General features: G+C 46.7%; 1 protein-coding gene across 1 annotated transcript; it reads left to right on the top strand.

Moving 5' to 3' along the window:
* Window positions 1-27,884: 27,884 nt before the first annotated feature.
* On the top strand, window positions 27,885-55,673 carry IHO1 (interactor of HORMAD1 1). Its single transcript, XM_065408277.1, has 7 exons — window positions 27,885-27,940; window positions 37,320-37,494; window positions 45,544-45,701; window positions 48,317-48,365; window positions 50,711-50,798; window positions 53,403-53,506; window positions 54,345-55,673. Exons 1-7 carry the CDS (start codon window positions 27,885-27,887, stop codon window positions 55,671-55,673), a joined length of 1,959 nt encoding a protein of 652 aa, XP_065264349.1.
* Window positions 55,674-71,937: the final 16,264 nt, after the last annotated feature.

The raw sequence follows: 71,937 nt of genomic DNA on the forward strand, positions 1-71,937 counted from the left end.
TGCTCTAAGTGCATGAAGTCGGCGGACCGCGTCCACAGTACCGAGGCTAGCGTCGACTACCGGCGCATAGCACTATGGGTGCCTATGGGTACCTATCCCACAGTTCCCGGAGTCTCCGGCGCCCATTGGAATTATGGGTTGAGATCGCAATGCCCGAATGATGCAAAGCAGTGCCGCGGGGGGTTCTGGGTACATTGCGTCACGCACCTCCCCCGCCGTCACAGCAACGGCAGACAATAGATTCGCGCCTTTTTACCTGGGTTACCTGTGCAGACAACATACCACGCCAAGCATGGAGCCCGCTCAGCTCAGCTCACCGTCACCATATGTCTTCCGGGTGCCGGCAAACGTGGGACTGCATTGCTAAACAGCAGCAGCAGATTACTGCCTTTTGGCGGTAGACGGTGCAGCATGAGTAGTAGCCTTCATCGGCGCTCGGGATGCTGGTAGCTGTGGGGCTGGCAGCCGTAGGGCTGCATTGCACCAGCCCCTTGCCTTTTGGCAGTAGATGGTTTATTACGACTGGTAACCGTCCTGTCAGTATTGTCTGCTGAGCATCCAGAAGAGGCCGAGGGCAATCTGGGTGCTCAGCAGATCTGAAAGAAGAGCTTTCCTCAGGTCTGAAAGCAAGTAAATTTAGAGGTTGCCTGAAATGCTCATAGATTATTGTAGCCTGAGCGCCTTTACCGATCCTTCTGGCTACTGTACAGCCGCAACCCCTTGCCTTTAACCGTCCTCGTTGGACAATGATGGTTACCAGTCGTAGTATACTATTTGCTGCCAAGTATTGTCTGCTAAGCACCCAGAAAAGGCCGAGGGCGATCTGGGTGCTGGCAGACATGTGGCTGGCACACGTGGGGCTACATTGCTACACAGCAGCAACCCCTTGCCTTTAACCGTCCTTGTTGGACAATGATGGTTACCAGTCGTAGTATACTATTTGCTGCCAAGTATTGGCTGCCAAGCACCCAGAAAATGCCAAGGGGTATCAGTCATGCTGCACTGTCGTCTTAAGATGTAAAAAATAGATTTGTGTTTTATTCATTTCCTTCCCACCTCCCTCTGTCAAATCAACGGCCCGCTAAACCCAGGCTTAGGAGTTCAATCTCTGGGGGGGGGGCATTCTGTGTGACAGTTGTTTGTATTTCTCCCTGATGCACAGCCACCTTTCTTGATTTTAATTCCCTGTACCTGTACGCCATGTCGTCAGTCGCCCGCCCCTCCCTCCCTCCCTCCCTCCCTTCTTCCCCTGGTCTTTAGATACTAGTTTCGCGCCTTTTTTCAGACCAGACGCCATAGCTAGCACTGGGATCATGGAGCCCGCTCAGATCACCGCGGCAATTATGAGCACTATGAACACCTGTGTCCTCCATTGTCCTGGAGTATATGCAGAGCCTGGACATGCCAAAGCAAAACCAGGAGGACCAGCTGAGGAGGAGGAGGCGATTGCAGCGCGGCGACGATAGTGATGAGGAAATTGACATGGACCTCTCACAAGGCACAGGCCCCAGCAATGTGGAAATCATGGTGTTACTGGGGCAGGTTCATGCCATGGAACGCCGATTCTGGGCCCGGGAAACAAGCACAGACTGGTGGGACAGCATCGTGTTGCAGGTCTGGGATGATTCCCAGTGGCTGCGAAACTTTCGCATGCGTAAGGGCACTTTCATGGAACTTTGTGACTTGCTTTCCCCTGCCCTGAAGCGCCAGAATACCAAGATGAGAGCAGCCCTCACAGTTGAGAAGCGAGTGGCAATAGCCCTGTGGAAGCTTGCAACGCCAGACAGCTACCGGTCAGTCGGGAATCAATTTGGAGTGGGCAAATCTACTGTGGGGGCTGCTGTGATCCAAGTTGCCAGGGCAATGAGAGGCCTGGTGATATCAAGGGTAGTGACTCTGGGAAACGTGCAGGACATAGTGGATGGCTTTGCTGCAATGGGATTCCCAAACTGTGGTGGGGCGATAGACGGAACCCATATCCCTATCTTGGCACCGGCGCACCAAGCCACCGAGTACATAAACCGCAAGGGGTACTTTTCAATGCTGCTGCAAGCCCTGGTGGATCACAAGGGACGTTTCACCGACATCAACGTGGGCTGGCCGGGAAGGGTACATGATGCTCGCGTCTTCAGGCACTCTCTTCTGTTTCGAAAGCTGGAGGAAGGGACTTTCTTCCCGGACCAGAAAATAACCATTGGGGATGTTGAAATGCCTATCGTGATCCTTGGGGACCCAGCCTACCCCTTAATGCCATGGCTCATGAAGCCATACACAGGCAGCCTGGACAGGAGTCAGGACCTGTTCAACTACAGGCTGAGCAAGTGCCGAATGGTGGTGGAATGTGCATTTGGGCGTTTAAAAGCGCGCTGGCGCAGCTTACTGACTCGCTGTGACCTCAGCGAAAAGAATATCCCCATTGTTATTGCTACTTGCTGTGCACTCCACAATATCTGTGAGAGTAAGGGGGAGACATTTATGGCGGGGTGGGAGGTAGAGGCAAATCGCCTGGCCGCTGATTACGCGCAGCCAGACACCAGGTCGGTTAGAGCAGCACAGCAGGGCGCGGTGCGCATCAGAGAGGCTTTGAAAACTAGTTTTGTGACTGGGCAGGATTTGGTGTGAAACTTCTGTTTGTTTCTCCTTGATGAAATCGCAGCCCCCCCCACGCACCCGGTTAACTCTACTACCCTGTAAACCAAGCACCCCAACCTCCCCTACCCTCCCCTCTTCAAGCACCACTTGCAGAGGCAATAAAGTCATTGTTACTTCACATTCATGCATTCTTTATTAATTGAGCACACAACTAGGGGGATAATTGCAAAGGTAGCCCGGGATGGGTGGGGGAGGAGGGAAGGAAAAGGACACACTGCACTTTAAAACTTTAAAACTTATTGCTGTGGAAATCATCTAGGGTGGAGTGATTGGGTGGCCGGAGGCCCCCCCACCGTGTTCTTGGGCGTCTGGGTGAGGAGGCAATGGGACTTGGGGAGGAGGGCTGGTGGTTACAGAGGGGCTGTAGCGGCGGTCTCTGCTCCTGCTGTTGGTTACAGAGGGGCTGTAGCGGCGGTCTCTGCTCCTGCTGTTGGTTACAGAGGGGCTGTAGCGGCGGTCTCTGCTCCTGCTGCCTTTCCTGCAGCTCAACCATACGCAGGAGCATATCACTTTGATGCTCCAGCAGCCGGAGCATCGACTCTTGCTTTCTGAGTACAAGCTGACGCCACTTCTCCTCTTCAGCCCGCGTTTCAGCACGCAAACTCTGCTCTTCAGCCCGCCACCTCTCCTCTCGCTCATATTGGGCTTTTTTAAAATCAGTCATTGACTGCCTCCACGCATTCTGCTGTGCTCTGTCAGCGTGGGAGGCAGTCTGTAGTTCAGTGAACATTTCGTCACGTGTCCTTCGCTTCCTTCTTCGAATATTCACTAGCCTCTGTGAAGGTGAAACATTTGCAGCTGGTGGAGGAGAAGGGAGAGTTGTTTAAAAAAGATACATTTTTGAGAACAATGGGTACACTCTTTCACGTTAGATTTTGCTGTTCACATCACACAGCACATGTGCTTTCGTTACAAGGTCGCATTTTTCCTCTTATATTGAGGGACTGCCGGTTTGGTGTGAGAGATCACTCACGCAGTGCCAGGCCACAGATTTCAGCTTGCAGGCAGCCATGGTAAGACACAGTCTTTTGGCTTTTTTAACCTTGTTAACAAGTGGGGATGGTTTAAAACAGTACTGCTCTCGTTAACCATACCAAGCACCCATTGGGTTGGCCATTTAAAATGGGTTTGCAATGTAAAAGGAGGGGCTGAGGTTTAAGGTTGAACATGCAGCACAAACCCAACTAACTCCCCTCCCCCACACACCCAATTCTCTGGGTTGGTCACTTCACCCCTCCCCCCCACCGCGTGGTTAACAGCGGGGAATATTTCTGTTCAGCAGAGCAGGAAGGGGCACCTCTGAATGTCCCCTTAATAAAATCGCCCCATTTCAACCAGGTGACCGTGAATGATATCACTCTCCTGAGGATAACAAAGAGCGATAAGGAATGGATGTTGTCTGCATGCCAGCAAACACCGGGACCATACGCTGCCATGCTTTGTTATGCAATGATTCCAGACTACGTGCTACTGGCCTGGCGTGGTAAAGTGTCCTACCATGGCGGACGGGATAAGGCAGCCCTCCCCAGAAACCTTTTGCAAAGGCTTTGGGAGTACATGAAGGAGAGCTTTCTGGAGATGTCCCTGGAGGATTTCCGCTCCATCCCCATACACGTTAACAGACTTTTCCAGTAGCTGTACTGGCCGCGATTGCCAGGGAAAATTAATCATTAATCATTAAACACGCTTGTTTTTAAACCATGTGTAATATTTACAAAGGTACACTCACCAGAGGTCCCCTGTGTGCCCACAGGGTCTTGGGTGAGTTCGGGGGTTACTGGTTCCAGGTCCAGGGTGACAAACATATCCTGGCTGTTGGGGAAACTGGTTTCTCCGCTTCCTTGCTGCTGTGAGCTATCTATGATGTTCTCTCCATCCTCATCTTCCTCGTCCGCCGAACCCGCTTCCCTGTCTCCAGAGAGGGACTGATAGCACACGCTTGGGCTACTGGTGGCTGCACCCCCTAGAATGGCATGCAGCTCCTCGTAGTAGCGGCATGTTTGCGGCTCAGCCCCGGACCTTCCGTTTGCGTCTCTGGCTTTGTGGTAGGCTTGCCTTAGCTCCTTAATTTTCACGCGGCACTGCTGTGCGTCCCTGTTATGGCCTCTGTCCTTCATGGCCTTGGAGATCTTTTCTAATGTTTTGCCATTTCTTTTACTGTTTCGGAGTTCGGCCAGCACTGCTTCATCTCCCCAGATGGCGATCAGATCCCGTACCTCCCGTTCGGTCCAGGCTGGAGCTCTTTTGCGATCCTGAGACTGGGACTGGGACTCCATCACGGTTACCTGTGCTGATGAGCTCTGCATGGTCACCTGTGCTCTCCACGCTGAGCAAACAGGAAATGAAATTCAAACGTTCGCGGGGCTTTTCCTGTCTACCTGGCCAGTGCATCTGAGATGAGAGTGCTGTCCAGAGCGGTCACAATGAAGCACTGTGGGATAGCTCCCGGAGGCCACTAATGTCGAATTCCGTCCTCACTACCCAATTCCGACCCCCATAAGGCCGATTTTATCGCTAATCCCCTCGTCGAGGTGGTGTAAAGAAACCGGTTTAAAGGGCCCTTTAAGTCGAAAGAAAGGGCTTCGTCGTGTAAACGTGTCCAGGCTTAAGTCGACTTAACGCAGCTAAAGTCGACCTAAACTCGTAGTGTAGACCAGGCCTCAGTCCCAAGAGCGAACAACCCCTTAAACAAAGAACACACACAAAAGCCTTTCCCCCCCCAAGATTTGAAAGTATCTTGTCCCCTTATTGGTCCTTTGGGTCAGGTGTCAGCCAGGTTACGTGAGCTTCTTAACCCTTTACAGGTAAAAGGATTTGGAGTCTCTGGCCAGGAGGGATTTTATAGTACTGTACACAGGAGAGCTGTTACCCTTCCCTTTATAGTTATGACAACGGGCTTGCTGCATCTGGCCTCACTCCCTTACATTACAAGCACAGTCTGCTGCTACAGATATGAGTAGTGCTACAAGCCAGAACTTGGAAACCTCATTAACCTCAGAGGAGCTGTGCTATGGATAAGAGAAGGAGACAGACCAGAACTGAGTTAGCTGTCAAAACTATAATTAAGGAAATGCCCATCTTATCGACACTTTCCTCTCCTGTATAAGCCCCAGGAAAATATACAATCTCATTTATGGGGCCCTAGAGATTCAGCCGACAACTTGCACAAACCCGCAGACAAACCAGAATTGCCACAGCCACATCCAAGGTGGGAAGTGCTCTGCATAACTTAAAATAATAGACTGACTAGGCACAAAGCGTGAGCAAATCATTTCAGAATAGCAATGGAAATGCCTTAAACTGAAGCAGAGACCTCGGAGTGCTTCTGAAGAGCTCACCATGCTACATTTGTAATTATGACTCATTGGCTGATGCTAGTGTCATATGCTCCCCTTGATGCATAGCAGGTCTCCCATGGATGCCAATGGGAGGTATGTACAAAGATCAAAGGCAAAATAAGGCTTTTATGTGCTAACTAAAAGTTGCATTAGAAACCTTTTTGTTCCATTCAGCATCACTCAGTAGAAGAAAAATGATGCAGGGCATCTTTAGGATCACAGGTGTCTGTTTTCTTGGCCATTAACACACAACTGAAAGTCCATGTGCAATTGCCTAAGACTTCAGAAGATCTAGCCTTTAATGTCACCATTAGGCTCAAGAGTTGGCACCCTATTGAGATGAATGGGGGCCATTTAGATCAGTCTTAGTCAGGGCCGCCCAGAGGGGGGGCAAGTGGGGCAATTTGCCCCAGGCCCCCACGAGAGTTTTTCGGGGCCCCTGGAGCGGGGTCCTTCACTTGCTCTGGGGGCCCCGGAAAACTCTCATGGGGCCCGGGCCCCTGGAGCTTCTTCCGCTCCGGGTCTTTGGCAGCAATTCGGTGGCGGGGGTCCTTCCGCTCTGGGACCTGCCGCCGAAGTGCCCCGAAGACCCGTGGCAGGGGGTCCTTCCGCCCCAGGATCCACCGCCGAAGTGCCGGGTCTTGAGCGGCAATTCGGCAGCGGGAGCCCCCCGCCGCCAAAGACCCCAGGCCCCCTGAATCCTCTGGACGACCCTGGTCTTAGTCCTGGTCTACACTACATGGTTAAGTCGAAGTAAGCTGCCTCGTGTCAACCTAGCTGTGGAAGTGTCTTCACTTAAATTTGGTTCTCACCGATGTAAGTGCCTCTCTACGCTGATTTAGTAACACCACCTCTCCAAGCGGCGTAGAGTCACAGTCAATGTAATCAGGTCAACACAGTGTCAGTGTATAAATGCATCTAGCAGCTTGTTAGTGTGACACCACCTATCTAGATCCTTTTCATTCTAGAGAAAGCTCACTACGGTAAGAACAGAAAGGAAATGTGCACAGTTTCTTTAATCTGTCTATGCGCTTATACCAGGCTCATTAGCATAATATCTTAGTGCTTACCGTGTGCCGCCAAAACTGACAAGCCAACAATTTTAGCACTAAATTCACTTTGAAAATTAAAAGAGTAACCCTCCCGCCCCAAAAAAAGTCTGACAGTCAGAAAGGAAAAATATATCAGGAAACAATAATATCCCCTCCTTCCAATTTATAGTACATTGTTCAAACAAAGAAAAGAAAAAACTTACTAAAATTACAAAACCATACGAGAAAAAGCTTCCTTGTGAGAATATGGATTATTCAGCTCATAGCTGTAATGGGAAACTGGGGCTCTCTCTAAACACAAGTTAAATACTGAGAATGGTGTTTACATTGCAAATCTTTCTTCCTTTTGCCCATTAAAATGTCCTACATGTGATGGACGCAGAAAGCCTCTGCACCCAGAGCTAAAGTGAATCCCAGCAAAGATCCAATGGAAAACGCAGAACATTGTTCCCACGTTATCTATCCAATCAGTTACACAGAGAGAATTCGTTGCCTGTCAGATCTCAAGCTAGGGATATATCTCCCCCTTGATCCATGTGTGCCCCATTGCAGACCATGGGCGCTACATATGACAAAAGAAGGAAAATATGTTCCTAGAAGACCTGAGTTAGGGAGGGAATGAAGCCTGCTTCAGCTGCTGCTTTGCATGTTGTGATGCTGTACAAGACATGGCTAGAGGTTTCTTTCTGACACTGTGTGTGTGCTGGCTGGGAGGTATTCAACATGAAGGGTCCTGCAGAGTGAGAGAAATTCTGCTGTCTCTGACATAAGACTTAGGTTGAGGAAAGAACAAATATAACACAAAATTCATCAGGACTGATAGGGCGTTGATCTGCTTGTTGTCTAAATGCCAGTAAGTCTCTGTCCAGGACATGGAGGCCCCTCTGCCCCTGGGAGGAGGCAGGTGGCCAGTGGCTCAGCTAGTCCCCGGTTAAGTGCCTGGCATGTGTTAATTTCCTTTTCAAGTGCCCACAGCTTGTTTGCTGAAATTGCAGCCCTGAGATAGTGCAGAGGGATACGTCGGGGGGGGGGGGGGGGGTTCTCTGTGGGAGTCTCGGTGGTCTACAGTGGGGCTGGGGTCAGTGGGGGAATACTGGGGCTGGGGGAGTGAGTGGGTGGGGGGATGAGTGGGGTGGGGGTGCTGGGCGGGGGGGATACTGGGGCCGGGGGGTGAGTGGGTGGGGGGATGAGTGGGGTGGAGGTCCTGGGCGGGGGGAATACTGGGGCTGGGGAGGGTGAGTGGGGGGTGCTGGGGTGAATGGGGGGGTTGGTGCTATATGTTGGGGTCGGGTGGGGATGCTGGGGTCAGCGGGGGAAAACTGGGGCTGGGGGGGTGAGTGAGGGTGCTGGGGTGAATGGGGGGGTGAGGTGGGGGTGTTGGGGTCTGGGGGGGAATACTGGGGCTGGGGGGGTGAGTGAGGGTGCTGGGGTGAATGGGGGGTCGGTGCTATATGTTGGGGTTGGTGGGGGTGCTGGGCAGGGGGCATACTGGGGCCAGGGGGGGTGAGTGAGGGTGCTGGGGTGAATGGGGGGGTCAGGTGGGGGTGTTGGGGTCTGGGGGGGAATACTGGGGCCGGGGGGGTGAGTGAGGGTGCTGGGGTGAATGGGGGGGTCAGGTGGGGGTGTTGGGGTCTGGGGGGGAATACTGGGGCCAGGGGGGGTGAGTGGGGATGCAGGGGTGAATGGGGGGGTTGGGGGCTGGGGGGGAATACTGGGGCTGGGGGGGTGAGTGGGGGTGTTGGGGTGAGTGGGGTCTGGGGGGGTCAGGGGGGAAAGGCGGGGGCCGCGGTCTCTGTGGGGGCGGGGCGGGGGGGTGTCTCGCGCGCAGGGCTGGGCGCGGTGCCGGCGGCCGTTGGCGCCTCGCGCTGAGGGAGCCGCGCGCCGGCCGCTGCCGCCCCTGAGGTGAGGGGGGGACCCCGGCGGCCTCCCGCCACGGACCTGCCTGCCCCGAATCCCGGCCCAGGGGGACCCCCCCAGCCCAAGGGGAGCCCCGCCCCCTCCATCTCCGCCCCCGCGCTGGGCGCTCCTGGCACCGCCCCGGGGCGGCGTGGCCGGGCTGGGGGCGCTACTCACCGGGTCCCTGCCCCGGGGCGGAGTCTGGCTGCGGGGGCACCGCGGTCCCTGTCCCTGCGCACGGCGCTGTCCCTGGGGGCTGGCCGGGCCTTGCTTCCTGCTCACAGGTGTTCCCCCCCCCCATCGCTGGGGATTGGGGCCCCCGGGCCGAGCTCCCCACACCCCGGGGGTATCTGCTGTGGTAGCGCCTGGGAGCCCGGGCCGGGCGCGGTACAAACAGAGCCACCCCCGCGTGCTCCGCCCTCTGGCAGGCCCCTGGCAGGCCAAGGAGTTCCATCGTTTACAACCAGCCACAGTGACCAACCCCCTGAGAGAGCGGCGAGTGTTTCCAGGGCTTGGATGGTTGTGTCACCAAGTTCCAGGGTCACCTCGTAAATCAATCAACGGTCTCGTTAGCCTCTGCCCAGCTGTGACATGACTTGCATTTATAACCGCTTTTGACTTCCATTATTCCTTTGATTATAAAATAGTAAAACGTACACGGATGCTTGCCTGGCAGAATCTCTTTACCAAGCCATGTGTTTTTGGAACGTTTTCAAATACCTCATTATTTTTAAGTAAATAACCATTTTATTCTACTAACAGTGCTACTTTAATGTTCTTAACTGAAGCATGACAGAAGACCAGGTATCACACAGGTTTAGTACAGAGCAGAATCTAACAGTTGTTAGGCATTGTAAAATTTAACAATATAAATTTAATTAGAAATGGAAATGTTTTAGTAACTTGACAATACTTTCTCTTTCTGCTAATGTTTAATGTACCCCTTGATCTACTTTACTATACACATCTGCAGCTGGTTTTCTGATTCCCAGTCTGGCACTTAGTGGTCACACTATAATGTATGGTTCTAAGAGTGATATTTGAGGCCCTTTCTATATAAAGGGGTTAAATTAATTCCTGCTATAAGTATACTACAGTTACTGCAGTTGGATATAGCAGGGATGAATTTGGCACCGTAAACTGTTTTAGGAGAAGTACACAATGTAGTGTCTTATATGCACTCACATTACTTGTGCACACTGTGAAAGCTGTATGTTTGAAGCCTGTTGTGGGGTGAGGATTGATTTTTAGCTTAAGATGGATCCAAGTATTGCAGGGCTGGAGTAGATCCTGTGAAGGGCTTTGGGGGGGAAAATCCAACAGCAGGAAGGATTGTTGTGATATAAAGTGTGTGTGTCAGTAAGAGACAATGTAGGGTTCAGCTGATCCTGAAATATACATGCAGCACCAATATGGCCTATGTTATGCAGAAGTTCAAGTCAGACTAGATTATCATAATGATCATTTATTGCCTTAAAATCTATGAATATGTTTCCAGAATGCAATATTGGTAACCCCAAGCATTCAAAAATCATGAGCCTTAGTACTTTTTAAAAAAATCAATCATGAAGATTTTAAATAATATATCTTGAGCTCTTTTAATTTGCCTTCTGTTTTTGAACCTTACATAGGGTGACCAGGTAGCAAGTGTGAAAAATCAGGACGGGGGTAATAGGCACCCATATTAAAATAAAATAAAAAGCCCCAAATATTGGGACTGTCCCTATAAAATTGGGACAGCTGGTCACCCTAACCTTACAGGGTGCACATAGGTCAAGTTTCAAGGTTTCCTTTGCAACCATGAGGGCTAGAAACTTGGGTTGTTGTTTTTTTGTTAGGTTTCAGAGTAGCAGCCGTGTTAGTCTGTATCCGCAAAAAGAACAGGAGTACTTGTGGCACCTTAGAGACTAACAAATTTATTAGAGCATAAGCTTTCGTGGACTACAACCCACTTCTTCGGATGCATATAGAGTGAAACGTATATTGAGGAGATATATATACACACATACAGAGAGCATGAACAGGTGGGAGTTGTCTGAGAGGCCAATTAACTTCAAAAGTTTTTTTTCTCTTACTTAATTGGCCTCTCAGAGTTGGTAAGACAACTCCCACCTGTTCATGCTCTCTGTATGTGTGTATATATATCTCCTCAATATATGTTTCACTCTATATGCATCCGAAGAAGTGGGTTGTAGCCCACAAAAGCTTATGCTCTAATAAATTTGTTAGTCTCTAAGGTGCCACAAGTACTCCTGTTCTTTTTTTTTGTTAAAGTCTCATATATTTAAGTAAAAAGAACAGGAGTACTTGTGGCACCTTAGAGACTAACAAATTTATATTTAAGTGTCTCCAAGAGTTGAGGCTTTAAGAAAAACACCAAATATTATGACACTCACAATAAAATCATGAGATTTGACAACACTGAGAGGGCTATAAACAAGCAAATAAACAGAGGCTTGGTATTGTGTTATATTTTAATAAACACTTGTTTTTTCTTGAACATGTGACACTTTTGATCTAAGAACACATCTGTGCAGCCATTCTGTTCAAATAAATAATCTAACTCGGAGGTAATCCAGCTATATGTACCTGTGTTTAACTGATGTGACTGTGCAGCCATTCATTGATGTGCATATGTATACAATTCCGATAGAATCTCCAATGGTTCTAATTTGTTGATGAGTTTATGCCTGGGATCTTTCTTGTAGTTTCTCTGCCTTATTAGCTCATTCAGTTTATTCCAATAGGACTTCAAATTCAGTACTTTCATAATGCATATTGTGATGGTGTACGTACTCCACACAGGCCATGAATGGTTTAATATAGGCCTGAGAGGCCAGTTAGTATAATTATTATACTATGTGGCTGCACCTGGAGGGTGGGCCAGACTTAACTGGAGAAGGAGGTGGGTGGGTACTATAAACAGAGGAAGTTCAGGTGAAATGGTGGGAGTTTGAGTGGGACTAACTGAACTATAACCAGGGGCCTGGAAGATATAATGGAGAATACTAAAACCAGTCTAGAAAATGATAAAGGAGATAGCAGAGGATCACAGGTTAGGAAAAAGGAAAGTGTAGATATGCCAGCGCTAGAAGAAGAAACAGTAAGCAGAAAGACAGGAATGAGGAAAGAATAAAATCAAACTATTATAATAATTCAGTACTCATTACTCAAGGGTGTGAAGATAGGGAATATAAACCCGCTGAAAGTGGCAGAGTGGATTTTTAAAAGTGCTGGAGCCATTGAAAGAGCTAGAATGCTGCAAGGAGGAGATCTGTTAATTATAATAATAATAATTAATGGAGATATCCTATCTCCTAGAACTGGAATGGACCGGTCATCGATTCCAGCCTCCACTAGCAGGACCAAGTACTGATTTTGCCCTAGATCCCTAAGTGGCCCCCTCAAGGATTGAGCTCACAACCCTGGATTTAGTAGGCCAATGCTCAAACCATTGATCTATCCCTCCCCAAAGTATGTAAAAGCAAGGAACAAGTGGAGAAACAAAGATTAAAATGCCAGGAGATGTGAAAGTAAGCTGTCAACTGCCTAAGCATCTGATGGAGACAAAATAAATTGTATAAGGGGTGCCAATCAAAATGACTGAAAGATGAAGTGAAGCAAAGCATAAGGGATAAGATACTATATGTTAACCACTAATTAGCAAGAATACGGGAAAGAAAGATAGCAGCAGTTGTGCTACTTGCATTTAAAAGAGAAACCCTTCCAGATAGGGTAACAATAGGATATTCGATTTTTTTTGACAAAACCATATATCTCCACCTCTGGTGTGGTGCTAGAGATGCCATGTAGCAAATATATGTAAAGGGAAAATTAAGACAATGTGCAAAGTGGGTTCAGGAGGGGAAGGAATACATCTGATCATATAGTAAGAGTAGAGACAGAAGCACAAAAAAGTATGAGAAATAAAGACTATCTGATAGTAGCTTTCCTAGATATTGTAAAAGCTTATGATATGTTATGGAGAGAGAGCTTATTGCATAAATTAGCAATAAGCATAAAAGGAAGAACATATAGCTGGATAAAGGATTTCTTAAGTAAAAGAACTATGCAGGTTGGAGTAAGGAAAGCCTACTTTAGCATATATACATTCACAAATGGCAGTCCACAGGGGAATGTCATCAGCTCTACCTTATTCAGCATAATGATAAACTATCTGCTGCAAAGGATGAGTACAGGAATAGCCATTTTATTGTTTACAGATAATTGCTCTGTGGGCTAAAAACAGAAACCAGAAAATAGCTGAGAAGTGAATTAACAAAGCATATAGGAAAAGTGTGGAATGGGGAAATGTGAATCATTAAATTTTCAATACTTAAGGAATGATATTCATTAAAGGAAAATATAAAAATGATTGTAAATGGTCTATGTGGACAGCAAATAGGCATAGTTAAAAGCTACAAATTCCTGACATTTGATAGCAAGGTAACATGGAAGGATCACATTGCTTTCATCTACATTTATCTTCAGTATTTACAGTCTTTAAAAATATTGCTGGAACCTCTTCTGGTGCAGATAAGAAAGCATTGGTAATAATTTATAGAGCATTAATAAGACCAGTCTTTGAGTATAGATGCCAAGCATTTAGTTCAGCATAAAAAAACATGTCTGGTAGTAATGGGGGACTTTTAACTACCTAGACAGCGGTTGGGCAAAGCACAAAATTTCCAGTAAGTCCTTGGGTTGTATTGAAGACAACTCTTTGGTCCAGAAAATGGAGGACCTAACCAGGATGCAGCCATTTTTTACTTAATTCTGACCAACAGGGAGGAATTGGTAACAAATCTCAAGGTGGAAGGCAATTTGGGTGAAAGTGATTATGAAGTTATAGATCTCACTATTCTAAGGAAAGAAAGGAGTGAGAGCAGAAGAAGAACGAAAATGGACTTAAAAAAAGCAGACTTTCACAAACTCAGAGAACTGGTAGATAAGGTCCAATGGGAAGAAAAATTTAAGAGAAAAAGGAGTTCAGGAGAGCTGGCAGTTTCTCTAGGAGACAATATTAAAGGCACAACTGCAAACTGTCCCAATGCAAAGGAAAGATTATTCTTCCTATAAGAGACCAATATGGCTCCATCAGGAGATCTTTAATGAGCTAAAAATCAAAAAGGAGTCCTATAAAAAGTGGACATGTACAAATTACTGAGAGGAGTACAAAAGTATAGCATAAGCATGTAGGGATAAAATCAGAAAGTCTAAAGCACAAAGTGAGTTATCCCTAACAAGAGACATAAAAGGTAATAAGAAGAGGTTCTTTATATACATTAGAAGCAAGAGAAAGACAAAAGAAAGGCCGTGGCTACACTGGCTCTGTACAACGCTGCAACTTGCTGCGCTCAGGGGTGTGAAAACGCCCCCCCCCGAGCGCAGCGAGTGCAGCGCTGTAAAGCCCCAGTGTAATCAGCGCCTGCAGCGCTGCACGCTCGCTCGCAGCGCTGCAAGCTACTCCCCTCGGAGAGGTGGAGTACTTACAGTGTTGCGAGAGAGCTCTCGCAGCGCTGGCGGCGCGACTACACTCACGCTTCACAGCGCTGCCGTGGCAGCGCTGTGAATTGCCAAGTGTAGCCAAGGCCAAAGTGTAGATCCTCTCTCTACCTAGTAGGGAAAGAGAGTTCGTAACTGATGACATCAAGCTGAAGTGTTTTAATTCCTTTGCTGCAGTTTTCACTAAAAATGTTAATGGTGAACAGATACTTAACACAATTAACAACAATGGGGAAGGAATGCAAGCCAAAATAGGGTAAGAATAGGTTAAAGAACGTATAGATAAATTAGATATATTCAAGTTGGCAGGAGGATGAAATTCACTGTAGGGTATTTAAGGAACTATCTGAAGCAATCAGAACCATTAGCAGTTATCTTTGAGAATTCCTGAGGATGGGTCATGCCTAGGGCTATGATTTTGTCATGGAGGTCAGGGAATCGTGACTTCCAGAGACCTCTGTGACTTGAGCCCAGGCACCTGGGAGCTGTAGGGTCCCCCACTACCTCTGGTGGCTGGGAACTGCAGGGGCCCAAGCTCCCCGCTGCAGAGGGTAGCAGGGGTGCCTGGTGCTCCAAGGCGGCAGGGAGACCCCAAGCTCCAAGCCGCCGTGGGCAGCGGGGCTCCCGGGAACTCCCAGTCTCTGAGAGTGGCAGGGATGCTCCACCGCTCCCGGCCGCTGCAAGTAGCGGGGCCTTCGGGAGGTCCCAGTCACTGCGGGTGGTGGGGGTGCCTCTCAGCTCCCGGCTACTATGGGTGGTGGGGATGCTCTGCAGCTCCCAGCCGCCATGAGTAGCGGGGCCCCCAGGAGCTCCCAGTCACTCCGGACGGTGGGGGTGCTCTGCAGCTCCTGGCCACTGCGGTTGGCGGGGGTGCCCCGGAGCAGGGAGCCGCCGTGGTCGGCGGGGGTGCCCCAGAGCACGGAGCCGCCGGTGGTGGGGAGATCTTGCAGCTCCGAGCCAGGCCCCCCTGCATGGTGCGGGGAGCCTGCAGCTCCCCATTTTGTCATGCGTATTTTTAGTAAAAGCTACATATAGTTCACAGGCTTCCGTGAATTTTTCTTTATTGCCCATGACCTGTCCGCGACTTTTACTAAAAATATGCGTGACAAAATCTTAGCCTTAGTCATGACCCAGAACATGGGAGAAGGGCAAACATAGCACCTATCTTTAAAAAGGGGAACAAAGTGGACCCAGGGAATTACAGGCCAATCAGCTGAACTTCGATGCCTGGAAAGATACTGGAACAAGTGATTAAATGATCAATTTGTAAGCACCTAGAGGATAATAGGGTTATAAGGAATAGCCAGCATGGATTTATCAAGGACAGATCATGCCAAACCAACCTAATTTCCTTCTTGGACAGGGTTACTGGTCTAGTGGATGGGAGGAAGCAATAAACATGATATACCTTGATTTTAGTGAGGTTTTTGACACAGTCCCCCATAACATTCTCATAAGCAAACTAGGGAAATGTGGTCTAGATGAAATTACTATAGGGTTGGTGCACAACTGGTGGAAAAACTGTACTCAAAGATTCGTTTTCAAGGTTTACTATCAAGCTTGGAAGCTGTATCTAGTTGGATCCCAAAGGGGTCAGTCTTGGGTCCACTACTAGTCTATATTTTCATTAATGACTTGGATAATGTAGTGGAGAGTATGCTTATAATATTTGCAGATGACACCAAGATGGGAGAGGTTGCAAGCACTTTGGAGGACAGATTAGAATTCAAAAATGACCATGGCAAATTAGAGAATTGGTCTGAAATCAACAAGATTAAATTCAATAAAGACAAGTGCAAAGTACTACACTTAGGAAGGAATTTTCAAATGCTACAAAATGGGGATTAACTGGCTAGGTGGTAGTACTGTTGAAAAGGATCTGGGGGATATAGTGGATCACAAATTTTGATATGTGTCAACAATGTGATACAGTTGCAAAAAAAGGTTAATATGCTGGGGTATATTAACCAGAGTGTCATATGTAAGACATGGAAAGTGATTGTCCCACTCTACTTGGTACTGATGAGGCCTCACACGGAGTTCTGTGCCCAACTATGGGTGCCACACTTTAGGAAAGATGTGGACAAAGTGGAGAGAGTCCGAAAGAGAGAAACAAAAATGATCAAAGCTTTAGAAAACTTGACCTTTGAGGAAAGATTAAAAAACCTGGGCATGTTTAGTCTCAAGAGACGAGGACTGAGGGCAGACCTGACAACAGGGTACGCAGAGGTCTTCCAGGGTGTACATCAATTCATCTAGATAGTTGCCTAGTTTTAAAACAGGCTGTGTAAAAAGCACTAGTGAAATCAGGACAAACTAAAATTTCATATAATGACTTGTTTATACTGCTCTATGTACTATACACTGAAATATAAGTACAATATTTATATTCCAGTTGATATATTTTATAATTATATAGTAAAAATTAGAAAGTTAGCAATTTTTCAGTAATAGTGTGCTGTGACACTTGTATTTTTATCTCTGATTTTGTAAGCAAGTAGTTTTTAAGTGAAGTGAAACTTGGGGTATGCAAGACGGATCAGACTCCTGAAAGGGATACAGTAGTCTGGAAAGGTTGAGAACCATTGTGTTAATTGTTCTCAGTGTCCACTGAAGGTAGGACAAGAAGTGATGGGCTTAATCTGCAGCAAGGGAGATTTAGGTTAGATATTGAGGAAAACTTTCTATCTATATGGATACTTAAGTACTGGAACAGACTTCCCTGGGAGGTTGTGGAATCCCCATCACTGGAGGTTTTAAAGAACAGGTTGGACAAGCACCTGCAAGGGATGGTCTAGATTTATTTTGTCCTGCAACAGTGCAGGGGATTGGACTTGATGACTGCTTGAGGTCTCTTCCAGCCCTACTTTTCTATGATTCTATGAAAGACCTACAGAAATTAGCATATAAAACCATGGTAAAATGCATTATAGGAGAAAAATCACCTCTAATGGAACCACATAATGCAATTAAAAGGAGAGCTAAATTTATTAAATATAGAAAATTAATATATGTGTGGAAAATGGAGCAAACATTGCCCAATATTTACAGACTGGTCTAAAGATGAGAACTTGGAGAGTGGGGAACAGCATTCTGTGTCCCATCACTTGGAACAAAGAGATCCATTAGAGGATCAAATTTTGTAGTTGTTATGACAGTTGAACTAGCAGAGATAATGTTGGCGTTATACTGAATACAGGATGTGCTACCTACCTCCATTGTCATCTTAGATTCACTAACAGGACTACTGGCAATCAAAAATGAGAATACAGATAGTAGAAATGATATAATTAATGAAATATTGTTACTAACAGCAGAATTGGCACAGATGGGAGCCTAGATCTCACTGCATATCAGGATAGCAGGAAACAAGATGGCAGACACAGTAGCAAGAAATGCTGTGACAAAAATGATATTTTTGACAAATGATCCTTCTAAGTACATAGGAGTTGGAAAACCTAATTAAAAATGAACTAAGAGCTGAGAGGCAGGAAGTATGTACAAAAGAAACCAGGGGGAAGAGATTTCATAAAGTAGGCCTTGAAATTGAAAATGCTCACTTATTGCAAAAACGCGATGGAAAGAGTGAGGTACTTCTACTCGGAATACTTACTGGATACTGTGTCGTACACAATAACTTGGCTTTAATAAACACAAAGATGGGCTGTGTGAGACATGCAAGGTCAAAGAAATGGTTGGTCACCTTCTCTGGGAATGTAAAGAGTATAACATTGATAGGGGAAATTTGTATGACAATCTCAGGCACCTAAAAGTGACAATGTTTATATTATAAAATATCTAGAAAGAGCATCACAAAAATGAGGGACCATTAAGAAAGCAATGTTAATTAAAAAATATTGGGCGAAGAGAGAGACTGTAACTATATATGTGTCATGAAATCCAGCAGCTGGTGATTATAGACTCGGAATGTGAGTTTGCTATGCCATAAAATACAAGAAGAAGAAAGTCGGCAGGGGGGATAGGGGGATGCGGAGAAATTCTAAAGTTATTCTCTGGGAAGGGAGAGTAGGGAGACCAGGAATGTCAAGGAACAGAACTAGAGAAGAGAAGGTGGGAAGTGCCTTCTCTCTGGGAAGCAGCTGGAAAAGAAGGCTGAGAGGGGAAAAAGACCAGATAGTATTCTCCAGGGACAAGCTGGAAGCCTGATTGAGATGGGGGGCCTTGATGAGCTGTAGCCTGCTGGAAACCCCGAGTAACGGGAGAATTGATCCAGCCCCCGGATTGAGGGATTGATTGAAGCAGGGAGCCGCAACAGGGGCACATCTGTGCTGAGGTGACTGCTTGCTGAGCCCAACTGGGCTTTAGGTTTGATTTGTGTATCTATATACTTTTGTTGGACTTTGATAAGGACTCTGTGTCCCTGGAAGTGGCTAGTCACATAAAGTGGTCTGGCTTCAGGGCCACGACATTCTTATGGCTCAAGTAGACCAAAAGAAGGTGGGGGAAACTGAGGGTAAAGTGGCTGCAGTGCCACAGTCAGGAGCAGGGGTGTTGTAGCAACTTTGCCAGAATATTCTTACAAGATTTTAGAATGGTTCTTTGTACATTTTCTAATTAAGGGATTGTGCTTTCTAGAGACGCTGTTAGGCAATATTCTCCTCTTTCCAGTTGTAAGCAAGGTAAAAGAGAGATGTAGAGAATGCCAGTTTGAGTGATTCTGTTTTCACTGACCTTGCAAATTAATCATGTATTCTCCAGGATGTTGGCATGCACTCTTTGCAACATTGTAATGGGTCATGATCCAGTAAAAAGATGCAAAGAATTCTGCACTCAATACTACTCTTAGTAAAAAAAATTTCAACTAATATAGTAAATACATGAATGCTTCAGGAGAAGTGATAGGCTTTTTCAGTCCATGTACTCTAAAGGCACAAAGCCCATTTTAAATTGTGTAGCTGAAAACCTAGTTGTATTATTCCCATAAATTCCGTGAGAAGGTCAATGTCTTGAGTAAAGCTGAGCAAATAATTTGTAGCAGTAATTTATTCAGTGAATCGATCCTGTTGTTCTATTTGTGAACTGTATGCAACCAGCTCCTCAAATGTATTCATTATTCAAAATTATTCTCTGAATATTCTGTGAATAATTTATGATCTGTAGACTGTAAGCAGTTTTTTCCCCAGATACTCTATATGTGAGGTGTTGATTAGTTTGGACTGGACACAGAATCAGGTGTCCATTAGAGAGGTGACTGAAATTTTTCTTTCAAAACATTTTTCAGTGGAAAATGGCTTTCTGACAATGAAAATTTTAGTGAGAAAAATTGTGGGTTTTTTTTTAATTTGGTTTTGTCAAAAAAGCAATAAACTTGGGTTGCTGAAAAACAAAGCAATTTGTGGCTTGGGGATTTCAATTAAAATTTAACAATACAGAAGAAAACAAAATATTTTGCTTTTGTGAAACTTTCATGGGGGGGCGGGTCATTTCCCAATCAGTGCTAGTTTAAAGCTTGTGACTTTTTTTAAAACTAAAAACAACATTCTGCAAATGTTCTCTTAATAAATTCATAGATTTTTATGGGCAGAAAAGACCAGTATGATCATATAGTCTGATCTCCTATATGAACTGGCCAGAGGATTTCATTCAGCAATTCTTAATATTTTCAAAAACTGTGAATTGTTAGAGCCTATTAGCGAGAATTCCAGTCAGTGACTCATTCACTAGAATGTTCACAAAAAGTGAATGCAAAAGGGGAGATTACACAGCTGACACACACTCAGTTCTTTGTTTGAGCAAATAGTTGGATATATTTATATTTTAAAATATTTAGCTGGCTTTAATCATGATCATTTGTGCAATTCAAACGCACCTGCCAAGTTAACTATATTAACTCATTCATATACTGGGCTTCACAAATACAGGTGATGTTAGTGGCATAGTCTTTATACATAAAATTCCTAGTTCTCAAAAACCTATGTTTTAATCCAACCTGAAGGTACCTCAGTATTACAAAATCAGCTGTCACAGAACCTAGCTCTCTGATAGCCTGCATATAAATTTACCTTTTTTGTGGTAATTTGTGGTAATGATATAGAGACACAAATAAACAAAAAGAAATGCCATGCAGAAACATTTAAAGATCTCTACTGCCTGATGTAAATACAATACCTAAAGTGGGGTTCTTATGCCAGATTCTGAGCTCACTGACACTAGTGTATTTCCATTTACATTAACAGAGTTAATCCAGGTTCACACAGAAGTGAAATCAGAATAATTTACTCCTCTTCTGAGGATTGGTCTCCTAGCTCCTTAAGTAGGGAAAGTCAAAAGAGAAAAATAACGCCTGTGCTGCAGCTTGCACTGGTTCTCCATCCGGTGCTAGATCTGCATCATGGTTCTGGTATTAATTTACAAAGCTCTCAATAGAATAGGGCCACACTATCCTAAATACTGCCTTGCTGACAGTAACCAACACAAACATCGTCATCAAGCACACTACATTTAGCAGAGTCATGTCTACACTACAGGATTAATTCGAATTTATATAATTCGAATTTAGGAAACCGATTTTATAAATTCGAATGTATTCGGCCACACTAGGCACCATTAATTCGGTGGTGTGCGTCCAAGCTACCATAGTAGCATCGATTTCCAGAGCGTTGCATTGTGGGTAGCTTTTACATAGCTATCCCATAGTTCCCGCAGTCTCCACCCCCCTTGGAATTCTGGGTTGAGACCCCAGTGCATGATGGGGCAAAAAACATTGTCGCAGGTAGTTCTGGGTACAGCCTCCCCCTCCCTCCCTGAAAGCAACGGCAGACAACCATTTCGCGCCTTTTTTCCTGAGTGAACTCTGCAGACTCCATTCTGCATCAAGCATGGATCCCGTTGTGCTCCAGAACGCAGTCTTGAACATTATAAACACCTCGCGCTTTCTCGTGGAGTTTATGCTTACACAGGACCAGAAAAAAGAGGCGAGGAGGAGGAGGAGGCGGCGATTGCAGCGCAGCGACCAGCGTGATGAGGACATGGACACGGACACAGAATTCTCTGAGACCGCGGGCCCCGGTGCTTTGGAGATTATGATGTTAATGGGCCAGGTTATAGGCTTTGAACGCCGATTCTGGGCCCGGGAAACAAGCACAGACTGGTGGGACCGCATAGTGTTGCAGGTGTGGGACGATTCCCAGTGGCTGAGAAACTTTCGCATGCGTAAGGGCACTTTCATGGAACTTTGTGACTTGCTTTCCCCTGCCCTGAAGCGCCAGAATACCAAGATGAGAGCAGCCCTCACAGTTGAGAAGCGAGTGGCGATAGCCCTGTGGAAGCTTGCAACGCCAGACAGCTACCGGTCAGTCGGGAATCAATTTGGAGTGGGCAAATCTACTGTGGGGGCTGCTGTGATGCAAGTAGCCAAAGCAATCACGGAGGTGCTGCTACGAAAGGTAGTGACTCTGGGAAATGTGCAGGTCATAGTGGATGGCTTTGCTGCAATGGGATTCCCTAACTGTGGTGGGGCAATAGATGGAACCCATATTCCTATCTTGGCACCGGAGCACCAGGGTACCCAGTACATAAACCGCAAGGGGTACTTCTCAATGGTGCTGCAAGCACTTGTGGATCACAAGGGACGTTTCACCAACATCCATGTGGGCTGGCCGGGAAGGGTTCATGACGCTCGCGTCTTCAGGAACACCAATCTGTTTAAACGGCTGCAGCAAGGGACTTACTTTCCGGACCAGAAAATAACCGTGGGGGATGTTGAAATGCCAATTGTTATTCTTGGGGACCCAGCCTACCCCTTAATGCCATGGCTCATGAAGCCATACACAGGCAGCCTGGACAGGAGTCAGGAGTTGTTCAACTACAGGCTGAGCAAGTGCAGAATGGTGGTAGAATGTGCATTTGGCCGTTTAAAAGGTCGCTGGCGATCCTTATTGACTCGCTCAGACCTCAGCCAAACCAATATCCCCATTGTTATTACTGCTTGCTGTGTGCTTCACAATCTCTGTGAGAGCAAGGGGGAGACCTTTATGGCAGGGTGGGAGGCTGAGGCAAATCGCCTGGCTGCTGATTACTCGCAGCCAGACACCAGGGCGATTAGAAGAGCACACGATGAAGCGCTGCGCATTAGGGAAGCTTTGAAAACCAGTTTCATGACTGGCCAGGCTACAGTGTGAAATTTATGTTTGTTTATCCTTCCTGAAAACCCGCCCCCTTTATTGACTCATTCTCTGTAAGGAACCCACCCTCCCCCTTCCCCCAGCTTGCTTTCAAAGGAAATAAAGTCACCATTGTTTAAAAATCATTTATTCTTTATGAATTGATTATAAAAAGAGGGAGAGAACCTGAGTGGGGTTTGGGAGGAGGATCAGCGGGAAGGAAAAGCCCAGTAAAAAAAGGTTAAGAAAATGGCAGCCTTTTGCTTGGGCTGTCCACTGGGGTGGAATGGGAGGGTGTACGGAGCCTCCCCCCCCGTGTTCTTACACATCTGGGTGGGGAGGCTATGGAAAATGGTGAGGAGGTAGGGGGGTTATACAGGGGCTGTAGCGGCACAGAACCTGAGTGGGGTTTGGGAGGAGGATCAGCGGGAAGGAAAAGCCCAGTAAAAAAAGGTTAAAAAAATGGCAGCCTTTTGCTTGGGCTGTCCACTGGGGTGGAATGGGAGGGTGTATGGAGCCTCCCCCCCCGTGTTCTTACACGTCTGGGTGTGGAGGCTATGGAACATGGTGAGGAGGTAGGGGGGTTATACAGGGGCTGTAGCGGCACTCGGTTCTCCAGCAGCCGTTCCTGAAGCTCCACCAGACGCCGGAGCATGTCTGTTTGCTCACGCAGCAGCCCCAGCGTTGCTTCCCGACTCCTCTGATCTTCCTGCCGCCACCTCTCATCTCGAGCGTCTCTCCTCTCCTCACGTTGGTCCCTTCTGTCCTCACGTTGGTCCCTCATGTCCTCACGTTGGTCCCTCATGTCCTCACGTTGGTCCCTCCTGTCCTCACGGTCACTGGCTTCTTTCCTATACTTGCAAACCGTCTCCTTCCACTCATTCAGATGAGCTCTTTCATTCCTGGTGGATTGCATGATTTCGGAAAACATCTCTTCTCTCGTTTTTTTTTTACGACGCCTTATCTGGGATAGCCTTCGGGAAGGAGGAGGGAGGCTTGAAACATTTGCACCTGCTGGAGGGAGTGAAAAAAGGAGAGAATTTTTTTAAAAGATACATTTTTCAGAACAATGCTTATACTCTTTCACGGTGTATACTATTCACATTACATAGCACATGTGATTTCTGTGCAAGGTCGCATTTTGCCTCTTAATATTGAGTGCCTGTGGCTTTGCTGCTAGAGATCACAGACGCAGGTCGGGGCAACAGAATTCACCTTGCATGCTGCCATGGTAAGCCACTGTCTTTAGGCTTCTGCGCCCTGCTTTCCCACATACCAAGCAAAGCCCGTTGTGCTGCAGTTTTCCTGTTAGCTTGTTTTCTGCTGCTGAAGGTTAACACCCCCCCCCCATCCAATTCTCTGGGATGAGTGCTTTATCCCTCCCCCCACCGCCTGGCTGGTATCAGGGAAGATCCCAGCAGGAACCAAACTAACACCCCCCCCCCACCCGCCATGAATTCTCTGGGATGAGTGCTTTATCCCTCCCCCCACCGCGTGGCTGGTATCAGGGAAGATCCCTGCAGGAACCAAACTAACACCCCCCCCCCCACCCGCCATGAATTCTCTGGGATGAGTGCTTTATCCCTCCCCCCACCGCGTGGCTGGTATCAGGGAACATCCCTGCAGGAACCAAACTAACACCCCCCCCCCACCCGCCATGAATTCTCTGGGATGAGTGCTTTCTCCCTCCCCCCACCGCGTGGCTGGTATCAGGGAAGATCCCTGCAGGAACCAAACTAACACCCCCCCCCCACCCGCCATGAATTCTCTGGGATGAGTGCTTTATCCCTCCCCCCACCGCCTGGCTGGTATCAGGGAAGATCCCTGCTAGCAAAACGCGAAAAGCTCTGGGCCAATCCTCCCCCCCCCCCCTTGCACTTGGCTAAATGCAGGGAAGGATTTCTTTTCAGCCACAGGCAAACAGCCCAGTAGGAACGGCCACCTCAGTCCCCTTAATTAAATTCCCTTATTTCAACCAGGTTACCCTAAGCGATATCACTCTCCTGAGGATTACACAGCAAGATAAAGAACGGATGTTGCTTGAATGCCAGCAAACACCGGGACCATACGCTGCCAGGCTCTGTCAGGCAATGATACCAGATTACTTGCTACTAGCATGGCGTGGTCAAGTGTCCTACCATGGAGGACGGAATAAGGCTGCACTGCCCAGAAACCTTGTGGCAAGGCTTTTGGAGTACCTCCAGGAGAGCTTCATGGAGATGTCCCTGGAGGATTTCCGCTCCATCCCCAGACATGTTAACAGACTTTTCCAGTAGCTGTACTGGCTGCGAATGCATCCCAAGTGCTCAGGGCAAATTAATCATTAAAAATGCTTGCTTTTAAACCATGTTTTATATTTTAAAAGGTAAACTCACCTGAGGTCCCTTCCATGGGGTCATGGTCTTGGGTGCTGGCTTGGGAGGCTTGGGAGGGTACTTCAGTCAGGGTGAGAAACAGTTCCTGGCTGTTGGGGAGAACGGAGAGCTGGGTGCTCTCTGCCAGCTCGTCCTCCTCCTCCTCCTCTTCCCCTTCCGCGGAATCATCAGGTGTCCCTGATGAGATTATCCCCAGCTCGGAATCCACAGTCAGAGGTGGGGTAGTGGTGGCGGCCCCCCCTAGAAATGCATTTAGCTCAGCGTAGAAGCGGCATGTCCGCGGCTCTGACCCGGAGCGACCGTTTGCCTCCTTTGCTTTTTGATAGGCTTGTCTGAGCTCCTTGACTTTCACGCGGCACTGATCTGTGTCCCTATTGTGGCCTCTCTCCATCATGCCCTTGGAAATTTTTTCATAAGTTTTGGCATTTCGTCTTTTCGAACGCAGTTCAGCTAGCACTGAATCCTCTCCCCATATAGAGATCAAATCCAGTACCTCCTGTACGGTCCATGCTGGTGCTCTTTTTCGATTATCAGCCTGCATGGTTACCTGTGCTGATGAGCTCTCTGTGGTCACCTGTGCTCTCCACGCTGTGCAAACAGGAAATGAAATTCAAATGTTCCCGGGGCTTTTCCTGTCCACCTGGCCAGTGCATGCGAGTTCAGATTGCTGGCCAGAGCGGTCACAATGGTGCACTGTGGGATAGCTCCTGGAGGCCAATAACATCGAATTGCGGCCACACTAACGCTAATTCGAATTGACAAATTCGATTTTGGCGCTACTCCGCTCGTCGGGGTGGAGTACAGAAATCGAATTAAAGGGCCCTTTAATTCGAATTAAATGGCTTCGTTGTGTGGACGGTTCCAGAGTTAATTCGAATTAAAGCCACTAAATCCGAATTAAAGGTGTAGTGTAGACCAGGCCACAGATTCAAGGGAGCAGCAGCAGGCAGAGCCCTCTGATAAGACCCCTTTGCCACAGCGTTTCCCAAGTGAGCAGAAGATCCAAAATAACAGCCCATAACTAAACCAAAGGCAAGATGAAGAACTAGTTTTGTGCTCAGAATTACTGGTTTATGATAACACTGAGTGGAGAACTGAGTGGCCAGCTCTTTGGACCTTCTTGATTCTCTACAGTGCATTCATATTGCAGTGATAGAAGTGGTGATCTGTTCTATGGCTTTAAAAGTGTTTATAGATATTTGAAGAAAAGAGTGATACGGTCTGAATGGCAGGAGAGGAAGATTATTTTGTCTGTGGTGTTCTGAATACAGTAGAGGGAACAGGTAGACAGGCAAGAGGAGAAGATTGCATTCATCAAGGCAGGAGATGAGCAAAGCATTGACGAGCTTTTTAGCCATGGGGATTGAAAGAAATATATATTTTTAAAGATATTGCAGAGAAAGAATTGACAGGATTTGGTGACTTCATAGAAGTGAGATAGGAGAGCAGGGAGTTGACTGACACTTAGGTTGCAAGCCTGGATAACAGTGAGGATAGTGGTATAACCCACAGTGATGGAGATTTTGAGACGGGAAGTTAAAAATAAATTAATATAATATATGTCACCAGTACTAAAATATCCTTGGAATCACTGTCGCATCATTTTAATCCATTTTTATCTTAGATAAATATCAATAAAATGATGGTTCATATTGAGTTTGGGATGGATTGGAAAATAGGGTTGCTTCAGCTTCATTTATAGAGGTGACAAACTTGGATGCTTAGCACAATACGCTTGTTATCTGCACAGAGCTCGGTACTGTATGTGAATAGTGTGGTGCCTTTTGACATACAGGATTCATCTGCAGAGAGACTTGGTTTGAAATACTCCCAAGGCTTGTTAACTTCCAAGAAAGCCTGAGGGCTCCTTAGCCTACAGACTTCATCTACACAGTGCTCCATGTCTGGCGAAACACAAATCAGCAGAGGCTTCCAAACAGGGCCGGCTCTAGGATTTTTGCCGCCCAAAGCAAAAACAATTTTGGCCGCCCCCCCTCCCCCCGTTTTTTAATTACCCCACCCCCGGCCCCGCCTCAACTCCGCCCCTTCCCTGCCTCCTCCCCCCAGGCTCTCAAGCCTGGGAGGGAGGGGGAGCAGCGGCGCGCGAAACAGCTGTTTCGCGTGCCGCAGCCGCTCGGGATCTCCCCCGCCCTCCCGGGTTTGAGAGCCTGGGAGGGAGGGCGAGTAGCGGCGCGCGAGCGGCAGCGGAGGTGAGCTAGGGCGGCCGGAGCACATTTTTAGGGGCGGCATTCTGGCGCCGGCCATGCCGCCCCTAAAAATGTGCCGCCCCAAGCACCAGCTTGTTTTGCTGGTGCCTAGAGCCGGCCCTGCTTCCAAAACCCCAGCTGAAGCTGCAGCTCTAAAATCAGAATTCTGCTTTGAACACTTGTTTAACATATCCGACAAGTTGGTTGAGTTTGAAAATTTTACAGCAGGCGAATATAAACTTTAATTCAGGGAATCTTATGTTTACCCCAGCAGTTAGCCCCAGCACCTACTTGCTTGAGCCCTGGAACCTCTTTCATTACAAATGAAGCACTGCTCAATACATTTATTGTATGCAAACAGAGTAAAGACTAAACAAATAAAATATATACTGGGTGCTCTTGAAGAGCCAATTTTTACAAAGCTGAAAGCAATTATGAGCCAGAGCAGCTGGGAGAGAGAACTTGAACAGAAAAATGTGAATGATAATTGACACTTGTTTAAGAATATTTTTCTAGATGCCCAAAAAGCCACAGTCAAGAAAGGCTATGCTGGTTTTAAAAAAACAAACCAACCTGAATTAGAGGGAATGTCTTATTATTATGTGTCATTGCCAGTTTGACAGAGATATAGCTGTTAAAATTTGTGTCCTCTGGATGCAGTAAATACTTGCATGTTAAGCTAATTGATGACAATCCTAATGTATTTTCCTTCATTTTTAACAGATAAGAATAAAAAATGAATTTTAATGTCTGGAATATCAAAGAGATGTTCAGTACTCCCACAGCCACAAGGTAAGTGGTTTTGGGTTTTGTTATTATGTTTATAATGTTCAAATAATCATGATAGCCTACTGGCTGTATTTAGCTAAAAGATTGAGTAGCTGCTCCCATTAATTTGCAGTAAAAGTTATTTAAATTGCCCTTTGCAGAACTAAGTCAAATAAACCGGAAACATTGTCTGCTGACATCCTAATTTTCCTGGCGTGTTTATTCCTGAGGTCATTAGCAGGTCTCCAGTTAAGGAGCTGATATGACTGTTGTTTTGTGTGATGCACTAGTACAACTTAGACTTCAGGTATTGAATTTGAGGATCTCCATGAAAAAGTCTAAAATAGCTGTGCTTACAGTAGCACTGATCTGATACTGTGTTCTAATTTTACTTGAGAAAACATTAAAACACATAAGAAAATGTTTTACTGCCAGATAAAATTATTGGAGGCTTTGTGTGTCTCATCTGTGATTTCCTCTGTGCTATTTACACCTTAAGGCATATTAAGTACAACCTTAGTCCATTCCGTGCTTTGCTGCTCATTGGGCTACCCACATGAGCCATCCTTGCCTGTCATCTGCCCTTCTCTCCAAATCGTCCCATTTCATGTGGAGGTGCTTGATGTCATTCGGAACTGTTCGTTTCCATGGCATTCGCAGTCTTCCTCTCTTTCTTCATGTGTTTTCTTGCTTCCATTCCAGGGCAGTATTTGGTAAGCATTCTTTTTCTCAGCACATGCCCCAGCCACTGATGTCTTCTTTTATAGATTATTTGTGAGTGGGTGCCTTGTCCAGTCATTTTTCTGACTTCTTCATTCGTCTTCCTATCTCTCTATGTTATTCCCAATATTCTTCTCAGACATTTGTGATGAAATGCGTTCAGCTTTTGCGTCCCTTTCTTGGTAAGTTGCCATGTCTCACTGCTTGCGGGGAGGGATAGCTCAGTGGTTTGAGCATTGGCCTGCTGAACCCAGGCTTGTGAGTTCAATCCTTGAGGGGGGCCACTTCAGGAGCTGGGGCAAAATCAGTACTTGGTCCTGCTAGTGAAGGCAGGGGGCTGGACTCAATGACCTTTCAAGGTCCCTTCCAGTTCTAGGAGATAGGATATCTCCATTAATTTATTATTTATTTATATGTTGTGATGGCGATAACAGTTGCTTTGCATACCTTCAGTTTTGTCTTCAGGGAGATGTTTTTGAGTCTTCCAAATGCAGTGTTTGCCTTCCCGATTCTTCTTCTTATTTCCTCGGAATTGGTACCATCATGGCTAATGGTATTTCCAAGATATGTAAAATTGTCCACCTTCTCCAGTTTCTCTTCTTCAATTTTTATTTCTCTCCCTATAGTCCCCATTAACACGACTTTACATTTCTTTGCATTGTATCTCAAACCTATCTTCTCCATTACTTCTTTTACTTGATTTGTGCATTTTTGTAGTCCGTTGGCATCTTCATTGATATGAGCGATGTCGTCAGCTAAGTCTAGATCAAATAGCGTTGAATTGTTCCATTTTAGGCCATATGTATCACTGTCGCATCATTTTAATCCATAGTCAATGACTGGCATAAACAAAAAACGAGTCAGGACACACCCCTGCCTTACACCTGTCTTGATGCTGAATGGCTTACTCAATCCATTTTCCATTTTAATGGAGCATATTGAGTTGGCATAGAATGCCTTCAAATGTTCATTAATTTTGTTGGAATTAAGTACAAAGGCCTCTGTAATTAATGAAGACTAAGAAAAAGCCTATGTATAAAGGCTTCTAATCTGAGTGATGTGCTGAAGGTTTCATGTCACCAGTACTAAAATATCCTGGGAATTTCTAAAATTAATACATGACAATTTCTTAATGCAAAAAGTATTGCATCCAACACAGGGGAACTCTACAGTATACCTCATCTTGACAGATAAAGAGGAATCGATTGCAGAACTAAAAATTAGTGGTTGCTTTGATGCAAATGATCATGACTTGATACCAATGATTAATTTTTGCCAGGGCTCAGCCCCAGCACCTCTGAGCTCAGCAGTTCATTGCCCTGGCACCTCTGGGCTTAGGGTGACAAGACAGCAAATGTGAAAAATCGGGACGGGTGTGCGGGGTAATAGGAGCCTATATAAGAAAAAGACCCAAAAATAGGGACTGTCTCTATAAAATCGGGACATCTGGTCACCTAATCTGGGCTTGCCACATGAGTTATGAAAATAAATTGCTTGAGCCCTGGCACCTAGTTGCTTGAGTCCTGGAACCTCTTTCATTATAGATTAAACATTGCTCGTTACATTTATTGTATGCAAGCAGAGTAAAGCCTAAACAAATAAAATATATACTGGGTGCTCTTGAAGAGCCAGTTTTTACAAAGCTGAAAACAATTATGAGCCAGAGCAGCTGGGAGAGAGAACTTGAACAGAAAAATGTGAATGATAATTGAGAATCATTTAAGAATATTTTACTCGATGCCCAAAAATCCACAGTCAAGAAAGGCTATGCTGGTTTTAAAAAAACCAACCTGGCTTAGAGGGAAGTGAAAACATCGTATATACACACACAAATGGAAGAAAAGGGAAGTTAGTAGAAATTGGAAGCTCTGAATTGTATCCTTTTGCTTTCCTTCTCAATTTCTTACAAGTTAAAAATCAGTGGTCAGCAAAGTTAAGGACCATAAGAGTTTAAATATATTAGGAACAAAATGAATTAATCCATTACTAGATGGAATTGGTAGAATTGTTAATGAGGCAGAAGTATTCAATAAATACTTCTGCTCTGTATTTGAGAAAAGCCAGATGATATAATCATATCATCATATGATAATGATGAACTTTCCATTCCATTATCAGAAGGGGTAATCGTGTTAGTCTGTATCCACAAAAACAACGAGGAGTCCGGTGGCACCTGAAAGACTAACAGATGTATTTGGGCATAAGCTTTCATGCATAAAAAACCCCACTTCTTCAGATGCATGGAGTGAAAATTACAGATACAGGCATAAATATACTGGCACATGAAGAGAAGGGAGTTACTTTACAAGTAGAGAGCCAGTGTTGACAAGGCCAATTCAGTCAGGGTGGATGTGGTCCATTCCCAATAATTGATGATGAGGTGTAAATACCAAGAGAGGGAAAATTGCTTTTCTAGTGAGCCAGCCACTCCCAGTCCCTATTCAAGCCCAAATTAATGGTGTTAAAAAATAATAAATTAATGGAGATATCCTATCTCCTAGAACTGGAAGGGACCTTGAAAGGTCATTGAGTCTAGCCCCCTGCCTTCACTAGCAGGACCAAGTACTGATTTTGCTCCAGATCCCCAAGTGGCCCCCTTAAGGATTGAACTCACAACCCTGGGTTTAGCAGGCCTGTGCTCAAACCACTGAGCTATCCCTCCCCCCCGGCAACCACAAAGGGAGTTTGCAAATGAATTGTAGCTCTGCAGTTTCTCTTTGAAGTCTCTTTTTGAAGTTTTTTTGTTGAAGGATGGCTACTCTTAAATCTGTTATTGACTGTCCAGGGAGATTGAAGTGTTCTACTGGCTTCTGTGTTACCATTCCTGATTTGTGTCCATTTATACTTTTATGTAGAGACTGTCTGGTTTGGCCAATGTACATGGCAGAGGGGCATTGCTGGCACATGATGGCATATATCACATTAGTAGATCTGCAGGTGAATGAGCCCCTGATGGTGTGGCTGATGTGGTTGGGTCCTATGATGGTGGTGCTAGAGTAGATATGGGGACAGAGTAGGCAACAGGGTTTGTAACAGGGATTGGTTTCTGGGTTAGTGTTTCTGTGGTGTGGTGTGTAGTTGCAGGAGAGTATTTACTTCAGGTTAAGGAGTTGTCTAAAAGCGAGGACTGGCCTGCCTCCGAAGGTCTTGTAGATCGTTGATGATGTGCTGGAGAGGTTTTAGCTGGGGGCTGTACGTGATGGCCAGTGGTGTTCTGTTATTTTCCTTGTTGGGCCTGTCCTGTAGTAGGTGATTTCTGGATACCCGTCTCGCTCTATCAATCTGTTTCCTGACTTCCCCAGGTGGGTATTGTAGTTTTAAGAATGCTTGATAAAGATCTTGTAGGTGTTTGTCTTTGTCTGAGGGATTGGAGCAAATGTGGTTGTATTTTAAAGCTTGGCTGTAGACAATGGATCGTGTGATGTGGTCTGGATGAAAGCTGGAGGCATGTAGGTAAGTATAGCGGTCAGTAGGTTTCCGGTATAGGATGGTGTTTGTGACCATCACTTATTTGCACGGTAGTGTCCAGGAAGTGGATCTCTTGTGTGGAAATTGTTGAAATCCAGGTGAAATTCTTCAAGGGCCTCCTTCCTGTGGGTCCATATGATGAAGATGTCATCAGTGTAGCGCAAGTAGAGGAGGGGCGCTAGGGGACGAGAGCTGAGGAAGCGTTGTTCTAAGTCAGCAATAAAAATGTTGGCATACTGTTGGGCCATGCGGGGACCCATAGTAGTGCCGCTGCCTTGAAGGTATAAGTTGTTCCCAAATCTGAAATGGTTTTGTGGGTGAGGACAAAGTCACAAAGCTCAGCCACCCAGGTGTGCCGTGGCCTCATCAGGGATACTGTTCCTGACAGCTTGTAGTCCATCCTCGTGTGGAATATTGGTGTAAAGAGCTTCTACATCCATGGTGGCCAGGATGGTGTTTTCAGGAAGATCACCAATGCATTGTAGTTTCCTCAGGAAGTCGGTAGTGTCTTGAAGATAGCGTAGGGTCTGAAGAGAGAGTCCAAATAGCCAGATAATCCTACTGTAAGTGTGCCAATGCCTGAGATGATGGGATGTCCAGGATTTCCAGATTTATGGAGCTTGGGTAGCAGATAGAATACCCCTGGTTGGGGCTCTAGGGGTGTGTCTGTATAGATTTGTTCCCATGCTATAGCAGGGAGTTTCTTGAGCAGATGGTGTCCATTCCACTAGTATTTCAGGAGGATGTTAAACAGCAGCTACTAAAAGTTAGACTTTTTTAAATCAGCAGGTCCAGATAACTTGCATCTGAGAATTTTCAAAGAGCTGGCTGAGGATCTCTTGGGGCTGTTAATGTTGTTTTTCAATAAATCTGGGAACACTGGGGAAGTTCCAGATGACTGAAAGAAAGCTAATGTTGTGCCAATATTTATAAAGGGTAAATGGGAAGACCTGGGTAATTACAGGCCTGTCATTTTGCACAGGAACAGTATCAGGCTGAAGAAATGACTACTCTTCTTCTTCTAGCCTTAGTCACCTAGTCCTTCTCCATTCCAGTCTGTCTTGAAGCAACTAATCCTCAGAAACTCCTCAACAAATCAAATCCTTTTGTATAACATCCATCCATCTAGTTTTGGGTTTTCCAAAGCTTCTCTTGCCCTCCATTTCTAATTGTAACACCCAGTTTCCTATATATTCTTCCAATCTCCTTCTCACATGCCCAAGCCATCTAAGCCTGGATTCCATCAGCTTTTCTATAATTGGTGCCACCTTAACACTTCCCTTAATTGATTTGTTCCCAACATCATCCATCCTTATAGCTCCAAGCATCAGTCTTAACATTTCCATTTCCATTGTATTCAAAATCTGCTCCTGTCTCTTCCTCGGTGCCCAGCATTCGGAGCCTAATTCTCTTGTAGATCTCACTTCTCAAGTTGATAGGAGAATACCTGTTGCAGATCACACCACTCACTTCTCTCCATTTAGGCCATACCTTTCCTGTTCTGCTTATATTTTAGTCATCGAGTTCACCACTATTCTGCCCTATCAAACCTAGGTACCTGAACTTCTGTATCTTTGGTAGTGCATGGCCCCCAGACTTAGTCTCTTTGTCGTCCTGCAAGGTATCATTTGAATCTGCCGTTTTATTTCTGATGATTTTCATGCCATTTCCTTCAAGCACACACCTTCATCTCTTTAAATCTTAAATCTTCTTCACTTCCTCTCTGCTATCCCCCATGAGCACTACATCATCTGCAAAAAGCCTGCACCAGGGTGCCACTCTCTGGATGTTTTCTGTAAGTGTATTGAGCATGTGAACAAAAAGGGGCTTAGTGCTGACCCTTGCCATATTCCGACTCTTACTAGAAACTGTTCAGTTTCTCTGCATTGGCTTCTAACTGTGGTAAGTTTCAGAGTAGCAGCCGTGCTAGTCTGTATCCGCAAAAAGAACAGGAGTCCTTGGGGCACCTTAGAGACTAACAAATTTATTTGAGCATAAGCTTTCGTATAGCCCACGAAAGCTTATGCTCAAATAAATTTGTTAGTCTCTAAGGTGCCCCAAGGACTCCTGTTCTTTTAACTGTGGTAGCAACACCCTCAAATATGTCCTGGACAAGTTTGACATAGTCTTCAGCGATCACTTTCCTTCCCATATAAAACCAGATGACTGCTCTCAGAACGTGGTCATAAGCCTTCTCAACTTTGATGAACAGATTTAAAAATGTTATTTATATTTGTGTACAAGCTATCTGAATGCAAAGATTGCATCCATTATTGACTTGTCTGTCACAAATACAAACTGATTGTCACTGACCTTTACTTCTCTTCGTAGTCTCTTACTCTTATCAATAACTTTATCTCATATCTTCATCACGTGGCTCATGAGTTTAATGTCGCGGTAGTTACCACAGTCTTTTTCTATGCCTCCTTTTCTCTTAAAGATTGGTACTAATGTATTCTTTTTCCAGGTATCAGGCATCTTCTCAGTCCTCATGATGAAATTAAACAGTTGTGTCAATATATTCATGCCTACTTGCCCAGGCACTTTCATACTTCTGCTGGTATGCCATCAAGGCCAAGAGTTTTTTTTATTTTTCATATTGCTCAATGCTTCTGCAACCTCTAGAACAGGTGCCACCAGACCCTGGTTTGGTTTTATCCTACAACATGGTTCTCTTGGATTCCCTTCATTCATAAATCTTTCAGAATAATTTCTCCATCTTTCCTTAATCTGGATCTCATTGATTAATATATTTCCACTTTAATCTTTAGTGACTTTGGTGAGATCAATGTCATTAGTTCTATTATCATGGGTCTTTGCCAGTCTGTCTATTTCTTTATCGTCCTTCATTTTAAGAGAGGCATAAAGCCTTCTGTAGCTTTAGCCTTAGTGGCTTCCACCTCTAGCTTTATGGGGTTTTTTTACAGTCTTGAAAATATTGCTGTTGGACTGTTGAGTGCCGAAGTTTAAAACACTGTCTTTTCCTTCACAGCCTCTCGTACTTTCTCATTCCACCACCAGATCTCACTGGAGGAAAAGGCTCTGTTTTTATTTTTTTTATTTTTTACCAAGCAGGTTCATTGCGCATTCTTGAATTTTGCTTGCAGTATGATTCTGTCATTGATTTGTAACTTCTCTTAATCATTCTAAAGAGTTTTTCTGCAACAATTCTGTTGTAATCTCCTTGCTAACTTCATTATGCTTTTGCCACTAGGTTTTCTCTACTGCTTTGGACTGTTTTCTTCCTATGTAGAATATGTATCCATAGTCAAGAACCAGCATTCTATGTTGAGTTGCATAACTTTCCACTGGTATGACCCTTCAGTTTTTGATGTTCTTCAGCTCAGCTTGGTTTATCTGGAAGTATTTATCATCTTTCCTCATGTGACCATTGAGGTTGGCTCCAATTATGATTCTTTCTTTCTCACATTCTGTACAACAGTGTCCATTTCTCCCCAGAAATCCTCTTTTTCTCGTTCACTATATCCCACTTGGGATTCTTATGCACATATAATATTTAGGGGGCCATTTTCACCAAAATTATCCTGTCACTTGCCTTATCCACAACCACTACACATTCCCACATCACTTTGCGTAAAACTAGACCAACACAATTTCTCTTATTCCAAGTACCATAGTATAGTAGTTTATAGCCTTCTCTTTATCTCTTGCCTTTGCTACCTTCCATTTGGATTCTTGGATGCAGGCAATCTACATTTTCCTTTTCATCAACATCTAAGCCAGTTCTGCACGTTCTCCAGTTAATGTCCCTATATGCCTATTTTCTGGACTTTCTTCTTTGACTGCATCTGTCCAGAAAGATGCAGTCACGCTCAGATGAGGATGCTAGACTGTGTTTCTGAAGAATGCCCTAGTTTTCATAAAGGGTGCATAAAGAACTCATTTTATAGGTTTCTTTGGCAAAGTTTTACAGCCGGCTTCCAACACTCCTCCTCTTTCAACCAGGCTTGGGACTAGCTATAGTGGAATTTTGGCCCTGACTATGCAATATTTAATGCTGTCTGAAATAGCCCACTTGTCCCCCACCTACCTCGCCTTGCCTGTAGGAAAATCTAAAGGAGTGAGGAAAGGAGAAGGAAATTTCAAGATTCTCCTTGTGGAGATTTTTCTTAAATTTTTCCATCAGAAATGTAGAACAGGGTCTGTCGCTCCCCATGGAAGCAGCCTGCAGGAACCACCTTCAAACCTTGTAATTCCCATAGCAGAACAACAAGAGGCCAATTTCATCTGTGTGGAGGCCCTGTCCCTTCATGCCAGCCTTGTGTTCTTAGCAGCTCCTTCCCACTCCCTGGCAAGATGCTTCTGTTGAAACCTCACTGACAGTTTCCCTAACCAGTGGTTGCCTCAGGGATTCCCCTTAAAAGGGTGTCCCCATTGCAAGACCAAGGAAAGGGAGGTGTGGAAAAGTCTATCTGTCCAGGTACTTATGTGGCACCTTTATAGCATCAGTGTCCACAACTTGAGGCTGAATGAGGTTTTCTGGAGAATGTGTGGGACTATGGAATTATGCTTTTGTTATGCTGGGTGTTGGGTAAAGTCTCTGTGAAGCTGGTGGGCATAAGAGCCATCCTTCATTCAGGGTAAATGTAAACAATTAATGTTTGTCAGCTTTTAGCAGGAAACAAGAGAGTGACTCTCAAACTGGTTTGTAGGCCCCTGACTGACGGTAGTCCATTAGGATGTGTTTAATAACCAACAATGCAGGATTGGGTGGTTGGTAGAACAGGTGTGTTACCATGAGTGGCTATTTTCTGAAGTGGACTGCAGAATGAAAATGTTGGAGAGCCATACAGTACAGTGTTGTTCTTATGCATGCTAATCTCGATTTACGTATGGTATCATTACCATAGACTCTGCCTCCCATTTTTGTTATGTATTTATTCTTGCAACACTCTTATGAGATAGAGAATTACTGTTATTTCCATTTTACAGATGAAACACAATCAAGGCACAGAGAGGCTAAATGACTTGCCCAGGGTCACAAAGGAAGTCTGTGGCAGGGCAGGAAATTGTACTTGGGTCTCTCAAGTCCCATGCAAGTGCCCTAACCACAGAACCATCCTTCCTTCCTTTCTGTAACACAAAGTTTGAAGGTTAACTGACTTACAGTATTATCTGAAATACTTTGCTGTTTCATTACTTAGTCATGATTTTTGCTTGAGGTTCATTCCCTTTCTGCTCTACATTATTTCAGGACTAATAAATCATCCAGTCGGAGCAGTGCTCCTAGTGATTACTCCAGCCTCAGTGACTCTCAGTTCCTCTTTGGTTCCCAGTTCTGTCCAGAGAACTCACAGTCAGCACCAGTGCCCCTGGAATGCAGTGCACAGTCAAGACAACAAAAAAACTCCCAGCAGAACTCTGAGGATGTGAGTGTGACTCTTGGAATTTCTCAGCTAGCATTGTACTACCTGTGGGGAAGTATTAACAATTCAAAATTAATTCAAAAGACTGTAAGCTCTTCAGGGTAGGGCTCATATCATCCTAAATGTTTGTATAGTTTCTTGTTCAAGTGATTGCACATGTGCATTCCACTCTTGGTGTGAACATACACAGTCGCTGGAAATTTTCCCATCAGTGGTACCTGTCAGGGCAGCTTGAACACCCTTTGCTGCCATGCATCAGTGGCACCAGTATAAAGGGCACAGCTGACCCCGAGCCCCTTCAGTTCCTCCTTACCACCCATGACAGTCCCTGGGTGGTAAGGCGGAAGTGAGGGGGAACTGCAACTGTTCATCTTCCTTTCAAGTGCTCTCAATAGACGGTGTACTCATGTATTTTATTGTAAATAGTTTAGTAAGAACATAAGAATGGCCATATGGGTCAGACCAATGTCTATTTAGCCCAGTATCCTGTCTTCCAACGGTGGCCCATCCCAGATGCTTCAAAGAGAATGAACAGAACAGGGCAATTATCAATTGATCCATCTCCTGTTGTCCAGTCCCAGCATCTGGCAACTGGAAGATGCTGGAACTGTGTTATTACAGGTATCAGTGTTTCAGTATAGTTAGTTAGGTGTTACCCCATCTGAGGGTTTCAGTCGATTCCTAGTGCCGAGGGATGTCTTGGTCACAGGGCTTCAAGCCCTGAATTTCCTGCAATAAGGCTATGCCCGTGGGCGACCCCCACTCAAGTTGCTTAAAGTGCCTTGGGGAAGCTCCTATAGGGAAGCATTGCCAAACTTGCAGGGACTTTAAGTCTCACACAAAGAAAGATCGTGAAGCTAGGCTAAAGTTTCTACTCATGGAGGTGGCCTTGTGACCTCCATCTGAGCCAGGTTGGTGAGACTCAGCACCAAGTGCTGCAGGATCAGTAAGGAGTGCGCCTCCTACTGTGCCTGAATCCCAACACCACTCACCATCCAGAGCGCCTAAGAAGAGGCATAAGAAACAGACTGCCGAGAGGGGGAGAGCCCCAGTATCTAAGTCTGCTAGGCATGGGGTTAAAAGTAGAGTGCAATCTTAGTCAAAGCACTTCTTTGCTTTGGCACCACAGAAGCTGGCACCGTTGACAGTGGAACCTAGGCAGGTATATAAGAATGGCCAGACTGGGTCTGACCAAAGGTCCATCCAGCCCAGTGTCCTGTCTGCCAACAGTGGCCCATGCCAAGTGCCCCAGGGGGAATGAACAGGGAATCACCAAGTGACCTATTCCCTGTCGCTCATGCCCTCCTGCACCCCTACCCCCAATTTTGTGAGCATTCATGACCTGCCATACAATTTCCATACCCAGATGTGGCCCTTGGGCCAAAAAGTTTGCCCACCCCTGGGCTAGGGACACCATCCCTGCCCATCCTGGCTAATAGCCATTGATGGACCTATCCTCCATGAATTTATCCAGTTCTTTTTTTAACCCTGTTATAGTCTTGGCGTTCACAACATCCTCTGGCAAAGAGTTCCACAGGTTGACTGTGTGTTGTGTGAAGAAATACTTCCTTTTGTTTGTTTTAAACCTGCTGCCTGTTAATTTCATTGAGTGACTCCTAGTTCTTGTGTTATGAGAAGGAGTAAATAACACTCCCTTATTTACTTTCTCCACACCAGTCATGATTTTATAGGCTTCTATTGTATACCCCCTTAGTCATCTCTTTTCAAAGATGAAAAGTCCCAGTCTTATTAATCACTCCTCATACGGAAGCAGTTCCATACCCCTAATCTTTTTTGTTGCCCTTTTCTGAACCTTTTCCAATTCCAATATGTCTTTTTTGAGATGGAGCGACCACATCTGCATGCAGTATTCAAGATATGAGCGTACCAAAGATTTATATAGAGGCAATATGATATTTTCTGTCTTATTATCTATCCCTTTCTTAATGATTCCCAACATTCTGTTCACTTTTTTTGACACCACTGCACATTGAGTGGATGTTTTCAGAGAACTAGCCACAATGACTCCAAGATCTCTCTCTTGAGTGGTAACAGCTAATTTAGACCCCATCATTTTATATGGATAGTTGGGATTATGTTTTCCAATGTACATTACTTTGCATTTATCAACGTTGTGATAGTGTTGTGATAGGATGAATCTTGATGTCTGTCAGAGAGATTGAATAGATTGGAATCTTGACTCTGAAAGGAACACAGCCCCTATAAACTCACCTGCCATTTTGTTGCTCAGTCACTCAGTTTTGAGAGATCCTTTTGTAGCTCTTCACAATCTGCTTTGGACCTAACTATCTGGAGAATTTTTGTATCATCCTATAAACTCTATCTTCTGTACGGGGATACTGTATCATCTGCAAATTTTGCCACCTCACTGTTTACCCATTTTTCCAGATCATTATTGCTCACGCTGGAGGCATTTGCAGCGCCTGAGATCTCCTAGCCCTGTGGGTGCCGGTATCACTGGCAGTTCAAGAGTCGGCACTATAAGTGCTGCCAGGTGTGGGGGAACTAGCTGTGCCAGCCCATGTACCTCTGACAGCTTGCCCTTCAATACCGTTACAGGGGAAACCTGTGAAGCTCACCACTCTGCATGCTTCTCCACCTTGGCACTAGTCACTGGCACCATTTGGAACAGCACCTTTGTGGTCAGCAGAAGGAGAGTAGTCTTCCTCCAAGGGAGAGATTGGGTCCTGTGTCTCCCAAGAGATGGAGGAAGAGCAAGCCCAGCCAGTGCTGGCCTTCTCTTCCTCGTCCCCTGATGAGGCAGCCTCAGCAGAGGGCATTTTGTCTCCCTCAGATTGACTACACCTGTCAATGAGGCCATTATGGACCCCATTATGGCAGACCCCTGCATCGCTTGCCCCACTTCTAAAAGGGCTGAGTGCAAATTTTGTGTGCCCTCCCAGGGTTATGAATTCCTTTCTCTCATCCTCGCCCCAGTGTCTGGTACTATCTGCCGCCAATTAGAGCAAGATAGGGCGCAACCACAAAATCAAAATACTCAACAACAACAACAAAACTCCAGACCTCTTTGGTAGAAAAGTTTATTCCACTGGGGGGGTTGCAACTCCAGATTGCCAACCAGCATGCACTTTTGGGCAGGTGTGATTTTAAGGTATGGGACTCCATGCTAAAATTGAAAGACATGCTGCCAGAAGATGCTAGACAGGAGTTCTCCTCGCTTGTGGATGAGGGGAAATCGGTGGCGAGGGCATTGCTGCAAACTGCTTTAGATGCAGCTGACTCACCTGCCAGGTCCATGGTTTCGGCAGTGGCCATGCGTAGGAGCTCCTCGTTGCAGTCCTCCGGGCTCCTACAGGAGGTCCAACAAACTGTGCAGGACCTGCTGTATGAGGGATCCACGCTCTTTTTGGAGCAGACTGATGCTAAACTCCATGGATTATAGGACTCAAGGGAGGGATAGCTCGGTGGTTTGAGCATTGGCCTGCTAAACCCAGGGTTGTGAGCTCAATCCTTGAGGGGGCCACTTAGGGATCTAGCGCAGAATCAGTACTTGGTCCTGCTAGTGAAGGCAGGGGGCTGGACTCGATGACCTTTCAAGGTCCCTTCCAGTTCTAGGAGATAGGATATCTCCATTAATTTATTATTTGTATTTATTTTTATACTCCTGTTATTTCCTAATCCCAAAAACAAAGGGCAGTCTCAGACTTATTTTCAGCTTGCGTTAGCTCAACAATTATCTCAAAAAGATAGTTTTGCATTGTCGTCCTGGCATCCATCAATCCCTCACTGGATTCTGGAGACTGGTACACTGCCCTTGATTTAAGAGATGCCTATTAACATGTGTCAATATACTAAGGGCACAGAACGTTTCTAAGGTTCATATGAAGCACTCACATTACCAGTTCGGCCAGTCTGCAGCTCCCCAGGGGTTCACAAAATGTGTGGCTATGGTAGCAGCGTTCCTGATAAGAGTAGGAGTGCAGGTCTACCCTTACCTGCACGACTGGCTAGTCAAGGGCTGGTCCAAAGCTCAGGTTATATCCAGCATTCAACTCATCCAGTCAACCTTCAAAGACCTAGGCCTGCTGATCAGCACAGACAAGTCTACACTTTACCCTGTACAGAGGATAGAGTTTATAGGGACTGTAGAAGATTCCAATCTATTCAATCTCTCGTGATAGGATGAATCTTGATGTCTATCACAACAGCTCAAAGCTGTCTGAAGCTCCTGGGGCACATGGCCGTGCACATATGTAGTACAAAACACAAGGCTGCACCTCAGGCCCCTCCAGACATGGCTGGCCTCAGTTTACTTGCCACGTCGCCATCATCTCGACACTGGTCACAGTAGCTTTGCAGGTTCTAATTTCATTGAGTTGGTGATTGAACCCCCTCACAGTTCTGTGCAGGCATTCCCTTCCTTCACCCTCAGCCTTCAATGACACTGGTCTCAGATACATCATTTCTAGGGTTGGGAGATCACTGGGGGCCCCACCGAACTCAAGGCCTGTGGTCCTTGAGGGATCTCACTCTTCATTTCAACGTCAGAGAGCTCAGAGGATTAATCTGGCCTATCAGGCTTTCCTACCTTATATCAGAGGGAGAAACCTGCTTGTTCTTACAGCAATATTTTACCTCAACAGGCAGGAAGGAGCTCACTCATCCCGCCATTGTCAGGAAGCAATTCACCTGTGGGAATTTTGCATAGCCCATTTGATCAACCTTGAGGCCTCTTACCTTCCAAGGGTGCAGAACAAGCTAGCAGATCATTTTCAAGTCACCACGAGTGGTCTCTCTGCCCAGATGTAGCCAGATGCATTTTCCAGCAGCGGGGGACTCCCCAAATAGACCTATTTCCAAACAAGTCCAACAGAAAATGCCATCAGCCATGCAAGGCCACAGTCCAGGCTCTATCACAGATGCCTTCCTGCTACCTGGACAAGAAAGCTTTATTATGCTTTTCCCCCAATCCCACTCCTAAACAGAGTGCTAAAAAAGATCAAGCGGGATAATGCCCATGTTATATTATTAGCATAAGTGTGGCCCTGCCAGCCCTGGTTCTCCACTCTTCTGGATCTCTCAGTGGCAACTCCAGTTTCACTCCTTTTGCACCTAGATTTGATTTCCTAAAACCATGGTCTGCTTTTCCACCTGAACCTGCAATTCCTTCATTTAATGGCCTGCAAACTCCATGGCTAAGTCCCAGGGAGAGGCTTGCTCGGAGCAAGTTTGCCAGGTCTTGCTAAGTAGCAGAAAGCCCTCCACCAGGGCTGCCTACCTGTCCAAATGGAGGTGGTTCTCTATCTGGCTGTCGAACTGGAGTCTCGCTGATGCAGTTATCCCTCCAATGCATATTAGACTATCTGTTGCACCTGAAACCACAAGGGTTAGCAATTTCCTCCAGCAAGGTTCACCTGGCAGCAATATCAGCTTTCCACCCTTGTGTGGATAACGGTTTTGTTTTTTTCTAATGAGATGTGTGACACTCTGTACTTCAAAGTAGCAACCTGGAGCCCTCATGTTCACCACTATCAAATGATTCTATGTTTTGTACAAAGTATACCTTGTGAGGTATCATTTTAAAAGTCTTAATCTGCTTCACATTAATATCCTGTTGGATTGCATGAACTACCATTGTTTGTGAAGTTATGAAGTATTGCTATATATGTTACTGAAATATGTTGTGAGGTTGGGAACGCCCACAGCCAGCCTTTCAGTTGCAACAAGGAGTAGCCATCACCAGCTATACGTGGATTGATGGCCCATCAAAAAAAAAATCCACTATCTCCGAGGCTTCTCAGAGAAGGCATGTACACCCTGTCACAGCAAGGATCTTTGTAGCAGCTAGAAGAAAGTATAAAAGAGGGGCAGTGATATCATCGCATGTCCTCTTCCCCTCCCCCATCTCAACACCTGGAAGAATGTCTGGAAGAAAGACTTTGAACTGGGGAAGATTGGTCCCAGACTGGAAGGTGGTTCAGTCTGTGTATAGGGGAACTGTAAGCTGCTTGTATCATTCGTTAGGTTGAGACACTGCTTGATTCAAATCTTGTTTACTCTAAGTGAGAATTTAGTCTGGTTCTTAAGAAACCAACTCTAATCTCTATGCCTGCTACTTATAATCACTTCAAATCCATCTTTCTGTAGTTAATAAATCTGTTTTATATTTTACCTAAAATCGTGTGGTTTTGGTTGAAGTGCTTGGGAGATCTCAGTTCAGATTATAAAGGCTGGTGTGTGTCTATTCCACATTGAGTGGCGAACTACTTAATGAACTTGCACTGCCCAAGGGAGCCTTGAGCAGTGTAAGATGGGATAGTTCTGGGGTGCAAGGCTGGGAGCTAAGGGAGGTTGGCTGGAGCCTCTCTGTTGATGGTTCATGAGTGGCTGGGAGATCATTCATGTAAGCCAGTTGGGTGTGTCCCTGCCTGTGAATGGCTGTGTAAGTGCAGTGCATGCCAGAGGCTTGTAGCTTGACGTTAGCATCACAGTGTGAGGGATTGTCCAGGCTGGAGGGTTTGGAGGGCTCAGTGGTCCTACAGTTCAGGTTGCATCTCAGGGATCCCATCACAATATGACAATCAGATTCTGTAAGGGCCTGGAAAGGTTGTACACCTCTACCCCGATATAACGCTGTCCTCGGGAGCCAAAAAATCGTACGTGTTATAGGTGAAACCGTGTTATATTGAACTTGCTTTGATCCGCCGGAGTGCGCAGCCCCTCCCCCCCGGAGCGCTGCTTTACCGCGTTCTATCCGAATTCGTGTTCTATCGGATCGCATTATATCAGGGTAGAAGTGTACCTTCAAATAAGGAAACCCTTTTCCCCTTGGGCTTGTCAATTTATGGGAGAACCATTTGAGCCTTTAGCAACATGCTCGTTACTACACCTTTCATGGAAGGTGGTTTTCTTCATAGCCAGAAGGGTCACTGAGCTGCGTGCTCTAACATCTGAACCATGTGCACTGTCTTCTGTAAAGATGAGATATACTTATGCCCTATCTGCGTTTTCTCTCTAAAATAGCTTCAAGTTTTCACATCAACCAATCAATGTATTTACCTGTATTTTACTCAAAACTACATGCAAATAGAGACAAGCAACAGCTACACATATTGGACATTAGACAAGCACTGGTGTCCTACATAGACAGGAGAAAACCATTTTGGTGGTCCACCCAGCTGTTCGTGGCTATAGCAGACAGAATGAAAAGTCTTCTAGCCTCTTTCTGACCCCTCTGCAGTTTGCTAAAGTCTCCCTCCATTGACTGCAGCAGGTTTTCATCCAACATGGAAAAGGAAATTCTCTCTTCAAGATGAAAGAGGGCAATTTGGTGTGATTTGCATTCAGATTAAATTTAAAATTTAAGGGAAAGTTGATTCCATTTTGCTCAGCATAGTGTTTGGAAAGTTTGCAGGATGAGAAGGAGGTTTTTGCTGCTTAAATATTAAACATTAAAAATCTTGTCCTCAAACCCATATTTGAAGCATTAAAAACTGGCTTCCAGTGTATGATGCTAGAATATTTTGATGATGTTTACATGCGAGCAGAATGTTGTCATTTAGTGGGAAGCTCAGCATCGGCTATTTAAGTTAAATAATTTATAGCATATCTCACTGTGAGAACTTGAATTCTTTCACTGCTTTTCCTCCCCTGAACTTGCTGTGCTTTCATCATTTCAAGCCTCTACTGTCCAGCCGTTCAGCATACGTTATTTCCTTGGACATATCTGGTGTGTTTGGCAACAGCAACCAATACAGCGCACTACACGGAGCAAAATACGGGAAGCTTTCTTTTTATAAAGTACAATCTAAGTAAAGTTTCACCTGCTTTAGTCTGATGGGAATACAGCCAGCCTTCATTCCCTTCTGCAGGAAGTTGATGTAGCTACTGCATGTGGACCAAGAATCTCATTAAATTCTTAATCTGTCTGTCCAATCCAACCTGTCACACCCAGTCACTGTGGTGCCCCACGGTCTGCAGAGAACTTGGTGCATGAATGTTTTTTCTAATTAATGTTCTGAATATTTTTGTACCTTAAATATTGTCATTTTTTCCTTTTTCACACAACAGAGCGAGCCCAGTATTTTTACGAAGTACCAGACAAAACCACAGTTGTTTGGTGGCGATGAAAAGGAAAAGGGTTCATTTGATTTTGGTGTTGGAAAGCTCAAGAATGTCTTAGAGCAGTTTGAAGTGAATAAGAAAAAAATAAAGGACAAACATGACAGGTATGCAAGAATCCATTGCAAACTGTGATTATGAAGGCAGCTGGCATTCTCAAAGCAAAAACAACCAGTAATATGACCACGCTGCACATTCCTGCCAGAAAGGTGTCATTTATGTTTGTAGATGTTCTCTGATTGGAAGACGTCACAGGCTGAGAGAGTGTTATACTTACAATGTAGATTTATATAACACTTCTGTCAATGAACCATAAGGAACTGTAAAGATTTTACCTGAATTTACCTTCATCTTTCTTTATCTTATCAGCAGATTTTATTCTGTGCAGATTCCCCATGAAAACCCATATTTCTCTAAATTCAAAGGATTGTGTTGTGAGAGATCAAAGGGCTCGCTACATCAGCATTTACATATAGAATAAAGAAGGAGATTGCTACGGACATTTGTGTTGAACTGAATAGGAATATAATTACATATTTAAAAATTTACACCTATATCATTTTTATTTTGTATGCAAGATGATTAGAGCTGTATTTTCTGCTGAGACCACCTTCATTTCCTAATAAGCTCTTTATCATATACTAAGGATGCTCAGGTACATGCTAATCCTATCAGGTTTTGTTGAGCAAAGTAAGGGCTTCAGTCTCCAGTGCGAAGAATGACAAGTTCTCCAAAGGCTGAGAAATAATTCCTAGCTCTGTGTATTTCATTAAAAAATGAGAAAATATGAAAAATGAGTCCTAGGAAAGCCTTTAATCAAATCAGATTGTGTATGTCACTGACTTTCTCCTGAGATATTTTTAAAGGTCTCTGATAATATAAAATTTGACATTCTAGTTCCTATTAAGTGAGAGTAAGAATTGTATATATGTGAATAAAGGGATGTGCAAATATTGAATTTTAAATGTTTAGGCAAAGTTCTGAATTCTGTTTTGTTTATTCTGTGAATCAGTTTTGGTTTTCCATAAGTTCCAAAGAAAATATTTTGTAAAAGCTGCCATCTGTACAGCATTATTACTCTTGGGTCACAGCGCCCAGTGCAAGCCACCCTTGGCTCAAAGTTTTTGGATCCTCTGAAACAGTGGTAGTGGTGGATAATGCATGAGCCTTCCCTTTATTGCCCAATTGCACAGTACTCGCTGCCACTACCTCAGCCGCCAGAACCTTCCAGTCAGTTCCTTCTTGGCTATAGTCAGCCAGTGAGTTGAATTACAGGTAAGTATAATTATCTCTCTCAGAGGAGAGAATATGTTCTGGTAAGTACAGTATCTGTCCAAGTGTTTTTAAAGAAGCGTTGTAATTTGTAAAGTGAAGTGATCCCACAATAGACTTGCAGGCTTATTTAAACTCAGGAACTTGGCAAAATCAAGGCCACAGTAACATTGTCAATTCATGGTTTTCAAATCATTCTAGCATGTCCATGGTAGTAAAATGTGCCCTGAAGTCCAGCCTTCCTTCAATCAGTGTAACTATGCTCCTGGAGTGTATTGTATGCGATCAGCTCTTCAGCCTCTCATTGGAGTAGGAGAAGTTTGCTATCAAAGGGAACCGATTTTGGAACAATGTTTTCATCACATTTCTAGATCACTTTTGTTAGAAAGAGAAATAACTAGGCAAACAAAAGGAAGGCCTGTAAAGATTCTACCTAATCTATTTTAGGTTTTAACATAGCACCCACCTATCAACCTAGTACCCGAGTGAGCTCCTTGCTGAACCTCTCAGTGCAGGGAGAGGGAGGGGTAATGTCCCCAGTGGGACTTCAGCAAGTGATGTAGAGTTGTGTATATATTGCAAGGGGAAAGCTCACTCCAAGAATTAGACAATTTTATAGTAATAATCATCACCATTGTAAAGTTAAATATGATAATGTATCAAGTTGTATCCCCGCCAGTTTGACTATTGCAAGGGCCCTCCTCTTTTCCCTAGCAATAGAAATATTTCAGTGCACCTGCCTACCCATAGGTTATTAGACTCTGCCTCCCCTGCCCTTTTGGATGCTGCAGTTTGAGTCCATAGATGATCAATCCAAAGTGATCTGCATCCTCTGAAAGGGAGACAGGGTAGCTCTTTGCTTAGCAACAGTCTTTGCATTTTGCCCTTGATGGGTCAATCATGAAAAGAATATGAATTCTGATTGGCTAGCACACATCAAAGAGGTAGATTAATTTACAGAAAACACATTCCGTCGTTCAGATGAAAGGCCTTTGTTACCCTCTGTTACAGTTCTTCCTGACACTGGCCTTGTCTACACTGAAGATTTTCTGAAATTGTCCTACAATTGCTTTAGCACTGTTGCTGCTCTAGTGTAGACCATCTGCAGGCATTTCACCATCATCTTGTGTAGTCCTATTCTGAGCTGACAACATATTGGTAAAAATGCTAATAGCAAGTCTACAGTTCCCACCATTGCTAGCATTTCTGGAGTTGTACCAGTGCTAAAGCAAGAGTGGGAGGATTTTTAAAAAATCTTTGTCAGAGGTAAGGCCACTGAGGTTTTTCTAATGAAAGTAAGGTGATTTTAAGGGGTGAAGGACAAAGTCTCTTATTCTACATTATGTCTTGCAATGTTTCATGCCTCATGATCCCCCTAACCTTTCCTCATTTCTAATTGTTTCAGTATTGTTTGCATACCTATTTTATGCTCTCTTTGTTTCCATTTTAGTGAAGTTTTAAGCACCTTTATTTCCAGTGTCAAAGAAAGTGTTCAGGGGGTAAGTAAATCCAAATTCCAAGCTGTAGCCTTTATCTAAAATTGAATTGTGGTTCTGCATTAACCTGTAGTGTCCCTAGGGCATGAGCTTAGCTCCTGTGACACTACAGTTTTCAGATCAATAGGGTGAGTTACCCTTTACATTCTCTTAGATTGGGAGACTCTGAAGAGCACACAAAGAATGAATACAGTGACCACAAACACAATTACAAGCAAAAAATCTTGTTTGTATAATAAGTTACATGCACATACCCATCTACGCCACCTGAGAGAGCCCAAGCAATAGCCAATGCCATATTCATATACCCAGAGCTATTATAGAGTCTGGTGGATCGCTCAACAGGTGGTCATGATAGAAGGGTAGTTCCTGCTGAGGTCTTCTCTTGGAGTCTTCCCACCCTCTCCCTACCAGGAAACTGCTTGTTGTTCTGACTACGCCTAACACCTTGTGCATATGCATGGGGGTTCCAACCTCCGTTTATCTATCTGTACTTCCATACCCCATACATTTTGCGGTTCCCCACTTTCCAGAGGTTGTTCTCTTAGTTCCCCTTTTTCCTATTTACATATTATTAACATTTACGTAAACAGATGCCAGCTCATGCCAAAGCACCAGGCCAATTCACTTGTATATTAGTATAGATTAAAATGATTGTTAATTGTATAAGAATGTATTTGGTGTTTAAACTTCATAAAAACTATTGGATATTACATGCATTGTTTTAATTTATATGTATCCTGTTATAATGTAGTAGCAAATGTTTTTATTGTATATACCCTGGTAATGAAATAACCCATCAAATGAGAAAGAAGCCTTGTGTAATGCAAAGGAAGAACATTGTGCACATTTGAAGGCTAGTGGTCATTGTATATGAATATCAGAGATCAAAGACTCTAAATGGACTCCTGTCTTTCCACCAACCAAAGAAAGAGGCCACATGGGTGGTGACCCTGTCAGCTTGTTTTCTGTGAGAAGAAGCTATAAGTTATGGATTCAGGGAAAGATCCTGCATCTCTAGACTGTGTAGGCTCTTACAGGGAAGGGTACCAGATGCAAAGCAGAGATCCTAAGAGACAATCTGGGTATTCTGAAAAGACTTTTGGGAAATTGGAAGTTTTATATCTCTGCCACCATTTGGAATTGTACACTGTGACTCACCTGTACATATATTTTACCTACTTTAACCTCTCAATAGCTCTCATTTCCTTTTCTTAGCTAATAAATCTATAGTTAGCTTACTAGAGAATTGTCTGGCAGTGTTGTCTCTGGTGTGAGATCTAGAATGCAACTTGGCCTGAGTGAGTGACTGGTCTCTTGGGACTGGGGATAACCTGGAATATTTATGATTTTTGGTATAAGAGACTATCACTAACTCCAATTTGGGTGGCGAGATAGACTGGAAAGTCTAAGGGGACTCTCTGTGACTCCAAGGTAAGACTGTTGGAGTGATCCAGGAGTTCACATTTCGTACTGGCTTGGTGAAATCTTATTATAGAACACATCATCCATTTGGGGTGTCTGTCCTGTTTTTGACAGCTTGCCCTGAGGTAGCCACTCATGGTCATGAGCCACTCCAGACAGCGTGACACCAACCTCTTTTTCCATATCGGGACTTCCACATCCCATGAATTTTGGGGTACCCTGCTTTTCAGAGGTTGTTTATTAATTCCCCTTTTTCTTATTAACATTTACGTAAACATGTTCCCATGGTAACCTGCAGTCAGAACGAAATTTTCTGTGATGTTACAGTCAGGTGTCTTGCGGTCCGAACAGATACATTGTGGCTTATTTTCCTGTAATATTACCTACTGGCACATCTTTTACAGTAATCTTATGGTTTTATTGGCATAGGGTCAGTCTTACGACATCCACTCATGTCAAGTCTCATTAAGCTTGAGGCCTAGTTTGGCTAAAATGAAATCTTACAGGTCTTAACCTGTAGGCCTTGCGTTACAGCCTTACTTTACTTATATACCTCATACACACTCATCACTCATAAATACTTGTCAGACTTATACTCCTATAATCCTACAATTTAAATCTATTAATCACACACTGATTACATATGAAATGACATTTGAGTGAACCATAACAATAGATAATACAATTAAATGAATTAATTAGCTACAAAGTCCAAAATAAAGAGGTTAGAAATATTGTAGTGCATTAATTTTATTTTTAGTTTAATACAATGTTTGCCTTTTTGAATGACACTATTTTAAACTATAAATAAATACTCCTTTTTGATGCAATTCCATTCAGTTTTCACAATTTATTGCAAATACTGTAATGCAAGTGAATAGATGACAGACTATGAATTTTCTTATTTGTCTTGGTTTTTGCAGTTGCAAACGTGCTTGGACAAGTTTGAAGAAAGTTTGGATTCAAGAAATAAATCCATTTTGGATGGCTTGGAAGCCGTTTCTAAGACCTGTAAGCATTTGCTATATTTCTGTTAATAGCAGAGGACATTGTCAAACTGCCGAAGTTAGTGTGTTTTCTCCAAGCTGGGAGATAAGACTAGTAGTGCACTCTCACACCGTATAAGCTCATGGGTTTGTCTACACTCATGATCTTTCCCTTACCAATATTTGCCATCCCTGCACGTTGTTTATTGCTGTGTCAAGCAGAGTTCTGAAATGTTGTTTTTTTTCAACAGATAACCACTATGCGCATCTTTGGCTCTGTGTAGATGATGATAGTTATTAGAATACTTGGAGCACTAATGACCCGTATAATTAAGGTTATCTGAACATTTAATTCTGAGCACCCATTTTCAGGTTTTCACAGCTTTCTCAAACTTTTCATGTACCAGAATTAAAATTTCCAGGCCTAGTCTCTGCTTGAAGTTTTGGGTTTTTTTTTAAGTTTGAGGGGGAAATTGTAGTCATTTTTGAGTGTGAGGCAAATGAAAATATACTTTCCCCATTATAAGAAAAATGTTTACAGCCCTATTTGAATATATCTAGCCCTGAAGTGGTTGGAAGTAGAAAGTCTTTATAAGGAAGAGTGCTTTGAAATGTTCCAGAGAAAATTTGGTCCGATTTGGCTGAGCTCTGAGCCTTTGAAAAGTCACACTTTGTGATCATGCAGTAGTTTTTAATGCTAGCAGTATTTATAACAAACAACCTGACAGTGTTCCAAAGAGGCCTGTGTTCCACTGGGTGTGCCTGGGAGGCTAGCTTTGTTACATACTAGAAAGTTAAAGTGTAGTAAAGATTTTGCATTGGGTGTAGCATGGCTTTGTAGGAGCCCTGCTTCATTTACTGTGTAGCAAAAAGTGGATTAAGGAAGACAGGGTTCTGAAAGACACTCTGTCTTATTCATTATGACCCTCTAAAGGTGAATGAGATAGAGTCTAATTCATTCTTTACACAGTGAAGTGTCCATTGGCTTGCACAGCTGGAAAACTGTGGGTTTGATTCTTGTTTACATTAAAATCCTTTTACATTGCTTTGGTAATATAAAGGAGCCCTGAAGGGGCCCTAGTATAAATGAGAATCAGCCCAGAAAGCTTGCCACTACATTGAAAACTTAATGTTTTCAGTGGCTCCAGCTGCCCATGACATAGGAATGCTCTGTAGGAGCCTTTGCCTCACTCACTGTACCTCTTGTATAGAAATTCTTTCCATGCTTTCTGTTTTTCTGGTAGTCCTAGAGTAATGCAAAGCAGCAGAATATGCTACACCTGTTTTACCTAAGGTTTTAGAAAGATTTACATTATTTATTTACATTATGAAAGTGTACATCACATGGTGTGCACATTCCATACACAAAGGAAAAACGCAGTCCCCATCCCAAAAGCAAAAGAAAGAGCAAGGGAAAGGGACATGTCATACAAACAAACAGGGTGAAGACTGGCACAGTCCTCTGAGTTCCTTGTTGTTTAACAAAGGAACTAGTTGCCCCATCTCTGGTTGATTGTTAATTCTTGACCTAACCCTCTACAGATCCATAATTTCTTTAATATATTGTCATGAACTGGGTGAAACCTTGTTATGGGTTGAGTTAAAACATTGTTCAAACTGATGTGTGTACGAGCTCGTCGGTTAAGTTAGCTGTAAGAGACAGCTAAGGGGCCACACTTTCAACAAAGGCCTACAAGAGTCTGCCCAGAAACTAGCACCGGGTGGGCAGAGGGTTCCACTGGGTGTTGACAGGATGGGGGGGGGGGTGAGAACACTCAGAAACTGAGATCAGACAAGAACAATGGGAGAAGCAGAGGCAAAGAGCAAGAAAGCCAATCAGTAGCCTGTGACTATAGTATGACCCTTGGAAAAGTGAGAGAGAAAACCTTTGGGTCTATGGGCTAAAGACACTAGGGGCTACAAGCTAATCATAGAATATCAAGGTTGGAAGAGACCTCAGGAGGTCATCTAGTCCAACCCCCTGCTCAAAGCAGGACCAACACCAACTAAATCATCCCAGCCAGGGCTCTGTCAAGCCTGACCTTAAAAGCCTCTACGGATGGAGATTCCACCACCTCCCTAGGTAACCCATTCCAGTGCTTCACCACCCTCCTAGTGAAATAGTGTTTCCTAATGTCCAACCTAGACCTCCCCACTGCAACTTGAGACCATTGCTCCTTGTTCTGTCATCTGCCACCACTGAGAACAGCCGAGCTCCACCCTCTTTGGAACCCCCCTTCAGGTAATTGAAGGCCGCTATCAAATCCTCCCTCACTCTTCTCTTCTGCAGACTAAATAACCCCAGTTCCCTCAGCCTCTCCTCATAAGTCATGTGCTCCAGTTTTGGTATAAGATTGTATAGGATTTTTCATCTGCACACTTACTTTGCTTTGGCATGTATTAGGCATTAGTAATAGTGGTGATTATGTTAAGACTAATTATTGTGGTGTGGGGGAAACTACTTTATATCCTAGATTGGTGACCCAGAAGATTTCAGCTGGCCAGTCACTATGATTGTGTAGCACAGCAAAGCATTTCATTCAAACCCCGCGGGGAAGAATCAAGCACTATTTTATTCATATTTACAAATTAAAGAGTAAATGCAGTTTTTATTGATTTCCTTGTTTAGTGCAAGAGACTGCTCAATCCCACTATGAATCAGTGCTGAATGCTCTAACAGACAAAAGCCAAACTGAGCAGATATTACTGGAGATGGAGAGGAGACTTGCAGCTGTAAGTTCAAAAATTCATCTGTTGTGCGGAATCTGGGTCCTGAATTTCTCCCGTTTCTTAAAAAATACTAATGAAATATTAGATTATGCCTTCCTATGATAGGTTATGAAGATGAAAGTTACCATTCTAATAGAGGAAAATATGTATATTGAAATGCTAATTCTAGGCTAACTCTGCCGTCTAGTAATCGTGCATTACGCTGCCCTGCAGGGATCCAAACTGGGGTGTTGATCATGATCTTTTGTTCGCCAGGATAGCAGGTACCACTCCCAGAGTGCCATCAGCGTGGTGGTGGCCCCATTTCCCAATGCTATGGGAGCTGTGCTCTGGAAGGGCCTGGCTTCTGGCAGCTTGGAGAATGCTGGTGCAGTATGTCTCCGATAAAGAGGGATGGGCGTGCTTCTCATGGAAAATCAGGTCAGACAGGGCCTCAGGGAGAGAACAAGGGACTTAGAGGGAGCAAAATATGACTTGTCATAAAGGTGCAAGATTGAAATGTCAGACTTTAAGCTGCCTAGATGGAGCTGGATTCCCAGAAGGGCCCCGCAGTGTATGTTTGTGGCAAACAATAAGCCACAGGAGGAAGTGGTATGTTGTCTTCATGAAGATAGGGAGACACCATAGTGAATTAGAAATTCACCCACCCAAAGAAATGTTACCACCATATTGCTTTTTGAAAACATGGCTCTGTACCAAAACATCCAGACTGCTGATACTTGGGTTGATATGAAAGCTAAGTGGACCATCTAAGATACTAAAGGGGTTTTGGTTTGAATGTTACTGTTGGAGTTTTCAGTATTTATTGCCTAATTTCTACTCTGCTGACTACTTTCCCCAGAAAGATATGGAGATTTTAGATGTGAAATCCAACTTACAGTTACTGAAGGAGAGTCTGGAACTACTAACATCTCAGCAGAATAAGCAACATCAGAAGCTATGTGAACAGTTAAATCACCTACCATTCCCCAACATCTTAGCTGAACTGCAGACATTCATTTCCACTTCCAGATTTCCCAGTTGCATAAAGGATAACGCATCCCAGACCTCTCCAGATATATTACAGGACCTCTATCTCATCAGTCAGGAGAAAACATGCTGTCAGTGCGATCAGACCACGAGGGTTTGCAGAACGAGTTCCTTTCAGACTCAGCTGCGCTCCATGACAATGGCAAATAGACATGGAGATTCCCATATGAAGAATCACATAGCTAAAGATGATACAAACAGGACTGATTTAAACACAGTAGCTGGAAGGGAGGTTAATCTCACTACTACAGTTTTACAAGGCAAAGAAAACATGACTATTCAAGAGATGAAGTCTGCTTTAGAAAAGCAACTCTCTGCTAACAATCCACCTTGTGCCTGCTGCTCCAACACTGACGTTTCTTGGGATAGTCATAAGAAACATCAGCTGCTTACTCAAGAAATACCTCAAGCCACACCACTGAGGACGGTAATCGGGAAAGACTCTAAGGGAATCAAAACTGTGACTCCTTCACAACAAAATCAGAGCCAACTTTGCCAACCTCCTGTACAAAACAATATGGCTGGACAAAGAGACATAGACTTTGCCACAGACAACATGATGCATATCACAGTTGTAGGAAACAGACTAAAAAAAGAAAAGTCCAAAAAACCCTGCCGGAGTAAATTAACAGTGAGGAAAAGAATGTACATTGCTAAGAAAAAAGGAGACCTTTCCAAGTGTCCTGACAGTGGTCTGAAGAAAAAAATGACCAGCAGGTGGATGGAGTCGGAGGATTCCAGAAAAAATTACTCTCCCACAGATACAGTTACGCTTCATTCAGGGAACTCTGGCCCAGGGTCTTCAGCTCCCAGCCACCAAAAGCTAAGCAGGGCCCAACACAGGAAGAAAGAAAACTCCTTGCCAGTGCTCCACTCCCATGAAAACCCGGAGCGGCTTGCAGCCAAGAGAAAGGGAATATTGGAAAATAAGAGGAGAGTGGATATTTGCAATACCAAAGGGACTCTCTGTTTCTGGGATTGCTCTCCCAGGGAGAGTGACATCAAGGGTGAAAAACAGATGAGCTGGTTCAGTCTCCCAAGCACCATGGCTTCTAATAAGTCGTGTCTGTCTTTCGCCCCTGCCCAGCATAAGAATACAACATTTTGCTCCTTAGTTTTTGATAGTGATTATTCTGATTGACATTTTCAGTTTGATTTTCCCGATGTATAACAGAAGTGTGGCTGGTTCAATCAGTTTTTTTCTTTAGGTCTGTTGGCTTTTTAATTTCTCAAGTTCTGTCACTCTTTAGACATGGCACATAACAGCATGTGGCACCTTGGAGCCCTGTATGGAGGGATAAGGCTTTTTCATACACATGGCAGCCCCCTCTGGCAATATACAAGATGTACTCAGACCTAAACTACGTTGAAATGTCATTGGCAAGCTTTGCGTATTGTAAATGATAATATGTTGCTGTATTCTGTCCAGGAATGAGGCCTGGGGCAAGGATTCCCGTTCACCTGGGAAAGCTGTCGTGCTCCTTATTATTTTTATATTTTGGTGTCTCCCTGCTCTTAGCAGAAATGCCATTGTTCTCTAATTGCTGTCATCTTTGCTTAGCAGAAGAGGGTCTGTGATGCTTGCCTAAATTTCCACTAGCGAGAACCCTGCTAGCAGGCTACGGGGCACAGAAACACAGCTGAGTCTGTTGTAACTATATCTAGAAGTGGAATCTATTTAAAACTTTTAAAGACATGTAATACAGTGTCTGTAGCCTAGGGCTTTAATTCCAGTTTTTCGTTCTCTCTCTTTAGAGTGGTTCAGATGGCTAAGGGACTGAATCCTGGTCCCACTGAAACAAATGGGAATTCTTATGATTGACTTCACACAGTTAAGATTAGCCCCAGGTCTTTTGCCCTATTCTGGGTAAATTTACCTTTTGTGTGAAAAAAGAACCCTAATATCTTGTTGGGTTCACCAAATACAGCATTTCTTCTCCTTTCAGGCTTCTTTCTCTGGTCACTTCCTTCAATTTCAGTCTCATTTTTTTTCTCATCTGCATCTCTTAGCTAATCAAGAACTTCATCTTATGTGTTTCTAGTGTATTAGGGCCTCAAAGAAAAGCCTAGAAAGGTGGCACCCATAAAACAAGATGCCAAGAAAGGCCATTGGTTTTGTCTGTTTTCATTTAAAAGACTTAAGAATTTCTGATTAACAGTGATTTCAAATTCATAGGTTTTAAGGTCAGAAGGGACCATTAGAGTCACCAGTTCTGAGCTCCAGCATGACACAGGCCATAGAATTCCACCCGGAGAATCCTGCCTCAAGCTCATAGCTCGATGGAACTACAGCAGCTCCTTTAGAAAGACATCAAGCCTCGAGTTTAAGTTTTGATCACTTCAAATAATTTTATTCTATTTGATTTCAGAATCAGGTTTGCTCTGACAAATGAAACACTTCAATACATAGGAAAGAGATCTGCTGTCATGAATATAAATGGCCTCATTTTGTCATTCCAGAATAAAAAGACCTTGTTTATCTATTGCTTGATTATCAAGTCCATTTCTTCATGAATGTCAAATTTCTGTGTAATGATTTCAGGGGATAGGCTCGTATGCTTGTAGTGCTGTGGGTTAACAGACAGATGCTGTTTAGCTAGTTTGTCTCCTACAGATGATATAATTGGGATAATTAGTTTTCCACAGCTTGCCTGATATTTAACGAAGAGGGATAACATCACTTTTTATAACTCTGTAATATCAGATTCTGTGTTAATGCTCTTTGGTGAACATGACAGGTGACATTTTCAATCAGTGTGGCAGCATCCTCCGAGGAACTAACATGTCTCAGAGAGTGACAGCAACACACAAGATTAAGCGAGTCTCCAAGATGCGAGTGCTGTAGTGGGGTGGGAATGCACACCTTGCGGTCATATGCACCGTACATGCGAGGGCACCATTTTATACAGAAATGAAATGGCAACCTCCACGCAACATGACTTAGGACACACCATATGTGTGAGGTCACACCAGCAGGGGCGGAGTACACATATCCACAGACACCGTTGCTACCAAACAGACAGTCGCACTACCCTAGGATTCAGTTTACTCTGAGTGAGGCTGACGTGGTGGTGGTCAGTCTTCACTGCTGCGGTGCAGACCAGCTGCACTAAATCCATTGTCCTTCCCAGTGTAATCCCACAATGCCTCTGCACTCTTCAGGGATGGCTTTGACTCCTAGAGCATTAACTCTATCATCTGTCAAGCGGCAGTCATCTCCGCCCCAACACCTTCCTCCTCCAGGTGTGGCAGCATCGGAGGTAGTACTCAGGTGCTCTCAGGTGCCCTAACACTCAGATTAAAAGGGCCCAAAAAAGGACAATAAAATATAACTGTAATAACATGTAGATTAAGACACTTCCTTTCTGCCTCAGGGATTCGGGATTGCCATGGCTGTCCACCTGCTGCTGCAGCATCTCCACACACTCAAGATCTGAAAAACAGAAAACAGAAGAGGGTCGTTAGCTAACAGACACACTGCAAAGCTCTCCCTCATTCAGTGAGCACGTCCATCCTGGGCACTGAATGAGGCAGGGTTCCGGTGGGATAAATAGGATGTGATCGTGTAATTCAAAACGGTCTTATATGCACAGGCACAAAGCAGCTGGATTAAGGTGGCACAGGCAAACTTAAAACTGGCATTTCCTAACTTTTGGATGATTAAAGGAACATTAAGGTTGCAGAGTCAATGTGGTTTTTCTGGTGCGTAGTGTGGCAACAAATACCCTAGACAATACTCAAATTGTGTATGCCCTCAGGTGACGCCACTGGCCTCCCCATGGTGCTCCCACCCATTTAACATCCCCCTGGAGAAGTGATGCCGTGCTTGGAAGGCCACTCAGTAGCTGGAGGAGGAAATGAGATTGGAGAACTTGCTGAGCCATTTTATAAACCATGTGAGTATCATGGAGGGTGTTTGCTGCATTCCTCAGTGTACTTAGCACTTGCTATGTTCAAATCACAGCTCGACCTCAGCTGCAGCCGGGAGTGCTCAGCACTTCTGCAGATCAGACAGTAGGTATGTACGGGCGATGCACGAGCCCAATCAGAGCTAGCACCAGGGTGTCTCCTGGAGGTGGAATCTACACCTCAGTTCAGCAGTGTGCTCACTGGATCCGCAGTTACACTTCCCTGTGCGTAACTGATAGATTGGGGACGGCTTGAGAGAGCTACAAGGCCAATTAGCCCAGAAGCAGGGCAGGCCCGGGAAGGGACTGCTGGGGGAAGGGGAGGAGAGAGGGTTTCCGAGAGTCAGAGCCAAGAGACCCCTTCTGCCCCATCTCTTCTCTAGCCACAAAGCGCTCGGAGAGCTCGGCAACCACCTTGTGCAATTGATTCACAGCGTTCTCCCCATCACCCTCACAGCCGGGGGCAGCTCGGTAATTACACATACGCACAGGTGCCAACTCAGGTTTCCCCCTGGGGCACCCACGGGGAAACAAATAGCGAGTGCTCAGCACCCACTGGCGGCCCCGCCGATCAGCTCCTCCCCCTCCCTCCCTCCCTCCCACCCAGCGCCTCCTGCCCGCTGCAATCAGCTGTTCAGCGCCGTACAGGAGGCGTGGCGGGCAAGGGGGCGGAGCGAGGGCGGGAAGAGGTGGGGTGGGGCCTTGGGGGAAGGGGTGCACTGGGCCGGGGCCTGGGGTGGAGCGGGAGTCGAGCACCCCGAGGAGATGACAGTCGGTGCCTGAGCTCACTCTGCCACGGAGGATCTTCCCCCCTGAGCGAGCTCTCCTGGCGCTGACTCCCAAAAGCCTGCCAGTCTATCCCCTCCTGCCAGGGGTGCTGGGGGTGCGGCGACACCCCCCGCCTTGAAGTGGTTTCCATCATACCTAGGGGTTGCAGTTTGGTTCAGTGGCTCTCCGCACCCCCATTGTAAAAACTTCCCATGTCACCGCCTCCCACTGAGGGCTTCCTGGGCCTGCTCGGCTTTCTGGGCTAATGAGCCTTTAGCTCTCCCTAGCCGATCCCCAGTCTGTCAGCTGGGCCCAGCTTTGCAGCTTAGGGTTCCTCTGGGGCCATTTCACTGGTCCGTGCTTTGCCCAGCACTCCAGCACACACACCCTTAGGCTCTGTCTCCCGAAGAAACGTAGCGCTTCAGTAGAGACTCACTACAGCAGGGGTGGGCAAACGGTTATATAGACATGCTGGAAATTAATCTTCTCCAGGAGGCAGGCTTGGCTGGATTGTTTTGCTTGACATGCCGTCCGTTGCATCCCTGCACTTGAGTTGGAAGACAGCTTTGCTGAACTGCAGGGCTGAGGCTGCATGGACCTGCTGGCTGAGAGCACAGAAAGGTGGCTTTCTCCCACACTGCATTTTGCGGTATGAAAACATCAGATGGGTTTTTAACCAATCATTAACATTCCGGGCATACTCAGGATTATACTTAGTCCTGCTTCAGTTCAGGGGCCTAGACTAGATGACCTACTACGGTCCTTCCAGTCCTACGTTTCTATGATTTCTACTAGTATGATTTTTTTACCCTCCTTTACACAGCGATGGTGTCTTGTGGATTCTTCATTGTTGTTCTTCACTTTTTTAGTTTCTTTAGAGTCTGGTTTTGTTTGTTTTGGGTTTTTGTTGTTGTTATCATCTTTGTAATTCAACATTCATTTTGTACTTCCGACCTCTGCGCAAACCTTGGGGTTTACCCCTCTTTTTTCTCAGTCCTCGGTGTCTGGATTTCTATACAGATCAGGTTTTAGATTTCAGTGTATTACTATTTTTTCTCTCACTTTTAAATCCCTTTCTTTATTCATAGATCTTTAAGACTAGAAGGGACTATTATAATCAATTAGTCTGACTTCCTACATAAGAGGCCAGAGAACCTCACCTAGTAAATCAGGCATCAAGACCATAATTTCTGTTAGAGTTAGAGCATACTTTTAGAAAGATACCCAGTCTGGATTTAAAGATTTCAAGCTACAGAGAATCCACCATATTCCTTGCTACATTGTTCCAATGGTTTAATTACCTTCAGTTAAAAAATTGGGTTTTATTGCTATTCTGAATTTGTCTAGCTTCAACTCCCAGCCATTGGATCTCCTCATGTTTTTTTCTGCTAGATTAAACAGCTGTTTACTATTTGGTATCTTTCCTATGTAGATTCTTGTTGACCATGATCAAGTTGCCTCCTTTTCAGATTTCTCTTGGCTAAACTAAATGGATCGAGCATCTCAAGTCTCTCACAACGTACAATTAACCTGTGGAACTCACTGCCAGGGGATGTTGTGAAGGCCAAAAGTATAACTGGGTTCAAAAAAGAACTAGAGAAGTTCATGGAAGACCGGACCCTCAATGGCTATTAGCAACCCCATGCTTGAGGCCATGCTAAACCTCTGACTGCCAGAAGCCGGGAGGGGAAGTCTGGTGGATCATTGCAGCTGTACACCCTCTGGTCACTGTCAGAGATGGGATACTGGCCTAGATGGACCATTGGTTTGACCCAGTATGGCCGTTCTTAGGTTCTTATGCTTAGAGGGCATATATAGCTGTAAGACTTTTACATTAGTGTGAAGCCCCTCGAATAAATGTAATTGGTGGAATTATTTTGTATTGCAAAACATTCTATTTCGAAGTGATTTTGGACATTGTATTAGTATTTGTTGTATTGTTGTTTGTTACATTTTGGTTAAAGGAGGTGCCCTCTTTAAGAACAGGTGGGGCACGGGATTGCAGAGGGAGTCTGAAGGAGACGGAGCAGCATGTGCAACATTAGCTCTAGCTCTTCTTGGGGTTTTTTGCTAATGCACTAGAGGTCGCCGTTCACATGGAGTCACCATTCAGAACCCCGCCCAGCTCACTAGCCTTCCAAGCTGTCCCATCTAATGGAGATTTGGTGCCCCTGTATGAGATGAGTTTAGTGGGGCTCAGCTCCAGGTTTACTTGCAGGGCTTCACCACCAGGCTTTGTACTAGTAACGATGGTGCATATTTGTCAGCCTGGTGGGCTAATGCTGCCCTCGGGCAGACGCTGGGCAGAGAGGGCTTTTTAAGGTCCACGTCCTCCTGCTTTTTGGCCCCATTTGCTGCAGCTGCTGTTTCCGAGGCTGCCTGTGCGGGGCACGTGGCTAAGCACAAGGGGTGGCCCTGTGATGCTCCGTGCATGAGGCGAGTCAGGGTTCGAGTGGGTGTGGTGCTCTGACCCACCTGGTGGCACCGAGACCACGTAGAGATTTATGAGTTTGCTACAGCCTGAGCCATGTGGCTTTTCGCTCCTGCGGTAGCGGCTCCTGCATTTAGCTCCAGAGGTCCCAGGTTCAATCCCGCCCACTGCCGACCGGGACACCAGGCAGAATCTTGGGGCTCGGAGGGGAGGCTTGGGGCTAGTAACTAGCAGTAGCAATGCTGCGGAGGTGGGGTCCTGCTGGGCCCCTCGTTGTGAGGTCAGGGTATCAGGAAGGGATCACTCTGAGGTTTGGCCTTCCCTCCTTCCTTCCTACCTACCTACGCAGCTGATAACTTCACCGGTGCCATGCATCTGCAGAGATCTCACTTGCTTATTGTTTGATTGCCAGCTGAAGTGACACTGGTATTATGTTTCCATGGTAATATGTATGTCAGTGCTGTTATTTTTGGGGCTAAAAATGTCTGTACAAAGGAAAACAAACTAAGAAACCTTGTCAGGTTTAGAACATTTTCTGCTACCTAAAGTAAAGAAAATGTTACCAATCATTTCCCACTCTTCTCCCCTGCCCTTAAACACTGGGGTGAAGTGCTTGGGTCCTGTGTTCTCATGGCCTCCGCGCTGGAAAGCCCAGCTCTGCCTTGAAATCCAGAGTCCAAGCCAGGGCCTTACAGCACTGTACAGCTTCACTATAGCGCCCTTCGTTATTCTGAACCTTCGGCTCTAACAACCTGGGTCCCTGGATCCCATGACAGTCCAGTACAGCCCCACCCCCGCTGCCCGGGGCTGACGTTTTGATTGTCCTTTCGCTATAACTAGCCCCTGGGTACAACGAACTAAAGGCTTGGACCCGACAGGTTCTTTATAGCGAGGGTGTTCTGTGCTTGGTATGAGGCCATCCAGTCCCCGTCTAGAGGACTGCACAAACCAGTCCCTGCAAAGCCCAGGGGCCTGCGTCCTGGGAGAATGTGGAGCACCTGGAAAAACCATGTGAGTTGCTGCAGAGAAGACATAAGAGCTGAGCACCCATCATTCCCACTGACCTCCGTGGGGCTGGGACTGCTCAACACCTCTGAAAGCAGGCCAGTGACAACTCCGAGCTGTGCTGTTCGCTGGGATCGGGGCCTCGCTGGAGAGGACCCAAACGTTTGTTGATTGATTACTAAGCATGCAGGCAGCTGTCTGCAAAGGGTGGGAGTGCGGGAGCTTCAGCTCTCACTGCAGAGGGCTCAATTAAACTTGTTCCGTGGTTACAAACAGCCTGGCACCCAGCTGCAGATGAATGATGTGTGTCTCTGCCTTGCTCTGCACTTCCCCCAGCAAAGTAGCCTGGGTGTGGGGCTCTCTTTGGTGTCTGGGTCTAGCCATGGCTACTTCTACCTCCTTTTGCAGCCTCTCAGAGCGGACTGCCATGCTGCCCGTTGACTTGCCTGGCCCATGGCGAGGCCCTGTGGAAGGGAGAGCACTCCCGCGTTTCTGATGCCAGGGAGAACATACTGGCGTGGCTACAGAAATGAGAGATGGAAAGGGCTTTGCTCAGCTCTGCTCCTCTCTCCCCCTGCCGCTGCCCACACAGGATCAATCCCTGCAGTAAACGCTCCAGGGCACTTTTCAGGGGTGCATTAATCAGTGTTGCCAGTTTGTGGTTGCTGCGTGCGGGAGGGGGGTTGGGTGCTGGGTGCAGGCTCTGGGCTGGGGCAGAGGGTTGGGGTGCAGGGAGGGTGCCGGGGGGGTTGTGGGTGCTGCGTGCGGGAAGGGGGTTGGGTGCTGGGTGCAGGCTCTGGGCTGGGGCAGGGGGTTGGGGTTCAGGACGGCGTGTGGGAGGGGGTTTGTGGGTGCTGGGTGCGGGAGGGGGGTTGGGTGCTGGGTGCAGGCTCTGGGATGGGGCAGGGGGTTGGGGTGTAGGGGGGGTGCGGGAAGGGGTTTGTGGGTGCTGCGTGCGGGAAGGGGGTTGGGTGCTGGGTGCAGGCTCTGGGCTGGGGCAGGGGGTTGGGGTTCAGGATGGCATGTGGGAGGGGGTTTGTGGGTGCTGGGTGCGGGAGGGGGTTTGGGTGCTGGGTGGGGGCTCTGGGCTGGGGCAGGGCATTGTGGTGCAGGAGGGGGGTTGGGTGCAGGCTCTGGGCTGGGGCAGGGCGTTGGGGTGCGGGAGGGGGTTTGTGGGTGCTGTGTGCGGGAGGGGTTGGGTGCTGGGTGCAGGCTCTGGGATGGGGCAGGGCGTTGGGGTGCGGGACAGGGTGCAGGGCCGGGGATGAGCAGTTTGGGGTGCAGCAAGCAGGCTGCCCCGGGGATGGGTGACCAGAGAGGAGGACTCCCACCGGCAGCAGCAAGAGGGGGGGAGAGGGACCCCCATCCCGGCCCCCCCCAGCACGACAATCACCCAAGCCCCCCCAGGCTGCTGCTCAGGGGGCCCAGCCAGGACCAGCACCATGCGCCTCCTCCCCTCCTCTGTCTGCAGGCACAGCAGCCCCTCAGCCTGTCCCCGGGCCGCTCTCTTGTAGCATGGAGGGGGAAGCCGCCCGCTGCCCAGGGCAGGCAGGGCCGCGCGGGTCGGCAGGTGGGACCGGGGGAGAGACCCGGCCCTGAACATTGCTGGAGCCCAGGCACCAGAGGCCCATACAACTCGCCGCCCCTGCCCTGGGCAGCTGCAGTGCTTGAGTGAAGCTGCCCCTACGCCAATGGGACAGCGTCTCCCACCGGTGCAGTTAACCCCCCTCGGTGCGGGGCGGTAGCTCTGTCCCAGGAGACGCTCCCCCGTCGCTATAGTGCTGTCGACGGGGGGGGGGAGGGGGCTGGTCGGTGTAACGGTGGATTTTCACACCCCTGAGTGACGTAGTTACACCGATGTAGGTCTGTGGTGTAGACCTGGCCTCAGCGTGTTGCCGGTAACACAAGGTGGAACCCATTGTTTAGCATAAGTAGTTAACACATGTTTCCAGGGACTGTTCATGGCGAGGTGCCCCTCCTGTCATTCATCGGTGTCACAGATAAGACAACTCACAGCTTGCACAAGGTCACCTCCGCCAGAGCTGGGACCAGAGCCAGGTCTCATCTGTCAGACTGTATTGCAGATCTCAAAGTAGGTGCTTCTGTCAATCACCCGTTAGCAGCTAAACCACAATCCGAGGTGGGGTCTGCGATGGCCTGAACGCTAAGAGAGCTGGAGAGTCTGAATCTCACCGATGGCCCAAACCAGGGGGTTGTTAACATTTCACTCTGTTGTCTGTAACCGCCATGTGACGAACTGGGACTGTTCTTAATGTGGTCTGTGAATGCTGAGTGGGGAGTGTTGGCTGGGAAGGCAGGGGAGGTTGGCTAGGACGGTCTGCATTGGGGGATGGGAGACTGACCGAAGGAAAATACCTGAGCATGTAACATGAGAACCCAGGAAGGGGTTAGAGGCCAGGTGACACCTTTGCCCGGGAAACTGAACAAAGGCTGTGGGAGGGGACGCTGGGGAGAGAGTTTCAGGGGCTGGCTGGTGGAATGGCTGGGAGACAGACAGGGCTCTGACCTCCCAAGGGGGCTGGGGCACCCTGGGACCCCAAGATGGACCTAACTGGGGGGGGGGGATCCTGTTGTCTGTGCCTGCAAGACCTGTCTTGGACTGTGTTCCTGTCGTCTAAATAAACCTTCTGCTTTACTGGCTGGCTGAGAGTCATGATGAATCGCAGGAAGCCGGGGGTCAGGGTCTTGTGTCCCCCACACTCCGTGACACCCCACACCACAGTCTGGTCCCAGCACCAGGAACAGAATCCTGCTACCTAGTGTCCCACTGCTGACCCGCAAACACGTGTGGAAGCCACTGGTGTGCTGTATCTGGTGTGGGCTGGCAGTGGACGAAGTCTCTGTTGTGGCTCTGAAGGCCAGGAGCCCAAACCCAGCTACTGACCCGTGGAGGTGAAGAGTTTGTCTACGCTGGCGAGTTTGTGTCAGGAAAGCAGCTCTGAGCGCTGTAACTCCCGAGGTTACACACGGCCCAGCCACTCAGTGCGCAGAAACTGCGCAGTTCTAGCGCTGTAACAAACCCACCCCGACGAGAGGCGTAGAGCTGTCTGCACCAGGGCTACAGCGCCGCGGTGCCAGTGCAGACACCCTGGTCGATCACAGCGCTGCGATTGGCCTCCGGGAGGTGTCCCACAATGCCTGTTCTCGCCTCTCCGGCCATCGGTTTGAACTCTACTGCCCTGCCCTCAGGTGACCAACCGGCAGCCCCACCCCGTACATTCCTTTGCAAATTTGAAAGTCCCCTTCCTGTTTGCTCGGTGACGCATGCAGTGGCCTCAGTGCATCTTTCCAGGTGGCCCTGCCTGCTCCATGCACCAGGCGATCCCCCACTTGGAGCAATGCCGAGCTGCTGGACCTCGTCAGCATTTGGGGAGAGGAGGCTGTGCAGTCCCAACTGCTCTCCAGCTGTAGGAATTATGATACCTACGGACAGATTTCACGATGCATAATAGAAAGGGGCCATGACTGGGGGACACTGCAGGGCAGGGTCAAAGTGAAGGAGCTGTGGAACGCCTACCACAAGGTGTGGGAGGCAAACTGCCACTTGGGTGCTGCGCCCACGAGCTGCTGGTTCTACAAAGAGCTGGACGCGATACTCAGCAGTGACCCCACCTCCCCTGCGAAGGCCCCTCTGGATTCTCCGGTCGAGAGTGCACCGAGCCAGGAGGAGGCAATCTTAGACGAGGAGAAGCGGGCATCCAAGTTACTCCGGGATCCCCCCCAAGATGGACTGTGCTGAAAGTCACTGACTTCTGAGCTAACAAGCTTTGTGTGACGCTGTGTTCCTGTCGACTAATAAACCTTCTGCTTTACAGCGCTGGCTGAAAGGCACCAATGACTGCGGAGTTGGGGGGCAGGGCCCTCTGGTTTCCCACCCCAAAGGGAAGTGTGCGGTGGGAACAGGGATGCTGAATGCGCCGAGGTCAGACCGGGAAGGATGTAGCCTGGACAGTGCCCTGAGGGGAGCCATGCTACCCAGAGTCCTGGCTGGCTTCGTACTGAGCAGTTCAGACTCTGTCACAGGGCCCTCCCTAGACACTAGCAGTGAGCCCCGGAAAGGCGTGCTCGCACAGCGGTCTGGCCGGCAGCAGCCAAGGAGTCTGGAGCCTGCCTTGTGGGACTGCAGGTCTGAACCACTTTAACCGGGCTCAGTGTGCATGAAAGGCCAGAGCAAGGCAGAGTGCCTCTAGCTACTGATTGGCACCCACACAAGGGCAGGCTTTGAGAGGCAGATAATCAGCTGAACATGAGCTCCCAGTGTGCTGCTCGGGCCACAAGAGCTCAGGGGCACCTGGGATGCCTAAACAGGGCAATCTCGAGCAGGAGCTTTTCCCTCTGCACTTGGGGCTGGGGCGACTGGGGCCAGGGCTGGTCCCACAGCTCGAGGAGGATGTTGACAGACTGGGGAGGGTTCAGAGAAGAGGCATGAGACTGATGAAAGGATGAGAAAAGCTACCTGCTAGTGAGAGACTGCGGGAGCTCCAGCTATTTAGCATAACAAAGGGAAGGATCCGGGTGATATGGGTACGGTCAGTAAATGCCAACACGGGGAACAAATACTGGAGAATGGGCTCTTCGGTCCAGCAGAGAGATGTAGAACCGCAGCCAGTGCTTGTAGCTAGCGGAAGCTAGACAAGTTCAGACTGGCCATCAGATGTACATTTCAAACAGTGCTAGTAACTAACCACTGGGACAGTTTACAGGGACTTGTGGTGGATTCTCCATCGCTGGCAATTTTAAAGTCACGACAACGTTTCCCGAACAGATGTGCTCTAGGAGGCCAGTGTGATGGGTTGGGTCACAGAAACCCCCTTGGGAGCTGCCACCCGATGTGCAAAGACTACCCCTGCTCCTGTTTTCCCTGCCAGCTCAGGACTCCAGCACCCTGTCTTGCTGAGCCAGACACTCCAGTCTGCTCTAACACAGACCCAGGGTCTGAATCACTTGTCCCAAAGCTGCAAGTTTACCTGAAAACAGCTCACAGAAGTGTGCTTGTCCTTAGCACTCAGTTGCCCAACTCCCAATGGGGTCTAAACCCAAATAAATCCGTTTTACCCTGCATAAAGCTTGTGCAGAGTAAACTCATAAATTGTTCGCCCTCTATAACACTGATAGAGAGATATGCACAGTTGTTTGCTCCCCCAGGTATTAATACATACTCTGAGTAAATTACTAAATAAAAAGTGATTTTATTAAATACAGACAGTAGGATTTAAGTGGTTCCAAGTAGTAACAGACAGAACAAAGAAAGTCACCAAGCAAAATAAAATAAAATGCGCAAATCTATGTCTAATCAAACTGAATACAGATAATCTCACCCTCAGAGATGCTTCAGTAAGTTTTTCTCAGACTGGACACCTTCCAGGCCTGGGCACAATTCTTTCCCCTGGTACAGCTCTTGTTCCAGCTCAGGTGATAGCTAGGGGATTCTTCATGATGGCTCCTCTCCCTCCTTTGTTCTCTTCCACCCCTTTATATATCTTTTGCATAAGGCGGGAACCCTTTGTCCCTCTGGGTTTCCACCCCCCATCACTGGAAAAGCACCAGGTTAAAGATGGATTCCAGTTCAGGTGACATGATCACATGTCACTGCAAGACTTCATTGCCCACTTGCCAGCACACACATATACAGGAAGACTAACAGGTAAACACAGCCATCTGCAGACAATGGTCCTGGTTAATGGGAGTCATCAAGATTCCAAACCATCATTAATGGCCCACACTTTGCATAATTACAATAGGCCCTCAGAGTTATGTTTTATATTTCTAGTTTTAGATACAAGAGTGGTACATTTCTACAAATAGGATGATCACACTCAGTAGATTATGAGCTTTGTAATGATACCTTACAAGAGACCTTTTGCACGAAGCATATCCCAGTTGCATTATATTCACTTATCATCAAATCTTTATAAAACTATCCCAGTTACATTATATTCACTTATTATCATGTTTTTATAAAACCATATAGACTGCACAACGTCGCAGCCAGTTTCGATGATCCTGGTGCTCCCTTCTGGCCTGGGACTCTATTAATCTATAACCCTAGCGCTAAGCCAGCTCCACATCTCACACCAGCCGCACTCAGACCTGCGGCCCCATCGGTACTTTGACACCTGCCCCGGCACTCGGAGGCTGACCCGCTGGTGGAGTGTGAAAGTCGTGAGCTACCGACCATCTTAGACTGCAGTCTACAGGGGGCAGCGATGTTGTGCCAGGTGTGTGCACACCACGAAACACTCCCGTCCCTGATCCGGAGGGGCCCCCGAGTGCGACTGGAATATACCTATGAAGTAATAACCTTCATAATCACAGTCTTTGCAGCCGACTGGCTGCATTGAGCGAGACTTGTATCCGCAGTGCCACCTGCTGGACTCTGCCACCATAGCTCGTGTGTCTGGGACATGGGACGCCGTAGCCCCATAACGTTGCCTGGCATCTGAAGGGACAGAGCAGAGACACGCCCGAGGAGGAGACCGGTTTCAGGGGTAGCCGTGTTAGTCTGTATCCACAAAAACAACGAGGAGTCCTTGTGGCACCTTAGAGACTAAGAAATGTATTTGGGCATAAGCTTTTGTGGGCTATAGCCCACTTCATCGGATGTATGAAGTAAAAGATACAGGAGCTCATGTATTTATATGTAGCTCACGTCTGCCCAAATACACTTCTTAGTCTCTACGGTGCCACAAGGACTCCTCGTTGTTTGTCCAGAGAGGAGCGCATCCCCCACTGCCCACACGCTGCCTGCAGGAAACAACGCCAGCGCCGCGGGGGTTGGAATGAGGGTTCTGTCATTCGGCACCGCTGGCACCATCCTGCTCGCTGGGCAGTGAGAGGAAAGGCCCAAGCAGCTGCTCAGGAACCCGAGGGACGGAAAACACACGCTCTGCACATTGCCTTCTTTGCCGTGCTTACAGATGGGGCTGAGGATGATCAGTGCACACCGCAGGGTTCTGATAAGGCCTTTGCTTTCGGAAAGCGAGCGTTACAGTGTACGTTGCTTGTTTGCAAAGGGTACTACTTATAACACACATTCTTTGAAGCAGGGTCTCTCCCTGTTCTGTTTGCACAGCTCCGAGCACAGCAGGAGCCGTGAGCACGCAGACCCCAGCCAGCACTGCTCAGCGTGACCGAGGCCTGGCCACGTGTTTCGGGGCATCCCGGCGAAGGAGCCGGAGCTGTTGAAGGAGGGCTGTGCGGGTGGACAATGAGGTGGCGTTGGAGATGTTTGCAGGGAGGGGCAGCAGGGGAGAAAGAACAAAGGGGCTGGTTGGAGGGCGAGGGACAGGTCAGAGGCAGGAGTCAGCTCAGCAGCCAGTGAGAGAGGTGGGTCGGGTGGGGATCGACTGCGAAGGGCCTTGGAAGTGCAGACCCAGCTCATGCTGGATGGGGTAGAGCCTGGGGAGCCAGCGGCTCACACCCCCTCCCCCCAGGGCACCCCCTCCCCGCCCCCCGCAGTAGCTCAGGGCAGAGCCCGACGTGTGGGGCAGGGGGAGCCGGGGAGCCAGCGGCTCACACCCCCTCCCCCCAGGGCACCCCTTCCCCGCCCCCCGCAGTAGCTCAGGGCAGAGCCCGACGTGTGGGGCAGGGGGAGCCAGCGGAGGGCTGCAGAGGGGGGTCAGAGCAAAGGGCTCGAGGAAGGGTCTGTGCAGCAGGTTGTGCAGGCCAGAGAGCAGGATGGCAGCATAGCCGAGATGCGAGATGATGGGACTTAGCTAACCTGCCCCCTGACCGAGCGGTGCCAGCAGCTCTGCACAGGGGAGCAGCACGGCCTTTCCTTTGTTCCCGGACTGCAGTACTTGGGCACCGGTTCTAGCAAACAGGCTGAGCGCCGTGCAGGGCCAGCCGGGAGGTAACGTCCCAGCACACACGGCTCCAAAGGCCCATGGACCTGGCCTTTCCGCAGTGTCTAGGGCAAACCGTGCGACTGACTCCAGGCTGGGCCGCCTGCCACAGCTTTTCCTCAGAGCGAGAGAGCGGCAAAGGCCAAGCCTCCCTTCAGTACCAGGAACAGCAACGGCAATGCCCAGGCCCTGGGGGCCACGGAGCTGGGTACTGCCCGGGGGTTAGCAGCCAGCGTGCAGGAGGGGGCTGCGCTGTGGGAAGCCCCACCTGTCTCACTCTGCTCGGGGGGCTGGAGACACGGAGCTGCCCAAATTCACATGAGTTGCTGTGAAAATGTTGCCGGTTGGAAGCGAGGGCTTTGTCGAGGCGGGTGGGCCCCGTGGACAGGGCATGGGGCTGGGACTCAGGGGATCCGTGGGCAGTTTCTGGCTCTGCCAGACTCCCTGAGTGACCGTGGGCAAGTCACTCAGTCTGTGCAGTTCCCACCTGGGGATGACATCCGTCATGGGCAGAGGGCTGGATCAGTGATTCATGGGTGAGACGCTCAGATCCTGCAGAAAGGGAGGCTGTCAGGGTGGGGTCCTACGCGAGGCAGGCCAGCCAGGCTCGCTGAGCAGTGCAGACAAACTAGCGAAACTTCCCACGCAGTCCCTGCGCTCGTCGCTGTGTGTGCGGAGGCCATGGAGCTGGCTGACTGGTCCCTGCACACCTAAGTGCTAGATTTGCATGTGCACTATGCGCAATAGTATGTGCAAGTCGTCCTGCTTGCCCTTAATGGAAGACCTCACTTAATGGAAGAGCCACTCACCGGCCCTGCAGATACAGCCCCACTGGCTGGGCACGGCCTGTTGTCCTGTGTCTCCCTGTAACTCGCGGGAGCCAGGGGGCAGTGCTGGGGGGAGCCAGGCCCGCCTCACAGCAATTCTGGGCCCCAGGGCCAGGTCCGTCCCAAGGGGGTGCGGGGCCCAGGGCGGAAGTGACAAATCCGTCACTTCCGGGACCAACTGCGCTAGCCAATTGCGCCAGCCCGCGGGACCCCCAAAGCGCGGGGCCCAGAGCAGCCACCCCAATTCGCTGTACCCTAGGGACGGCTCTGCCCGGCCAGGGCAGAACAGTCAATGGCCCTCTGGAAAGGTCCGTCTGAACTTGGGGGGTGCTGCGTCTGCGCTGGCTGGTGCCCTGTGAGCTGCCGGCTGCGCTTCTCCGGCACGGACAGGGCTTCCACATGCCCGCCCGGGCCATTTTAAATCCCCCGGGCACCTGGGCAATAACCCTTCCCCCCCCCCCCGTTGGCGGGGCTCGGGGGAGCTGTGAGATGGGACGGTGCAGCCCTCGTGCTAAGCCGGGGGGGAGGCCAGAAAGGGAGGCTAGCTGCATCCCAAGGGGGGCTGGCTAGTAGCTGGCAGAGAGAGGGTCTTCCTGCAGCA

The sequence above is a fragment of the Emys orbicularis genome, chromosome 7 (genome assembly GCF_028017835.1).
Source record: "Emys orbicularis isolate rEmyOrb1 chromosome 7, rEmyOrb1.hap1, whole genome shotgun sequence".
NCBI classification, from domain to species: Eukaryota; Metazoa; Chordata; order Testudines; family Emydidae; genus Emys; species Emys orbicularis.

Bases quoted from the DNA above. Each gene is read 5' to 3' on its own strand.
- IHO1 (XM_065408277.1), top strand. From the start codon at position 27,885: ATGAATTTTAATGTCTGGAATATCAAAGAGATGTTCAGTACTCCCACA. The intron at 50,799-53,402 runs GTAAGCATTTGC...TTCCTTGTTTAG, and splicing joins GGAAGCCGTTTCTAAGACCT to TGCAAGAGACTGCTCAATCC. The intron at 53,507-54,344 runs GTAAGTTCAAAA...TACTTTCCCCAG, and splicing joins TGGAGAGGAGACTTGCAGCT to AAAGATATGGAGATTTTAGA.